This window comes from Triticum aestivum, chromosome 5A (assembly GCF_018294505.1).
Source record: "Triticum aestivum cultivar Chinese Spring chromosome 5A, IWGSC CS RefSeq v2.1, whole genome shotgun sequence".
In the NCBI taxonomy this organism is placed as follows: domain Eukaryota; kingdom Viridiplantae; phylum Streptophyta; class Magnoliopsida; order Poales; family Poaceae; genus Triticum; species Triticum aestivum.
In genome coordinates this window covers 627899698-627970901 of record NC_057806.1, presented here as the reverse complement: position 1 = coordinate 627970901, position 71204 = coordinate 627899698, and the positions used below count along the sequence as shown (strand labels likewise).

The window sequence follows — 71204 nt, the reverse complement described above, 5'->3', positions numbered from 1 at the left end:
TCCGTTGTCGATCTACAAGGGTACGTAGATTACACTCTCCCCTCTCGTTGCTATGCATCACCATGATCTTGCGTGTGCGTAGGAAATTTTTTGAAATTACTACGAAACCCAACAGTGGTATCAGAGCCTAGGTTTTATGTGTTGATGTTATATGCACGAGTAGAACACAAGTGAGTTGTGGGCGATATAAGTCATACTGCTTACCAGCATGTCATACTTTTGTTCGGCGGTATTGTTGGACGAAGCGGCCCGGACCAACATTACGCGTACGCTTACGCGAGACCGGTTCTCCCGGCATGCTTTGCACAAAGGTGGCTAGCGGGTGAGAGTTTCTCCAACTTTAGTTGAACCGAGTGTGGCTACGCCCGGTCCTTGCGAAGGTTAAAACAGCACCAACTTGACAAACTATCGTTGTGGTTTTGATGCGTAGGTAAGATTGGTTCTTGCTTAAGCCCGTAGCAGCCACGTAAAACTTGCAACAACAAAGTAGAGGACGTCTAACTTGTTTTTGCAGGGCATGTTGTGATGTGATATGGTCAAGACATGATGCTAAATTTTATTGTATGAGATGATCATGTTTTGTAACCGAGTTATCGGCAACTGGCAGGAGCCATATGGTTGTCGCTTTATTGTATGCAATGCAATCGCGCTATAATGCTTTACTTTATCACTAAGCGGTAGCAATAGTCGTGGAAGCATAAGATTGGCGAGACGACAACGATGCTATGATGGAGATCAAGGTGTCGCGCCGGTGACGATGGTGATCATGACGGTGCTTCGAAGATGGAGATCACAAGCACAAGATGATGGTGGCCATATCATATCACTTATATTGATTGCATGTGATGTTTATCTTTTATGCATCTTATCTTGCTTTGATTGACGGTAGCATTATAAGATGATCTCTCACTAATTATCAAGAAGTGTTCTCCCTGAGTATGCACCGTTGCGAAAGTTCTTCGTGCAGAGACACCACGTGATGATCGGGTGTGATAGGCTCTACGTTCAAATACAACGGGTGCAAAACAGTTGCACACGCAGAATAGTCAGGTTATACTTGACGAGCCAAGCATATACAGATATGGCCTCGGAACACGGAGACCGAAAGGTCGAGCGTGAATCATATAGCAGATATGATCAACATAGCGATGTTCACCAATGAAACTACTCCATCTCACATGATGATCGGACATGGTTTAGTTGATTTGGATCACGTAATCACTTAGAGGATTAGAGGGATGTCTATCTAAGTGGGAGTTCTTAAGTAATATGATTAATTGAACTTAAATTTATCATGAACTTAGTCCTGGTAGTATTTTGCAAATTATGTTGTAGATCAATAGCTCGCGTTGTTGCTTCCCTGTGTTTATTTTGGTATGTTCCTAGAGAAAATTGTGTTGAAAGATGTTAGTAGCAATGATGCGGATTGGATCCGTGATCTGAGGTTTATCCTCATTGCTGCATAGAAGAATTATGTCCTTGATGCACCGCTAGGTGACGGACCTATTGCAGGAGCAGATGCATACGTTATGAACGTTTGGCTAGCTCAATATGATGACTACTTGATAGTTTAGTGCACCATGCTTAATGGCTTAGAATCGGGACTTCAAAGACGTTTTGAACGTCATGGAGCATATGAGATGTTCCAGGAGTTGAAGTTAATATTTCAAGCAAATACCCGAGTTGAGAGATATGAAGTCTCCAACAAGTTCTATAGCTAAAAGATGGAGGAGAATCGCTCAACTAGTGAGCATGTGCTCAGATTGTCTGGGTACTACAATCGCTTGAATCAAGTGGGAGTTAATCTTCCAGATAAGATAGTGATTGACAGAATTCTTTAGTCACCATCACCAAGTTAGTAGAACTTCGTGATGAACTATAGTATGCAAGGGATGACGAAAACGACTCCCGAGCTTTTCATGATGATGAAATCGATGAAGGTAGAAATCAAGAAAGAGCATCAAGTGTTGATGGTAGACAACACCACTAGTTTCAATAAAAGGGCAAAGGGAAGAAGGGGAACTTCAAGAAGAACGGCAAGCAAGTTGCTGCTCAAGTGAAGAAGCCCAAGTCTGGTCCTAAGCCCGAGACTAAGTGCTTCTACTACAAAGGGACTGGTCACTGAAAGCGAAACTGCCCCAAGTATTTGGCGGATAAGAAGGATGACAAAGTGAACAAAGGTATATTTGATATACAGATTATTAATGGGTATTTTGCTAGTGTTCGTAGCAACCCCTCAGTATTTGATACTGGTTCAGTTTCTAAGAGTAGTAACTCGAAACAGGAGTTGCAGAATGAACAGAAACTAGTTAAGGATGAAGTGACGATGTGTATTGGAAGTAGTTCCAAGATTGATATGATCATCATCGAACACCCCCCCTATACTTTCGGGACCTAAATAAGTGTTATTTGGTTTTTGCGTTGAGCATGAATATGATTTGATCATGTTTATTGCAATACGGTTATTCATTGAAGTCAGAGAATAATTGTTGTTCTATTTACATGAATAAAACCTTCGATGGTCATACACCCAATGAAACAAGTTCATTGGATCTCGATCGTAGTGATACACATATTCATAATATTGAAACCAAAAGATGCAAAGTTAATAATGATAGCGCAACTTATTTGTGGCACTGTCGTTTAGGTCATATTGGTGTAAAGCGCATGAAGAAACTCCATGCTGATGGGCTTTTGGAATCACTTGATTATGAATCACTTGATGCTTGCGAACCATGCCTTATGGGCAAGATGACTAAAACGCCGTTCTCCGGAACAATGAAGCAAGCAACAGATTTGTTGGAAATCATACATACTAATGTATGTGGTCCGATGAATATTAAGGCTTGCAGCAGGTATCATTATTTTCTGACCTTCACAGATGATTTGAGCAGATATGGGGATATCTACTTAATGAAACACAAGTCTAAAATATTTGAAAAGTTCAAAGAATTTCAGAGTGAAGTGGAGAATCATCGTAACAAGAAAATAAAAGTTTATACGATATGATCGCAGAGGTAAAATATTTGAGTTACGAGTTTGGCCTTCAGTTAAAACAATGTGAAATAGTTTCACTACTAACGCCACCTGGAACACCACAGCATAATGGTGTGTCCGAACATCATAACCGTACTTTATTAGATATGGTGCGATCCATGATATCTCTTATCGATCTACCACTATCGTTTTGGGGTTATGCATTAAAGACAGCTGCATTCACGTTTAAAAAGGGCACCATCTAAGTCCGTTGAGACGACACAATCTGAACTGTGGTTTGGCAAGAAACCAAAGTTGTCGTTTCTTAAAGTTTTGGTTTGCGATGCTTATGTGAAAAAGTTTCATCCTAATAAGCTCAAACCCAAATCGGAGAAATATGTCTTCATAGGATACCCAAAGGAGACTCTTGGGTACACCTTCTATCACAGATCCGAAGGCAAGACATTCCTTGCTAAGAATGGATCCTTTCTAGAGAAGGAGTTTCTCTTGAAAGAAGTGAGTGGGAGGAAAGTAGAACTTGATAAGGTAATTGTACCTTCTCCCTTTTTGAAAAGTAGTTCATCACAAGAAATCTGTTCCTGTGACTACTAGACCAATTAGTAAGGAAGACTAATGATGATGATCATGTAACTTCAGATCAAGTTAATACCGAATCTCGTAGGTAAACCAGAGTGAGATCCGCACCAAAGTGGTACGGTAATCCTGTTCTGGAAGTCATGTTACTAGACCATGACGAACTTGCGAAATATAAGGAAGCGATGATGAGCCTAGATTCCGCGAAATGGCTTGAGGCCATGAAATCTGAGATATGATCCATGTATGAGAACAAAGTATGGACTTTGATGGATTTGCCCGATGATCGGCAAGCCATAGAAAATAAATGGATCTTCAAGAGGGAGACGGACGCTGATAGTAGTGTTACTATCTACAAAGCTAGACTTGTCGAAAAAGGTTTTTTTGACAAAGTTCAAGGTGTTGACTACGATGAAATTTTCTCACTCGTAACGATGCTTAAGTCTGTCCAAATCATGTTAGCAATTGCCGCATTTTTATGAAATCTGGCAAATGGATAAACAAAACTACATTCCTTAATGGATTTAAAGAAGAGTTGTATATGATGCAACCAGAAGGTTTTGTCAATCCTAAAGGTGCTAACAAAATATGCAAGCTCCAGCGATCCATCTATGGACTGGTGCAAGCATCTCGGAGTTGGAATATAAGCTTTGATAAGTTGATCAAAGCATATAGTTTTATACAAACTTGCGGTGAAGCCTGTATTTACAAGAAAGTGAGTGGGAGCACTACAACATTTCTGATAAGTATATGTGAGTGACATATTGTTGATCGAAAATAATGTAGAATTATTCTGTAAAGCATTAAGAAGTGTTTAAAGAAGTTTTTCAAAGAAAGACCTTGGTGAAGCTGCTTACATATTAAGCATCAAGATCTATAGAGATAGATCAAGATGCTTGATAAGTTTTTTTCAATGAGTACATACCTTGACAATATTTTGAAGTAGTTCAAAAATGGAACAGTCAACGAAAGAGTTCTTGGCTGTGTTACAAGGTATGAAATTGAGTAAGACTCAAAGCCCGACCACGGCAGAAGATAGAAAGAGAATGAAAATCATTCCCTATGCCTCAGCCATAGGTTCTATAAAGTATACCATGATGTGTACCAGATCTATTGTATACCCTACACTGTGTTAAGCAAGGGAGTACAATAGTGATCTAAGAGTAGATCACTGGACATTGGTCAAAATTATCCTTAGTGAAATAAGGAAATATTTCTCGATTATGGAAGTGACAAAAGGTTCGTCGTAAAAAGTTACGTCGATGCAAGTTTTGACACAGATCTGGATGACTCTAAGTCTCGATCTAGATACATATTGAAAGTGGGAGAAATTAGCTAGAGTAGCTCCGTGCAGAGCATTGGAGACATAGAATTTGCAAAATACTTACGGATATGTATGTGACAGACCCGTTGACTAAAATTATCTCACAAGCAAAACATGATCACACCTTAGTACTCTTTGGGTGTTAATCACATAAATGATGTGAACTAGATTATTGACTCTAGTAAACCCTTTGAGTGTTGATCACATATCGATGTGAACTATGGGTGTTAATCACATGGTGATGTGAACTATTGTTGTTAAATCACATGGCGATGTGAACTAGTTTATTGACTCTAGTGCAAGTGGTAGACTGAAGGAAATATGCCCTAGAGGCAATAATAAAGTTATTATTTATTTCCTTATATCATGATAAAAGTTTATTATTCATGCTAGAATTGTATTAACCGGAAACATAATACATGTGTGAATACATAAACAAACAGAGTGTCACTAGTATGCCTCTACTTGACTAGCTCGTTAATCAAAGATGGTTATGTTTCCTAACCATGGGCAAAGAGTTGTCATTTGATTAATGGGATCACATCATTAGTTGAATGATCTAATTGACATGACCCATTCCATTAGCTTAGCACCTGATCGTTTAGTATGTTGCTATTGCTGTCTTCATGACTTATACATGTTCCTACGACTATGAGATTATGCAACTCCCGTTTGCCGGAGGAACACTTTGTGTGCTACCAAACGTCACAACGTAACTGGGTGATTATAAAGGAGCTCTACAAGTGTCTCCAAAGGTACATGTTGGGTTGGCGTATTTCGAGATTAGGATTTGTCACTCCGATTGTCGGAGAGGTATCTCTGGGCCCTCTCGGTAATGCACATCACTGAAGCCTTGCAAGCATTGCAACTAATGGGTTAGTTGCAGGATGATGTATTACGGAACGAGTAAAGAGACTTGCCGGTAACAAGATTGAACTAGGTATGGAATACCGACGATCGAATCTCGGGCAAGTAACATACCGATGACAAAGGGAACAACGTATGTTGTTATGCGGTCTGACCGATAAAAGATCTTTGTAGAATATGTAGGAGCCAATATGAGCATCTAGGTTCCGCTATTGGTTATTGACCGGAGACGTGTCTCGGTCATGTCTACATTGTTCTCGAACCCGTAGGGTCCGCACGCTTAAGGTTACGATGACAGTTATATTATGAGTTTATGCATTTTGATGTACTGAAGTTTGTTCAGAGTCCCGGATGTGATCACGGACATGACGAGGAGTCTTGAAATGGTCGAGACATAAAGATTGATATATTGGAAGCCTATGTTTGGATATCGGAAGTGTTCCGGGTGAAATCGGGATTTTACCGGATTACCGGGAGGTTACCGGAACCCCCCGGGAGGTATATGGGCCTTAGTGGAAGAGAGGAGAGGTGGCCAGAGATGGGCCGCGCGCCCCTCCCCCCCTTTGGTCCGAATAGGACAAGGAGAGGGCCCCCCCCCCTTCCTCCTCTCTCTCCTCTTTTCCCCCCTCCGCGAATCCTATTCCAACTAGGAAAGGGGGGGAGTCCTACTCCCAGAGGGAGTAGGACTCCTCCTGGCGCGCCTTCTCTTGGCCGGCCGCCCCCCCCCCTTTGAGCCTTTATATACGGAGGCAAGGGGCACCCCTAGAGACACAAGTTGATCCACGTGATCATATTCTTAGCCGTGTGCGGTGCCCCCTTCCACCATAGTCCTCGATAATATTGTAGCGGTGCTTAGGCGAAGCCCTGCAACGGTAGTACATCAAGATCGTCACCACGCCATCGTGCTGACGGAACTCTTCCCCGACACTTTGCTGGATCGGAGTCCGGGGATCGTCATCGAGCTGAACGTGTGCTAGAACTCGGAGGTGCCGTAGTTTCGGTGCTTGATCGGTCGGGCCGTGGAGACGTACGACTACATCAACCAAGTTAACGCTTCCGTTGTCGATCTACAAGGGTACGTAGATCACACTCTCCCCTCTCGTTGCTATGCATCACCATGATCTTGCGTGTGCGTAGGAAATTTTTTGAAATTACTACGAAACCCAACACCGGTATCCAATACCCAGGTGCTACCAGGAGTACTAGTGAGGTACACATTAATAACACGTATATACTTTGTTGAAGTTGCCAGCCTTCTTATCTACCATGCATTTGGGGTAATTCCGCAGCCAGTGACCGTTCCCCTTACAATAGAAGCACTTAGTCTCGGGTTTAGGTTCAACCTTGGGTTCCTTCACTGGAGCGGCAACTGGTTTGCCATCCATAAAGTTTCCCTTGTAGCCCTTGCCCTTCTTGAAACCAGTGGTCTTGTTAAACCATCAACACTTGATGCTCCTGCTTGATTTCTACTTTTTGCGGTCTTAAGCACCGCAAACAGCTCATGGATCAACTCCATCCCTTGCATGTCATCGTTCATCACGAAGATCTAGTAGCTTAGTGATAGTGGCTAGAGAACTCTATCAATCACTATCTTATCTTGGAAGTTTAACTCCCACTTGATTTAAGTGATTGTAGCACCCAGACATTCTGAGCACATGCTCACTAGCTGAGCTATTCTCCTCCATCTTGTTGGCAAAAGAACTTGTCAGAAGTCTCATACCTCTCAACACGGGCATGAGACTGAAATCCCAATTTCAGCTCTTGGAACATCTCATATGTTCTATGGCGTTCAAAACGTCATTGGAATCCTGATTCTAAGCCGTAAAGTATGGTGCACTAAACTATCAAGTAGTCATCAGGATGTGTCTGTCAGGTGTTCACAACATCCACAGACGACGCTGTAGGGGTTTGCACATCGAGCGGTGCATCAAAGACGTAAGCCTTCTGTGTAGCAGTGAGGAAACTCCTCGGACCACGGACCTAGTCCGCATCATTGCTTACAATATCTTTCAACTTGGTCTTTCTCTAGGAACATATTGAAACACGGAGCTACAACGTGAGCTATTTATCTACAACATATTTGCAAAGACAATTTAGACTATGTTCATGATAATTGAGTTCATCTAATCAAATTATTTAATGAACTCCCACTCAGATAGACATCCCTCTAGTCATCTAAGTGAAACATGATCCGAATCGACTAGGCCGTGTCCGATCATCATGTGAGACGGACTAGTCATCAACGGTGACCATCTCATGTTGATCGTATCTTCTATACGACTCATGTTCGACCTTTCGGTCTTCCGTGTTCCGAGGCCATGTCTGTACATGCTAGGCTCGTCAAGTCAACCTAAGGCCCTGTTTGGTTCGGCTTTTATCGACGGATTCCGCTGCCGCGCAGCAGAATCTGAACCAAAGGGCGAACCCAGTAGAATCCGATTCCAGAAATCCGCTGCCAAAATCTGAACCAAAAGCGAAAGTAGCCCAGGACGTGCTTTCCAAAATCTGATTCCGCTGCGGGGCCAAATCTGAAAAAGCTGTATCAGCTGGTTTGTCAAATGACCTACATCTTTTTCACATCAGATTTTTCATAGCTGTTTTTCCACAACAGATTTTTCACAGCTGCTTTTAGAAATCCACAGCCGAACCAAACAGGGCCTAAGTGTATTGCGTGTGTAAATCTGGCTTACACCCGTTGTATTCGAACGTTAGAATCTATCACACCCGATCATCACGTGGTGCTTCGAAACAACGAACCTTTGCAACGGTGCATAGTTAGGGGGAACACTTTCTTAAAATTATTACGAGGGATCATCTTATTTAAGCTACCGTCGTTCTAAGCAAATAAGATGTAAAACATGATAAACATCACATGCAATCAAATAGTGACATGATATGGCCAATATCATTTTGCTCCTTTTGATCTCCATCTTCGGGGCTCCATGATCATCGTTGTCACCGGCATGACACCATGATCTCCATCATCATGATCTCCATCATCGTGTCTTCTTGAAGTTGTCTCGTCATCTATTACTTCTACTACTATGGCTAACGCTTTAGCAATAGAGTAAAGTAATTACATGACGTTTATGTTGACACGCGGGTCATAAATAAATAAAGACAACTCCTATGGCTCCTGCCGGTTGTCATACTCATCGACATGCAAGTCGTGATTCCTATTACAAGAACATGATCAATCTCATACATCACATATATCATTCATCACATCCTTTTGGCCATATCACATCACAAGGCATATGCTGCAAAAACAAGTTAGACGTCCTCTAATTGTTGTTGCAAGTTTTTACGTGGCTGCTATAGGTTTCTAGCAAGAACGTTTCTTACCTACGCCAAAACCACAACGTGATATGCCAATTTCTATTTACCCTTCATAAGGACCCTTTTCATCGAATCCGATCCGACTAAAGTGGGAGAGACAGACACCCGCTAGCCACCTTATGCAACTAGTGCATGTCAGTCGGTGGAACCAGTCTCACGTAAGAGTACGTGTAAGGTCGGTCCGGGCCGCTTCATCCCACGATGCCGCCGAATCAAGATAAGACTAGTAACGACAAGTAAATTGACAAAATCAACGCCCACAACTGCTTTGTGTTCTACTCGTGCATAGAAACTACGCATAGACCTAGCTCATGATGCCACTGTTGGGGAACGTAGCAGAAATTCAAAATTTTCTACGCATCACCAAGATCAATCTATGGAGTAATCTAGCAACGAGGGGAAGGAGAGTGCATCTACATACCCTTGTAGATCGCTAAGCGGAAGTGTTCATGTGAACGGGTTGATGGAGTCGTACTCGTCGTGATCCAAATCACCGATGATCCTAGTGCCGAACGGACGGCACCTCCGTGTTCAACACACGTACAGCCCGGTGACGTCTCCTACGCCTTGATCCAGCAAAGGGAGGAGAGGTTGGGGAAGACTCAATCCAGCAGCAGCACGACGGCGTGGTGGTGGTGGAGGAGCGCGGGATTCCAGCAGGGCTTCGCCAAGCACTACGAGAGACGAGGAGGGAGAGGGGTAGGGCTGCGCCAACAGGGGAGGAACTTCATGGGTTGGGCTGCCCCTTTGCCTCCACTATATATAGGGGGAGAGGGAGGGCTGCGCCCCCACCTAGGGTTTCCACCCTAGGGGTGGCGGCAGCCCCAATCCCCATCTGGGGTGGCGGCCAAGTGCAGGGGAGAGGGAGGCGCACCAGGCATGGGCCTTAGGGCCCATCTGCCCTTAGGGTTTGCCCCCTCTTCCCCTTAGGCGCATGGGCCTTGGTGGGGAGGCGCCCCAGCCCACCTAGGGGCTGGTCCCTTCTCACACTTGGCCCATGTATGCCTCCGGGGCCCGGGGCCCCTCCCGGTGGACCCCCGAACCCCTCCGGTGGTCCCGGTACACTACCGGTGATGCCCGGAACACTTCCGGTGGCCAAAACCATACTTCCTATATATTAATATTTACCTTCGGACCATTCCGGAACTCCTTGTGACGTCCGGGATCTCATCCGGGACTCCGAACAACATTCGGTAACCGCGTACATACTTTCCCTATAACCCTAGCGTCATCGAACCTTAAGTGTGTAGACCCTACGGGCTCGGGAGTCATGCAGACATGACCGAGACAACTCTCCGGTCAATAACCAACAGCGGGATCTGGATACCCATGTTGGCTCCCACATGCTCCATGATGATCTCATCGGATGAACCACGATGTCGAGGATTCAATCAATCCCCTATTCAATTCCCTTTGTCCAGCGGTATGATACTTGCCCGAGATTCGATCGTCGGTATCCCGATACCTTGTTCAACCTCGTTACCGGCAAGTCTCTTTACTCGTTCCGTAACACATCATCCCGTGATCAACTCCTTGGTCACATTGTGCACATTATGATGATGTCCTACCAAGTGGGCCCAGAGATACCTCTCCGTTTACACGGAGTGACAAATCCCAGTCTCGATTCATGCCAACCCAACAGACACTTTCGGAGATACCTGTAGTGTAGCTTTATAGCCACCCAGTTATGTTGTGACGTTTGGCACACCCAAAGCACTCCTACGGTATCCGGGAGTTGCACAATCTCATGGTCTAAGGAAATGATACTTGACATTAGAAAAGCTTTAGCATACGAAATACACGATCTTTGTGCTAGGCTTAGGATTGGGTCTTGTCCATCACATCATTCTCCTAATGATGTGATCCCGTTATCAACGACATCCAATGTCCATGGTCAGGAAACCGTAACTATCTATTGATCAACGAGCTAGTCAACTAGAGGCTTACTAGGGACATGGTGTTGTCTATGTATCCACACATGTATCTGAGTTTCCTATCAATACAATTCTAGCATGGATAATAAATGATTATCATGAACAATGAAATATATACAATAATAACTAATTTATTATTGCCTCTAGGACATATTTCCAACAGGCACACACAAAAGAACTCCACCATAGCCATCGAGAAAAGGAACACCATCGAGATCGCCCGCAAGCATCATCCGCATCATTCATCCATCCTCTGGGAGCAAATGACTCTAATTTAACCATGATTGACCATCGACGAAGCCCTCACCACAAAACCTGAATGAAGAGCACATCGACATGTGCCAAACAGTTGGATCTTCCATCGAAATTGATCACTTAAGTTCTATATTACACCAAACTTTTCCAGGTTTATAAGAAACAAAAAAATATTTTTTTGCCAATGCCGATACTTTATTTCTGGCAAGAAATACCATATTCTACAAAATTTAATCAAATTTGACTTAGGATAGAAATAGGGAAAAACTAACGTCCACACGTGTGACATCTTGCACATCGCCCACACGCCTTCTTTTCCACTCATTTTGCCACATGTGAACAGATGACATCAGCAAGAATCTTTTTGGTTTTCCGCTTTAAAATGTTTTATCTCCCAATTAAAAAGTTGAATTAAAAATCCGTTTTCATCATTAAATCCGTCTCAACGAGATCTTCAAAACTAGACCCCATGTTGATATCTTTCGACGAATTTTTTTTGCCAAGAAGTTGCCATGATGTTTAAATTGTAGTTGCCATATGCTTAGACTAAAGTTGCCATGTGGCAATTTCAGTTTGTAGAGCATGTCAATTTTAGTATTTTGATGATGGAAACTCCAATAATTTTACCATGAAAATTATTTTTTGTATGAACCATGGCAATTTTAAATGCATGTATCGTGGCAATTTTAATTTATGGTTCATGGAAAGTCTAGGTTCTTAATTTCTTATTTTATAAATGTCAAAATTTACTTTTAAATGTAGAAAAAAATAGCTGAAATATATCATGGCAACTTCAGTGTAAACACCATGGCAATTCATGTGCAATAGGCATGGCAATTTTTAACCTCAAAAAAATTCAAAAATTCGTCGAAATATATTGATATGAGATCTAGTTTCGAAGACCTCGTCGCGAGGGATTTAATGGTAAAAACGAATCTTCAACCGGATTTTTTATTTAAGAGATAAAACATTTTAAAAACTGGAAATCTAAAAAAATCTCACATGCATGCAGTCGGTGACACCACACATGTGGACGTTAGCGTTGTCCTAGAAATATGATGGAGATACAAGGCATCCCGAAATTTCTCAATAACCTTTACATCATAGAAAAAATTAAAAAAATGATATGAACATTTTTTTTTGTTGGCCCACTCTGACCCATTGGGCTAGATCCACCACTCAATGTAGTCAACTACTCCGTAGAAGAGAACCTCTGGTACTTACCCTCTCGTTTAGGGTTTACCTACTCCGACGGCAGCGACGCCGGCGTTGAGTCTTCGTCCCCTGCCTCCTTCGTGATAGCCGATGACGTCCGCACGGGCTCCCCGGCCTTGGCGTTATGTTTTCGATGGCTTTTTACGAGGGTGTCTAGGGTTTTATTCTCGGTCCAGATGGGATCGGCTGCTGCGGATCACCATGGCTGGAGGAGCGAGTTCAGCTTCTGGAGCAGGAAAGAGATACTTGGCAGCCACGACTCGTCGGCCGGACATGCAAAAAGAGGCACTGGATGGAGGTGAGGCTGCATGCAAGGTGGATCTGTTTTGGTACTTGCTGGAATTTTTGTATCCCGGAGATGGAGATCCTGGTGGAACAAGTGGTGTGGCCTCCCCCTCCAAATCAACCACCTCTGAAGCTACATCGGCGGCCTCCCTTGAGGAGGACCGCCGGGTCCAATGAGTATTATGAGCTGGAACTGTCGCGGGATTGGCAACGACGCGACAGTTCGAGAGCTACGCACGCTTGTGCAACGGTTTGCCCCCTCAGTGCTTTGCCTTCAAGAAACTCAAGTTGGAGGGTTGAGGGCTAGGAATCTAGCTCATTCTTTTGGTTTCAATAGAAGTTATACTGTAGGTAGTAGAGGAAGAAGTGGTGGTTTGGCAATGTACTGGAATGATAATTTAAATCTAGAGCTTATTCATTTTTCACAGTATCACATTGACATGATAGTTAAGAAAGATGAGGAACAACCATGGCGGATAACCTGCATTTATGGTGAAGCAAATGTCAATGAACGACAGAAGACTTGGGACCTGCTGAGGTTCCTCCGAAGTGAATCCAACCTGCCCTGGGTATGCATTGGCGACTTCAACGAAGTACTATCGGCAGACGAACATTTTGGAGTTGGCGAAAGAAATCCGAGGCAGATGACGGGATTCAGGGAAGCTGTTGATGTCGCTGGTCTATGCGACTTGGGTTTTATTGGTCCTTCATGGACTTTTGAAAAGAAAGTGAGGGGCGGGTCCTATACACGGGTACGCCTTGACCGTGCCCTTGCAACGACCGACTGGTGGCTGCGTTTCAATTCAGCAAGTGTCCGGCATCTCACGACTGCCCGGTCAGACCATAGCCCAATTCTCTTGCAGCTAACTGAACCTACCCAGCAGAGAAGAGCACAAGAGAAGCACTTCAGATATGAACTGATGTGGGAGACGCATGAAGCTTTTACCCCTTTTATTACAGAGGCGTGGTGCTCAGGTCAACCATCCAGTTCTATGCTTGCGTTGGGTAATAAATTAAACAGGATCTCGGGGGAGTTATTGGGCTGGAACAGCAGCGTGTTCGGTCAGGTAAAAAAGGAGATAAATAGACTACAAACTGAACTGGAAAGGCTTCGTTCGATACCAGATCGAGTGGGACCTTCAGAGGCAGAAGTCAATATTACTCAGAAGCTCACAGAATGGTACCATCGTGAGGAGATCATGCAAAAACAGCGTTCACGCATCCAGTGGCTTTCGGCGGGAGATAGTAATACCCGATTTTTTCAGCAGAAAGCGAGCAAAAGGAGAAAAAAGAACCGGATAGAACGGCTCCAGTTGCCTGATGGGTCTCTTTGTGAGGATGTCGAACAGTTAAAGGTCCACTCTGTGAATTTCTATAAGGCATTGTATACTTCTGAACGTACAATGGGTATGGAGAGAGTGCTTTCATGTGTCCCAAGGAAAGTGACACCAGAGATGAACCTATCACTAAACGCACCATATAAAGCGGAGGAAGTCAAGTTGGCATTGTTCCAAATGTTTCCGACCAAGGCGCCAGGACCTGACGGCTTTCCAGCACATTTTTTTCAGCGTCATTGGGACATATGTGGGGAAGAAGTGACTAAGGCAGTATTGAATATTTTAAACGGAGTTGAAGAAATTGGTGAGGCTAACCAAACTTTACTTGTTCTCATTCCCAAAGTTTCAGATGCATCATCTCTCACCCAATTTAGGCCAATTAGTTTGTGCAATGTTATTCTCAAAATTGTTTCTAAAGTGCAAGCAAATAGGCTAAAGCGGATACTCCCAGAGATAATCTCTGAAGAGCAGTCTGCGTTCGTGCCAGGGAGGCTCATCACAGACAATATTATAACTGCGTATGAGTGTTTGCATTTTATGAAGAAGAAGCGAGGCAGGAGCTCGCAATTTTGCGCCTTGAAACTAGACATGATGAAAGCTTAAGATAGGGTGAAATGGGACTATCTCAAGGCCATAATGTTGAAGTTGGGTTTTAGCGACAGGTGGGTCGCTTCCATAATGAAAGTGGTGACATCAGTAACTTTTTCGGTGTTGTTCAATGGGGAGAGGACGGAGGTCTTTAAACCGTCTAGGGGGATTCGTCAAGGAGACCCCATCTCCCCATATTTGTTTTTGCTAGCAGCTGAAGGTCTCTCTTGCCTTCTAAGGAGCAGGGGGAACTCGGAAAACCTATCGGGCATCCTTGTGGTGCCCACAGCACCCCCGGTCAATCATCTTTTATTTGCAGACGACAGCCTGTTATTCGCAAAAGCAAGCACCGAAGGAGCAACGTCAATTAAAGAAGTGGTAGAGATCTATTGTCAGGCCTCGGGACAACGAATTAACTTTGCAAAAAGTTCTATTCACTTCAGCAAGGGATGTCCAAACACTATCAGAGAAAGTATCAAGGTAATCTTGGATGTTCCTAATGAAAGTTTGAATGAGCGATATTTGGGTATGCCCTCGGATGTTGGAAGAAGCAAGAATGGTACGTTTAAATATCTAAAGGACAGGGTGTGGAACAGGATCCAAGGATGGATGGAGCAAATCCTCTCGGCAGGGGGCAAAGAGGTGCTTATAAAGTCAGTTGCACAGGCAGTTCCAACTTTTTCGATGGCTTGCTTTAAACTGCCTAGAGGTCTATGTGAGAAGTTAAATTCGATGATAAGAAGCTTCTGGTGGGGAAGCAAGAATGGCAAGCGGAAACCACACTGGGTCTCATGGGACACTATGACGATGCCAAAATATATGGGCGGACTGGGATTCAAGGATTTTGAATTATTCAACTTGGCCCTCCTAGCGCGCCAAGCATGGCGCATTCTCCAGTTTCCGGAGACCCTGAGTGCGCGTATAATTAAAGCAGTATATTTCCCTTTGTCAGATATCATGGAAGCATCGTTAGGCTCTTCTCCATCTCAAGTGTGGAGAGCCATAGTTGAAGGACGAGACATGCTAAAGCTTGGTTTGATCAGGAGAATAGGCAATGGTGCAGCAACGAAAATATGGGGAGATAATTGGATACCGAGGACCGAAAGGCTCAGACCAGTGGCAGCCCTAGTATCAGACACACCAGAACTTGTGGCCGAACTAATTGACCCGACTTCTTGCCAGTGGAATATGGCAGAGTTAGAGAGAGTTTTCTTGCCCATGGACGTACAAGCTATTCGCGCCATTCCGATCAGCACGTCATCGCAGACTGATTTCTGGGCATGGCATCACGAAAAGTCTGGTAACTTCACTGTCCGTTCAGCGTACAGAATGATGGTAACAACGAGAAAAGTTAGGGAAGATTGGCTTGAAGGCAGACCAAGCACTAGTTCGAACAGGGCGGAAAAGGCATGGTCACAACTATGGAAGATCAAGGTACCATCTAAAGTGCGAGTCTTTGTTTGGCGGCTCGCACAACACTCTTTCCCTTCGGGCTCAGAGATGCATCATCGGAAAATGACCACTAGCCCTCGATGTGTTATTTGTCAAGCAGAGAATGACTCTTGGAGACATTCGTTAATAGATTGTACCATGTCACGTTGTGTTTGGGCATTACTTGATGAATCCCTCATAGAGCACATGTGCATGAATTCTTGCTCGGATGCGAAGGAGTGGCTGTTCCACATGATGGAGACTACAACACATGAAGAATTCATCAAAATTTTATTGACACTTTGGGCGATCTGGGGTGCGCGCGGAAAGGCAATTCATGAATCTATCTACCAAAGCCCGGTGATTATTCATGGTTTTGTTACCAGTCTCATTGCCGACCTTCAAATGGTGAACACAAAACTGGATAAAGCTGCTCCAAATCTACAAGCAGCAGCGCCGAGATGGAGGCCACCGCCGGAGGGCTGGGCCAAAATTTATGTTGATGGTGGTACAAACAAGATAGGATCAAAGGGAGCAGCTGCCGTCATATGCAGGAATGATACAGGGAAGTACCTGGGGTCTTCAGCGAGGGTATTGAACAATTGCACCGACCCAGCAACTCTTGAAGCAATAGCATGCTGTGAAGCGCTGACTTTGGCGGAGGATTTAAACATTCAGAAAGTTATTATCGCATGTGATGCTTCCACAGTTATCAAGAACATCAATGAAGGTAGTAGATGCGAGTATAGCTCGGTTCTTACGGAGATTAAGGTGCGATCGAGACATTTTCTTAATGTTAATTTTGTGCACGAGGGTAGAGCAACAAACATAGAAGCTTACAATCTTGTGAAAAGTGTTTTATCACTCGAACATGGTCGATTCCTATGGCTACTCCAGCCATGGGATCCCTCTATTGTACTTCCTGTTATAGAGCAATAAAATGACCGTGTGATCCTCAAAAAAAAAAAAGAACCTCTGGTCGCCGGCCGCCGGACGATCAGCTGGTCCGGCGGGCCCGGCTGTCCTGATCAGCATCAGTCAGCGGGCACGTCACTTGCCCGCACGCCATGGCCGGCAAGGAAGCTCACCCTGCATCGCGTGCTCCTCCACTATCCTCGGCGGCACAGTCAGGAGACCTGCAAGTCAACGTCGTCACACAAACACAGAGTACACTGTCACACTCTCCCAATCAATCCACGATTAACCTAACCAGCCACATTAATCAAGACGATTAGCTATCGATCGGATCGCCGTCCACCCGTTGCTCACCAAGCCACCACTCCGTTCCGCTCCGTTATATACATACGCGCGCGCCCGAAGCCAGACAAGCAGCGCGTGCCCACACTGCCACACACACACGAAGAGCGTGCGAGAGGAGAGCGTGGCGTTCACGCTGCTAGCTAGCTAGCCAGCCATGGTGTCCTCCTCCTCGGCGTCCGGCGGCGACGGGTGCACGGCGGCGGCGGTGCGGGAGGTGGCGACGGCGCGGTTCGCGCGGCAGGTGGTGCTGGGGCGCTGGTTCATGGTCTTCGCCTGCCTGCTCATCCTCTCCGCCTCCGGGGCCACCTACATCTTCGGGCTCTACTCCAAGGTGCTCAAGTCGGCGCTGGGCTACGACCAGCAGACCCTCAACACCTTCGCCTTCTTCAAGGACCTCGGCGCCAACGTCGGCGTCCTCTCCGGCCTCATCAACGAGGTCACGCCGCCCTGGGTCGTGCTCGCCATCGGCGCCGCCATGAACCTCGTCGGCTACCTCATGATCTACCTCGCCATCGACGGCCGCACGGCGCGCCCGCCCGTGTGGCTCATGTGCGTCTACATCTGCGTCGGCGCCAACTCCCAGTCCTTCACCAACACCGGCGCTCTCGTCACCTGCGTCAAGAACTTCCCGGGGAGCCGCGGCGCCGTGCTGGGCCTGCTCAAGGGCTTCGTGGGGCTCAGCGGCGCCATCTTCACCCAGCTCTACATCGCCATCTACGGCGACGACGCCAAGTCGCTCGTGCTGCTGGTGGCGTGGCTCCCCGCCGCCGTCTGCATCGTCTTCGTCCACACGGTCCGCATCATGCCGCACCGCCCCGTCCGGCGCGGCGGCGAGGAGGAGACGGCCGCCACCACCAGCGACCCCTTCTACTGCTTCCTCTACATCTCCATGGCGCTCGCCACCTACCTGCTCGTCATGATCGTGGTGCAGAACCAGCTGGACCTCTCGCACCCGGCCCTCGTCGTCTCCGCCACCGCGCTCATGCTCATCCTCCTCCTCCCCCTCGCCGTCGTCGTCAAGCAGGAGTACAGGATCAAGAGGGAGCTCGAGGAGTCCCTCCTCCTCGTGCCTCCGACCGTGACCGTCGACAAGCCAGCCGCCCTGCAACTGCAAATGGCCACCACAAAAACAGAGACAGAAACAGAGGACGCCGCAACGTCGGCTGCAACGTTGGCTTCGCCGGCACGGCCGTCGCCTTCCCGCAGCTGCTTCGGGTCGTCGTGCCTAAAGGAGATGTTCAGCCCGCCGGCGCAGGGGGAGGACTACACGATCCTGCAGGCGCTGGTGAGCGTGGACATGCTGGTGCTGTTCCTGGCCACCATCTGCGGCGTGGGGGGCACGCTGACGGCCATCGACAACATGGGCCAGATCGGGCAGTCCCTGGGCTACCCGCCCAAGAGCATCAAGACCTTCATCTCCCTCATCAGCATCTGGAACTACGCCGGCCGGGTCACCGCCGGGTTCGCGTCGGAGGCGGTGCTGGCGCGCTACAAGTTCCCGCGCCCGCTCATGCTGACGCTGGTGCTGCTGCTGGCGTGCGTCGGGCACCTCCTCATCGCCTTCGGCGTGCCGCAGTCGCTCTACGCGGCGTCGGTGGTCATCGGGTTCTGCTTCGGGGCGCAGTGGCCGCTGCTGTTCGCCATCATCTCGGAGCTCTTCGGCCTCAAGTACTACTCCACGCTCTACAACTTCGGGTCCGTGGCCAGCCCCATTGGCGCCTACGCGCTCAACGTGCGCGTGGCGGGGTACCTCTACGACGTGGAGGCCGCCAGGCAGCACGGCGGCACGCTGGACGGCGCCGGCGACAAGACCTGCATCGGCGTGCAGTGCTTCAAGCTCGCCTTCCTCATCATCACCGCCGCCACCGTCGCCGGCGCGCTCGTCTCGCTCCTGCTCGTCTGGCGCACCCGCAAGTTCTACCGCAGCGACATCTACGCAAAGTTCAGGGACGCCGACAACGCCGACGGCGAGCCGGAGCACCGGCCCGCCGAGTCAAGCGCGGTCAACGGGAGCAAGCAGTAGTAGTTTGTCAGGTGCGCTCGGTGCCATGTGGGGCTCTTGGCTGACTCGGCCAAGTGCAGTCAACGGGAGGAAGCAGCTGCAGCCTGCAGGAGCTTGACTTACTACCTAGACTCTGTAACTTTCGGTACTCGTAGCCGTCTGTTTTTACTTTTTTTTTTACACGGAGAGGTGCTCATCTTTTTTCGCTGCTGTATGCATGGGTAGCTGTCAGTGGCATGTTGCAGAAAAGGAAGGCGACTGAATTACATACTGTAAGTAGAAGTAGCAGTGGATGGGAGGTCCCGTTGGGAGTAGGGAGCACAGCCAAGTTGACAGTGTTGTTGATTTCGACGTGTAAACTTGCTAGTACTAAGCTGCTTAATTACAGTAGCTCATTATGAAGAGGAATTGAGCGGAAACTCCCTCTCAACTCAACTCATGGGTGCCGACTGTCATCAAGACAAACAGCAATAGCAAGATGAGTTTGTTTGGTCGAACCAACGTTGCTGATCTTGATGAAATTATCCAACAAGAAATTGGTTTCCAAAGTCCAATAATTTGTTCTTGTTGTTCTTTCGTGGAAGTTACACGACCAGCTTGTCAGCAACTCTGTCCCTTATATTATGGGACGGAGGGAGCAGTACCCTACAACCCAATCAAGTGGCCCAAAATTTCAAAATCAAATTGTTTTTGAAAGGCTAGTTCATTTGTTTGAACTAAAGAGGACCGGAGAGTTTTCTTAGGATCACCAGTTTGCACCTCTATCAAAGATGCTCCGGTAGTTAAAACTTGCAACCTGATGCCGGCCGAATGCTCGTGCTCCATCTGTTGTTTTCGCCACATCTTCTCATGTCCCTCATTAATGGCAGCAATGTCCTTGGCTGTTACCATGTTTAGGATCATCCCCATCTTCATCTCTGTTATCCCCTGCCTGCGTGTGTCTCATCAACTTGAGGAGAGGAGGTGTATGAGCTTTGGCTCTGTCACTAGTAACGTTCTTCTGTGGCACACTCTCTCCCAAGGTTAGGCAACTACCTACGCCGGCCACAAGCACAAAAAGGGCAGTTGCTACATTCTGAAAGAATACCAGTAGGTTTCTACTAGACAAACCAAAATTCCGTACGTTCTCCATCGCAGGCTCCTCCTCGTCACTAGATTCAGCACAAACAAACTTTACCACACACATTAATGTTTCACCCTGCTGCTGCTGCTAGTAGATCGGGAAACGATACTGCGACAAATACAAGATCATGAACATGCCACCAGAGCAGCTGCGGCGGCATACGCGCCGGAACATTCAGCCTTTCCTTCCATCATGTCGTGCGCGCGCAGCTTGATTCTGTTGCCCAGTTCTAGTATCTCACTGTCAGACAAGTGCTGATTGTGCCTCTCGCACTCCGCCATGAGCTTGGTCTCCATCTAAAGACACATGAAATGAACATAGTAAATTATTATTCACCAAATAACATAGGCAAGAACCAAGAATGAACTACTGTCTGTCTGTCAACTTCCAACTAAATTACCGGGTGGGCAAGAGGAGTGAGGCGGCCTTTCTCATTCGTCCACGCGGATCACGTCACTTGGTCGCCGCATGGATCTGATGATCTGCTCCCTGTTCTAGGGTTCTAGGTTTTTTCATTTCTAGACTATAGGGAGGGGGGGGGGGGGGATTTATATATAGGAATTCCATCTCTGTTTTGAATTATGGTTTTAGTGCGGGAACCCAAAATTTCTGGCCTGCCTGCAACATACCCCAGCTCATGAACGATCCACGAGTTCGTGATTCAGCCAGCCAGACGCCACGGGAGGTCACAAGAGAGCTCGCTGGGTGCGGGTCTATATGATGGAGGGTGATTTGAACAACTAAATGTAAGATGTGGTTTCATTTTAACTGCAATGGAACAGGGGAGAGAACCTCGTTCTTCAAAAAAGAATAGAATATCAACTGAACAGTGTATGAATTGTGCTAAATAATTAACACGGAGCACAATGATAAAAATATATATGAAGATTTAACACCAGCATCGAAGTTTTATTATTTAATCAAGAACAAAGAGTAAGGCAGGATATTTTACTAAGTGAAATAAATAAATGACGCAACGACGCACCAGGATATCAAAAGAACAGTGTGAAGGTTCCTAGAATATTACCACGTAACACGCAGGTAAAACATTTACAAGATTCAACACCGTCACCAAAGTTTCTCTGTTTTTCTCTATGGAGCAGTGCCACGACTAAACGAAAGGCGAGTAGATAATGATGCTCACAAAAAAAGGTTCGCAATTCATGAAGCTTTTGGAGCTACAGCCCATTTATATTCATTTAGTAGAAGCACGTTTCACCCACCCCGATCATCAAACATGCGCCATTCACTTTGCCTTGGCGCTCTCCTTGGTAGCTTGCTGGTCCTTCGCATTCTCCTGTGCAGCCTGCTGGGGGACGGGCTGGATACGTTCATAGCGCTTCCTTGTCAGCGTCTCGCCTTTAAGAGCAGCAACGTATCTGTCATTTGTGTTCTCCTTCCTTTGTATCTCTCCGAGAAACTCTGCCAGTCTCTCCCTGTTGACTTGCCCCATCATCTGTTTCATTGAGTGTTCAAAGTTAGTGGAAACGAAATCATAAATGCAATAGCTGTAAGGCTCTATAAAATGTTTAGGAGAAACACCAGCAAACCACAACAAATGTGCATAATAAGTCTGCTAGGAAGTAAGCATAAATTTAAAACATCTCCCGGGCAAATAGATGTTCTAAATTCTCCTTGGTATGCTGGCAAAGAGAGTTACTATATGCTGAGCTGCTAACCAGAAAATGTTTGGCAACATACAGTAAAATGCTTGGCACAATGCAGCAAATATTCAACCATGGTATAACCATGGAGTAGACAAAGAAAATATTAACCTAGGGTGTTTAACTTCCTCAGAATTTATCAACCTAGATATTAGATATTCTAGCAAAATATTTACTTATTTAAGCTACACAACTTTTTCCCACGAAGATTCTGCTAGAAGCATATTTTCGCAGTGTCTTCATGCACAACCATCCCTTCCGGATAGTTTGCCACAGCAGAATAAACAGTGCGGACAGAGTAGACCAAGAAGTTATCTTATCATAATAAAACTGGACAGATGAGATATACAAACAAGAGGCACTTATATGATATCTCCCAGCACAAACGAAGTGTCAAAATGACAGTTGCATATTTTAGTACACACAGCAAACAATAATCTACTGATGTGATTCAGGAGCGATTATGGTACATGTCTACATACTTAATGTAACTAGCATACCTTTTTTTGTAAATGTTGTGATTAAATTATTATTTTTGTAAATGTTGTGATTAAAAAGGGCTAAGGGCTGTTTGGTTGGTGCCCAAATTAGGCATGCTAAAAAATTGGCAGCCAATGATATTTTGGTTCTTGCTTGGTTTGTTGTCAAAATTTTGGCTGCCTATGCCATGAGAACTCACCCATGGGCCAACAATCCGTGGTCAAATGCTGGCAAGTCAATTCTTGGTCTGGCTATTATGATTTTGAGATGAACTTTTAAAGGTTTGTTGCTCAAGCATGGCCATTGCCCTTCTGTATTTCTAAAATAGTCTTCTCGTTTTCCCTCTTCAATATTAGACAGTGTATCTCCGTTTCAAATGGGATGACCCTGTCCGAATAGCCATTACCATATTTTTCAATAATAAAGATGCCCCCATCCAAATAGTCATCACCATGTTAGCCATCACCAGATAAGCACATATAATGTAAATTGCGAAGAGTAATGAAGGAGAAAATAACAATCACATATGTGCATTTCAACTAATAAAAGCGAAGACATATTAGGAACCAGCATTGGCCTATACACTGTCGCACGTTCACATGGCAAGGCAGCACATAAGAAAAGCAACTCACTGTGCTCCAGCATTGACACTGGCAACCACTAAATGGGCAAGAGGTGTAGGCACGCGACCCAGGATGAAGAGGAGGAAAGGGGGTGAAGGGGCACACAAATAGAGAGAAAGAGGAAAAAACCATCATGTGTTCAGTTCCCTATTAGACAGCCCAAAATGAACAGATGAGATCGCAAGTCTCCTGGATCAAAGGCATCAACTGCATGAGAATCCAGCTGTATGTCCGCTAATCAACAAATTATTTGACCAATTTGAATGAATCAATGTGTATATGCATGTAACTCTCTTCATAAACACACTGTTTTACCATTTAGCTCAATATGCAAGTGCTGTGGAGATGTATTGGTTGGCAATATCAGAGAAGGCAGCTGCAACATTCTGTTGGCAGAAATGGCGCGTGAGTCCAGGCAGAGGATGACCGGGACGACAAAGACAAAGAGGGTTAGGAATCGGGTTGAGCCTGTTGGTTAGAGTCAGATAATTATAGGAGGTTCAGTCAACCACACATTGTATTTGGCTATGAGTGATAGGTCGTTTCATTCCTAATAAGAGTATTAAATGAAGCTGTACAATCCTTGTATTTTAATTTATTTAGGAAAGCAATAACAATTAGGCATTCCCCCATTCTTCACCTATTCTTCTGTATTTCTGAAATGGTCTTCTAGTTTTCCCTCTTCAATATAAGAAAGTGTATCTCTGTTTCAAGTAGGATTACCCGGTGCGGATAACCATATTTTTCAATAAATGGGAAATAAGATTGTAGCTAAGCAATCGGAATGAGGATGCCCCTGTCTGAATATTTATCACCATGTTTTCAATAATTGGGGCATACAGTCATTGCTATCACCAGATTAGCATACATAATGCAAATTGTAAAGAGTAATGAAGGCAATTTTTTCAATCACATTCAGCATTCTATCGGTCTGTAGTGTTCAAGGAAACATTCATGAGTAATGTATTTCCATAAACCAACAGCACACAAAGGTGACATGACGTATATTATGCATGGCATTATGCTCATTTTTCAATTAATAAAAAGCGAAGACATATTAGGAACCATCGTTGGCCTATACAAGATTTACCGTGTGATGATCCAGTTAGCTACAGTTAGACTGCAAGATTATGCTGCTACTTTGCAACAACAAACAACAACAAAGCCTTTAGTCCCAAACAAGTTGGGGTAGGCTAGAGGTGAAACCCATAAGATCTCGCAACCAACTCATGGCTCTGGCACATGGATAGCAAGCTTCCACGCACCCCTGTCCATAGCTAGCTCTTTGTCGATACTCCAATCCTTCAGGTCTCTCTTAACGGACTCCTCCCATGTCAAAATCGGTCGACCCCGCCCTCTCTTGACATTCTCCGCACGCTTTAGCCGTCCGCTATGCACTGGAGCTTCTGGAGGCCTGCGCTGAATATGCCCAAACCATCTCAAACGATGTTGGACAAGCTTCTCCTCAATTGGTGCTACCCCAACTCTATCTCGTATATCATCATTCCGGACTCGATCCTTCCTCGTGTGGCCACACATCCATCTCAACATACGATGCTGCTACTTTGCAAGACATACAAATAATTTCTTAAGGGAATCTTGCCACTGTTAATAAGTTGAACTAGGGAACTGCTATTGCGCGGCTAACCAGTTGGATGAAGGCTCCCTTCTTGGGAAACTTTCACATCAAATCTAAACTTTCAACTCAACATCAGAGCACATTCAACTTGAATCCCCTACTTCAAACATAATTTTAAGTCTCCCAAGTCATGTTATTCAAATAGCAAAGTAACAAACAAAAACTTAAACTCACCCTAACACATGCACCCACTATAACTTGATTTATGGGCGTTCACTTGTGGCAGCATAGTGCGCACAGGTATATCTCCCAAACGCACAGCAAGGCAGTATATAAGAAAAGCAACTCACTGTGCTCCAGTATTGACACTGGCAGCCACTACATGGGTGGAAGGTGTAAGCAAGCAACCTAGGATGAAGAGGAGGACATGGGGTGGAGGGGCACACAAATAGATAGAAAGAGGAAAAAGAATCATGTGTTCAGTTCGCTGTTAGAAAGCCCAAAACGAGCAGATGAGATCACAAGGCTCCAGAGACCAAAGGCATCAACTGCACACAGCACATTCGGCATTCTCTGTCTGTAGTGTCCAAGATAACATTCGTGAGTGATACATTTCTATAAGACAACAGCACACAAAGGTGAAATGATGCATACTATGATGACATTATGCACATTTCAACTGATAAAAAGCAAAGATATATTAGGAACCATCATTGGCCTATCCAAGATTGATCGTGTAATGGCTCATAGGTGGAAGACATCAGGAAGTCTTAGCTGCAGTTTCACTACAAGATTATGCTGCTACTTGCACAAGAGACAGATAATTTCTCAAGGGAAATCTTTTCACTCTTAATAAGTTGAACTAGGGAACTCCTATTGCACGGCTAACCAGTTGGATTTAAAGGGCCCCTTCCCTTTCTTCAGATCATCAACTTGGGAAACGTTCACATCGAATCTAAACTCTCAACTCATCAACATCAGAAAACACTTTCAACTTGTATTCCCTACTTCAAACTTAATTTTTAAGTCATCCAAGTCATGTTATTCAAATAGCAAATTAACCAAAAAAGAAACTTTAACTCAGCCTAACGCATGGACACCCACTATAACTTGATCTATGGACGTTCACTTGTGACAGCATAGTGCACACAGGTATATCCCACGAACACAGGGCAAGGCAGCAGCAGCAGCAGCACATAAGAAAAGGCAACTCATTGTGCTCCAGCATTGACAATCGCAACCACTAAATGGGCGGATGGTGTAAGCACGCAACCTAGGATGAAAGAGGAGGAAAGGGGGCGGGGGCACACAAATAGAGAGAAAGGGCGAAAAAGAACCATGTGTTCAGCCCAAAACGAGCAGATGAGATCGGAAGGCTCCTGAATCAAAGGCATCAACTGCATGAGAATCCAGCTGGATATCCGCTAATCAGCAAATTATTTAACCAAAATCTGAATGGATCAACACGAATACGCATGGAATTATCTTCACACACAGAGTTTTACCATTTAGCTCAATACGCAGGTGCTACGGACATGTATTGGCTGGCAATATCAGAGAAGGCAGCTGCAATGTTCTGCTGGCAGAAATGGCGCATGAGTGCAGGCAGAAGAGGACTGGGATGACAGAGAGGGTTAGGAATCGGGTTGAGCCTGTTGGTTAGAGTCAGATAACTATAGAAAGTTCAGTCAAGCCCACATAGTTTTAGGCTAGGAGTGATAGGTTGATTTCCTATCTAAGAATATTAAATGGAGCTGTACAATCCTTGCAATTGTAGTTTATTTAGAAAAGCAACAACAATTACATCTTCCCCCATTCTTCCTATGTATATTTTTCTCCTCGCTGCACATGTCGTGCCCACTATAGCACGGTTCAACGATTGACGCAGAAGGCAAGACACTAAAAGTAACTGATTCATGCTGCAAATGACAAGCCACTGTGACGACAGGTTACTGCAATCCATAGCAAGGACTATCAGATTATGGTATTGTCATCACTAAAGAAAAATCTGCAAGGCAATTGGTACCTACACTACACATGGCCCAGAGTCTCTTCTTGTTCACGCCTCAAGTTCCCAAACGAAAAGTGAAGGAAACCTTCAGGAATCCAACACAAAACTATATCCCCTTTCTAGTCCCATTCTGCTCGTCAAGAAAAATCAAGCACGGCACAAAATCATATTTATCCCCTTTCTGGTCACACTCTTCTACTCGTCTGGACAAATCAGGCACGGCGCACGATCTGCTAAACGATTGAGAGGGGGAGGGGGGACGCACCGTGGTCTCCGGTCGGGCGTTGGAGCGGAGGTGGGCCTCGAGTTTGTCGTTGCGGGAGCTGGTGAGCTGCATGACGCCGTAGCCGACGACGCCGGGGACGACGCCGCAGAGCGCCGCGAAGGTGAAGAAGAAGGGCTTGGAGTCCCGCGTCCGCCCCACCAGCCACCGCCACGCCCGGCTCTTCTCCCACAGGATCGACATCGAACCCCGCCGCCTCTCGCCGCCTTCTCCTGCCCCTCTTCTTTCAGAGTTCTAGGTTTTCCTCTCTCTCTCTCTCTCTCTCTCTCTCTCTCGGGAACAGTCTTCTTTTTTTCTGAAGAAGACGACCTTGCAATTGGGTTGGTAAGCCGATAGAGGCCTTTCCGAAGCCTGAAAATGGGAATGGGCCGACAGTATCCATTGGACGTCCAGCCCAAATTATGTACAAGTTGAAACGGAGTTGCACATGTTAAATAAACTCATATAAACCCTGAAAAAAACTCATATCAAAATTTAGCTAAAATTTCATAAATAATGGCCTTAAATTTAGTTAATAAATAATGCCATTTCAAATGATGTTATTGTGTACTAATTCTTGTTCTAGTACATATCTGGAATTTCATTTGTTTATTTCGAGGCAAATCTCGTATTTAAATGGCGTGGGCTATCTTGCTCAATGGAACAAGGTCAGTCGTTGACTCGTTGCTAAACCATTGCGCAAAGGCTATATCTCACTTGTAGCACGTATCCTGCGCTGACCAGGCACAATAGCAATGCTTGAAAGATTTTCTCAGTTTACACGTAGATTTTTTTTCCGGCTAATCTCTTGTTAGTTTTTTTTTGCATGGGTTATTTGGAAGTTGGTTTTCATCACTTTTTTCGGTTTTGTTTCTTTATTTGTCTTTGTCCTTTTTACTATTTTTTATAATTTTCGTACATTTTCTTAATTACTATTTTTATTCTTTTATTTTTAAATTAGTTCGATTTTCTTCATTCTTCATGGTAAAATACAAGTAGTCTTAAGAGCTATATGAAAATATTTTAAAATGTACATAATATTATATGAACACATTTTAAAATGTACATAATATTATTTTCAACTAAATGTTTTTTTGAATTATTTGGATTACTTACCACATGTGTCACGCGGTCAAGTACATTTTTTTGGAAGTGAACATTTCTTTAAAAAAATTGAACAGCAGAAACATTTTCATTAAAAGTATGTGACCAATTTTTGTACTATATTGACATATTTATTAAGAGTACACGAGTTTTTCTTTTTTATACTTTTCAGTTTTATTGACTTTTCTTATTAAATTATTAAAAAATAGATGAACTTTGTGAAATACACCATGAGTATTTTTAAATACATATGAATAATTTTAAATATGCCATGAATATTTCTTAATATAGGTTGAAAATTTTAAGTACACGACAAATACTTTACTCTTTACCCTATGAACTTTTTAAATACACGCTAATTTTAAAAAATACACAATAATAAAATTAATACACAGTGAACATTTTTAATACACTATGAACAGTTTTGGTAGAACCTGGTGAACTTTTTATTAATACACAATGAAATTTTTTTGAAATTATTAAAATAAAAGTATTTTCTAAATGTATAATTGGTGGAATATTTTGAAATATATATAAAAGGGGGAAACGAAAAAAACAAAAAAGGTAAAAAGTTTTTTTTTGGGGGGGGGGGAGGGGGGGTCGAAGGTAAAAAGGTAAAAAGATAAATCCTACCCACTAACGCTAACGTGGATGAGCACCTTGCCTCACTTGCAGGAGGCAAGGTATATACATGCTCGGACCATTGGATTAGCTCCATGTCCGAGTAGATGGGCCAATGGGATCGGATCTAGGCCAGAATGGGCTGGCACATTCGTATACTTACGCCCAATCTTGTCCACTACCATTAACTACTACTTTGCTATTGGAGGACTGTTTGCTAGTATCACTGAATAACGATCTCAAAATATTGTGGTGCCCACGAACAGTAATAGAACAAACACATGCCAAGGTAACAGTAACTAGACCTACTTTTCCAAACTAACGACTTAGATCTATCAAAGGTGGAATCAAACGCCTAACATTCACCAAGTGGGAAGGGCCTGAGGATGTGCCGTATCCATTCGGTTTAAAGGCTTTAGAGGAAATATAAGATGTTAAATTACGAGACTATATAATGGTATATAGTGCCTTTTATAAATTAAAGGCTTTAGACTTTAGAGCCATCATGCAATTTCAGGTTTAGAATAAAATTTGTAATATTTTCCTTGCACGTGGGACCACTTGCCAATGGTTTATCCCACTTTTTATCTTCTCAAAAACCCTAGCGAAAGCCGGCCGCTCACGTCCTGCGGATACCTCATATTTGAAACCTTAAATTCATACAAAAGCATGCAAATGAGGAAATCGTACGTAGATCAACCTATACTACCCTAATCCTTGTCGGAGATGTCCACTATCTCCGTGCCCGGCTCCGGATACATGGACGACAGCTACAACTACGGCTCCTTCGCCTCAAATTCGGCGAAAAGAGTGTAAGTGGCCGCCCGTTCCTGCCAGATGAACTGGCGGTTGGCCTCAACATAGGCCTCATTCTCGATATGGACTTTAGGATGGCCTACTGCTTCGCCATATCCGCCGCTTGGGTGACCACGAACTCTGCCATGGTGTCCTTCATGCCAAAGCCCGCAGTCGGCACCAGATCATCCTCCGGCTGCTCCACCTCGTTCTCCTTCGGATCCGCCACCTCCATTGGAACCGGCTCCTCCTCCTTCTCCTCCAACTCCGGCGAGTTTGGAGGCAAGCTGACTGCGATGCGGGTGGCACGCCTCACCCGAATCTCCTCCTCGGTCTAGAACCGGCTCTCCGACATGAGCTAGCATACGACGTCTTCTTTTGCCGGGCCATGGCGTAGCCGGACGGCATGGGAAGAGTGGTGGAGCAGGAGAGAAGTGGATGGGCTCGGGCTAGCGGCACAGAGAGGGAGGTGGTGGATGTAGCTAGGGTTAGGGGACGTCGTCGGGCTTAAATAGTTGGATTTGGCCTTGGGTGGCGAGCTAGAGCTATGCCACATGGTGTTCATACACCAACTGGAGGAGACGCCAGTCGAATTGTTGGGTCTCTAGGCTATTTCATATGGGACCCCATTATCAATCTGACATGGCAGACGCGTCCGGGCTTCCCCATATCTGTCACATATTTGGGTTGGATATGAGGGGTGCCGGTCAAGCCGGATGTTTGAGACGTCTGTTTGGATCTTTTTTTACTGGTCACGGACCGGGCCGTCTGTCCAGGCATTTGAGAGGGGGGGGGGGGGGGTCCGGCGGTAGATGCTCTAAGCACTGTTTTGTTTTCTAAGGCTTGAACGACTTTAATATATGGCCTTGACTTTGTGAAAAAAGAAGAGTAGGTAGCCGCAGCAATCTGAATTAATTTGGTGCAGATTTGGGTACACGACGACATGGACGGGCTTTAATTCCAAGAACCGAAGAAGAGAACCGTACGGTTGTGCGTCCGTGTCACTTTCCGCCCTACGCGCCGGCGCCGCGCTCCATGAATAGTCGGCGAGCGGTGAGCAGAGTAGGTGACGCGGCAGGTTGGCGTCAATTTCAGTTGGACTCCACCCGGCCGACCCCATCCATGGAGACGAAACAGCACCGCACGGGCATACAGCTAGCAGCGCATGCACCCACGCCCCCATATATCTCTCACTCCTCCCTGCCGGAGCTCCCACCCGATCTCGGTCTGGGCCCGGCCTTCTCTTTTCTCCGGCTGTTCGATTGAGGAGGCCGGCCGGCGGCGCATATGGATCGCGGTGCTGATGAGCAGAAGGGCGGCGACGCGGCGGAGTGGAAGAAGGTGGCCGAGGCGCCGAGCTGAGGGCCGTGGCGGAGGCCCAGGACGCCGCTGCCAAGGTACGTACCATCTCCTTCCTCCTCCTCAACTTCTCTCGTCCACCAAGCATGTTCCCGTACGTGACTGCTTCATCACACCCAGCTAGCTTCTTGGTTCAGTTGGGTAGTCTCCTCCCACCTCTCCCATAGACGATATATAGCAGCTCATCGTTTCCTCTCGAGTCCATCAGCCCATTCGCCCTCACGCACGGACTGACGAGATCACAGCTCGGCTTGTGTTGCAACTTCGAGTAGTACTCTATATGGCTAGCAGCAATGCTACACGGACGACAATTTAGGACGATTTGCAGACGACGATCAAATCCAGCGGTGGGAATCTGGTCCACAGATTTGCAGACGGCCGCTTGATTGTTTTGTCGTGCACAGATCGGCCAGGACACATCGTGTGTATAGCAATTTCGTATGGCTAACCAGCGCACACCAAGCTATACTAGAGAGTACGTATTCAGGTCAGGAGACACGTAGTCGTAGGCGTGGACACCAGGTAATGAATCAAACGACTTTGCTCTGCGGAGGTTCCTACGGGCCCGTGACCACAACATCGACAAGGCGTCAGCGATGTTGCTCAAGTACTTGAACTGGAAACACACCGCCAAGCCACGCGGCTCCATCACCGATGATGAGGTGCACGGTGAGCTCGTACAGGAAAAGCTCTAGAGATAAATACACTAGTGGTCACTGAAGTTGAGGTTAAAGCACGATACGGTCACTGAACTTCATAATACGCTCAATACGGTCATAAAATATGAGTTGTGATGATTATACGGTCACTGTTCATCGTAAAGCTCTGTATTCTATCTGCATGGACCTGGTTGACTAGTCAAATAGCATTTTTTTTGGGCATCCAGTGAAGGTCCCATCTGTCAGGTGTCGAAATAAACAAATAAAAAGCAAAACCTAATCGCGCGGGTGATGAGGTGCACGGTGAGCTCGTACAGGAAAAGCTCTAGAGATAAATACACTAGTGGTCACTGAAGTTGAGGTTAAAGCACGATACGGTCACTGAACTTCATAATACGCTCAATACGGTCATAAAATATGAGTTGTGATGATTATACGGTCACTGTTCATCGTAAAGCTCTGTATTCTATCTGCATGGACCTGGTTGACTAGTCAAATAGCATTTTTTTTGGGCATCCAGTGAAGGTCCCATCTGTCAGGTGTCGAAATAAACAAATAAAAAGCAAAACCTAATCGCGCGGGTGATGAGGTGCACGGTGAGCTCGTACAGGAAAAGCTCTAGAGATAAATACACTAGTGGTCACTGAAGTTGAGGTTAAAGCACGATACGGTCACTGAACTTCATAATACGCTCAATACGGTCATAAAATATGAGTTGTGATGATTATACGGTCACTGTTCATCGTAAAGCTCTGTATTCTATCTGCATGGACCTGGTTGACTAGTCAAATAGCATTTTTTTTGGCATCCAGTGAAGGTCCTACAGGAAAAGCTCTAGAGATAAATACACTAGTGGTCACTGAAGTTGAGGTTAAAGCACGATACGGTCACTGAACTTCATAATACGCTCAATACGGTCATAAAATATGAGTTGTGATGATTATACGGTCACTGTTCATCGTAAAGCTCTGTATTCTATCTGCATGGACCTGGTTGACTAGTCAAATAGCATTTTTTTGGCATCCAGTGAAGGTCCTACAGGAAAAGCTCTAGAGATAAATACACTAGTGGTCACTGAAGTTGAGGTTAAAGCACGATACGGTCACTGAACTTCATAATACGCTCAATACGGTCATAAAATATGAGTTGTGATGATTATACGGTCACTGTTCATCGTAAAGCTCTGTATTCTATCTGCATGGACCTGGTTGACTAGTCAAATAGCATTTTTTTTGGGCATCCAGTGAAGGTCCCATCTGTCAGGTGTCGAAATAAACAAATAAAAAGCAAAACCTAATCGCGCGGGTGATGATTCGAACCAAAGACCTGCCGGTTGCAGACCGCATGGGCTAACCACTTGAGCCAATACGTTTTGCTGTTACTCCTACAACTTATATTAGTTTTCATATAAATACCCCTGCATGCGATATGAAGGGAGGCTTCATTTCTGCCTAGCAGAGTTCGATGGCGGGCGAGAGCGAGAAAGGCGATTCCCCACCTACCAGCAGTAATGGCGCCGCGGCCGCCATTACTGCCACCACATCCTTATCTCCCCCCGTCCCCCAATCCCCACCCTCACACCCCCATCTCCGAGAGAAAATCCACATCCCTCACCCCACGGCCAGACTCCGCGAGCTTGATGGTCGGTGGAGCACGACGCGAGGCGCGGGCGTGGCATCTGCGACCCGCGCAGGTGGCAACACCGCCCCAACCCCCACCACCGGTGGCGACGCTCCCGAAGATCGATGCGTCGGCGCCGGAGGCGATTGCGGAGATGCGGCGGGTGGTGGAAGCGAGATTCCCAATCCGTTCCAAGTGACCCGAGATCTTCATGGAGATCCTGCGCCGTGCGACGTTCGAAGAGCGAGCTCGCTTTGCGGGCGACGACGGCGGGATGGATTACGAGTTCATATTCTGGGCGATTCAGGAGGCGGAATCGGAGGATCCGCGACAGGCGGTGATGTGGGCGCGCTTCAAATCAAGCTCCCCTTCCAGACTCAACATCCGCCCCCCTCCGGTGCTGCAGCTGTCGCGCTTGCCGCCGGAGGCACTGCCGACGGGGGCTGTGCTCCCCAGGGCTCCCTGAAGCATCATCATCAACCCGGCGCGTGGGCTCTGCAGGGTGCCCCCTCCCTGCATGGGCACAGGAGGATCAGGGGTTCGTCCATTGAACCTCCGCCATGGCCGGGTGATCGCGGGGGAGAAAATTCAGTTTAAGGTACATCAAAAACGACCCTGTTCCTATCCTGATACCCTTAAGTCTCGATCTACCTGTCAATATATTGAGAGTTCCCAGATTTTTCTGGAAAAAGGGATTCATAGCAATCGTGTTTTCGATGCAATTAGAGGGGTTACCCCGTTGATTACTAGTTGTGAAGCTTCATCTTCGATGAGTTCATCGTGTTCGGTAGAGGAGACACCGTTTCCGGTGGTTAGATCTGTCTCTGACGAACTCGCTTGTACGAGGAAAGCGGGACTAAATTCAAAACAGTTGGCTGCTGCGACCGAACCGAAGCCCACCCCATCGCCGTTGATCACGGGATGTGTGGTTAAGAGGAAGGCGGGTTCTCATGAGACGCTTTTGGGTCCGAGAGACGGCTCTGGAGAGGAGGTAGCGGATTTTTTTGGCCAACTCTGGGTTATTCCCTCCCCGACCCACAGCCGCCGCCTACATAAACCTAGGCCTCCCCCTCCAAACCCTAGTTATGCTATCCCCAAATTATTTTGGGTGAGGAAGGACCTTTTCCAATCTAGAAACTTCTCGGTCCAGGATTGCTTCCCGATCTCGTCTGTTGGTCCTTTTGATCCTACCCCTACAATCTTCAAGATCTCCACTGTAAACCTCAGGTTCCCTAGATCGTTTGCTGAAATTGTCAAGGAAGGGATGGAGAACCGTGGTCAGATGCCACAGAGGAATCGCCGGCCGCCTCCGGGGAAGAAACCCAATCCCCAGGAGGGGAAATCTGCTCCGGCGACTTCAAGTGCTGCCGGAAAACTGGATCAACAGGGGGCGACCAAATCCAACCCGGTGTCCCAAGCTCAGGTCACTCCTCCGGTTACCCACGCCCTACCCCCTGCTCCCCCCCCACCTGTGATTCAACATCTTGATGCTAGATACAAGGACATGATCTGCTTCAATTGTAGTTGGCCTGGCCATTATGTGGGGAATTGTGTGGAGTCAAAGAAGTGCTTTATTTGTGCTGGGAGTCACAATGTGAACAATTGTGCTGCTTGGGCAAAACCTCAACCTGCGGCTACTTATTTTGGTAGTGCTGCTTCTGAATTAGGGTTTTATCACATTGAGGTGCCTGTTGCTGCTGAGTCTAGTTGGCTTAATTACAAGAATTGTGTTGTTCTTAAGGTGGTTAAAGGAGAGGTTTCTGCCTCTGAACTCCTGACCCAGTTAAATGGAATTTTCTGCAAAAATAAAGAATGGCCATGGCAAATCAAAGAACTAGAGAGTAAGAAATTTTTACTGAGGTTTCCTCCGTGGAAAAATGTGGATGACCTAATTGAATTTCCCCCTTTTGAATTACCTGTTGCTGGAGTGTCAGTTAAAATTTGTGAATGGGAAGGGATGTTGGATGAATTTGGAGCACTGACTGAAGCTTGGGTTCAGATTGAAGGCATTCCCCCCAAAATGGTGTTCATGGAAGGTGTTTGCCCAGATTGCTGCCTGCTTTGGCATCCTTGTGGATGTGGACTGGAATGGGATTTTGAAAAGTTTCTATGAAAAAATTCGAGTCAAAATTGCCTGTAGAGATCCCAGGAAAATTCCTTTTGAGAGATCAGTGGAGATGAAAAAGAAACTTTACCTACTATTCTTCACAGTAGAAGGTTTTGAACAGGTTGATGAGAATGATGATGGAGATGATGATGATCCAGATCTGGACAACTCTGACGGAAATGAGGAAAATAACAGTAAAAACCCCGAAGGGAAAGAGGGTATGGAAGAAGATGAGGAGGAGGCAATTGATGAGTTGGATTTAGCAAATTTCCCTTCCAAAACCAACAACCAAAACAGTCTGAACAAAAAAGTAACTCAGGAAGCTGCTTCTGCAGTGGAAAAACATCCAGTTGATGCAGTTATTGACATACAAAATCTGTTGTCAAAGGACTATGGAAACCTAACACCAGTAAAAGGATGTGAAGAGGAGAGTGATCCAAGGTTGGGATCTGGGAAAACTGATGTGCTGTCAGTCCATCTGGACTATTGTTCTGAACAACTTAGTAAATTTGAGATGGTAGAATCTGATGGAGATGATGATAATGTCGACATGGATATGGAATGTTTACCAGAAGATCTAACGATGGCAATGAACTCTGTTAAGAGATCTTTACTTGATTCCCTGGAAAAAGCTGATACTGTGGTCAAGAAAAAAATCAACAACAAGAACTCGCCTACGTGGGGACCAGTGCTTGCTGACAAACCAAAAACCAGAACTCATGGGGATGTTAAAATCATGGATAAAGCATCTGCTTATATGAAGAAGAAGAACTTGGAGATCCCAGCCACCTTTAAAGGTAAATCTTTTTCTAACATTGATCCTAATGAACTTGCTTCTTATTCGTCTAAAGTGGATTTATGCATTGGTAATAGTGAAGAGGAAAGGAAAGAAATCATTCTTGACATTATTAACAGTGAGAAACTTAGATGTCTGCAATTTGCTGATGATAACCCGGAGATTGTTCTCCCTGATAACTTAGATCTGGTAGATATGAATGATCATAACCCGGAATTTGGACAAAAGGACTCACCAAATGCTGATTCAGTTAGCACTGATGATTCAGCTGTGGTTTGCCCTGTTTTGAACACCAAGAAAAAGCCATGTGGCTTGTTCCACCCATTTAAAGTTAAATGATAGGAGCCTTTTGGAATATTCGGGGTCTTGGACAACCTGGTAAAACCCAGTGCCTAGCAGATTTTATCTGCAACAACCAAGTAGATTTCCTCTGTTTTTCAGAGACTAAAAGAGAGGTCATTGAGGATTATATCCTCAACAGAATTTCTGGTAGGAATGCATTTGAATGGCATTATTTACCTGCTATCAACACAGCTGGTGGGGTCCTAGTGGGCCTCAAAAGTGACCTTTTCGAAGTTATTGGTTTTATTAATAAAAAGTTTTGCATAGTTACCACTCTGAAAAATAAATCAGACGGATTTATTTGGCATCTTGTTGTTGTTTACGGTACAGCTTACAATGAGCTTAAGCTGGAATTTTTTGCTGAGTTACATCATGTCACGGATGGCCTCGAATACCCAGTCTTGCTGGGAGGGGACTTTAATCTTGTCAGATCAACTGCTGACAAGAACAATGGTATCGTTAACAACCAGTTTATGTATCTCTTTAATGACTGGATTAACAAATGGGGTCTTTTGGAATTAAATGTAGCCAATAGGAAATTTACCTGGAGTAACAATCAAGATAATCCCATCTTTGCTACAATTGATAGAGTTTTTGTTTCTTTGAACTGGGATGCTCATTTCCCCTTGTCAGTAGTTACTTCTCTTCCCCGTGTGGGTAGTGACCACACCCCATTGATCCTGGACACTGGGGCTCGGAGGGCTACCTCCCCGAAGATTTTCAGATTTGAAAAATGGTGGCTTGACCACCCTGATTTTAAGAAAATGGTGATTGATACATGGAATACTTCTGTCCCTGGTAAAACAGCCATAGATATTTGGATGAATAAAAGTAAACTTTTTAGGAAGAAAGCCAAGGGGTGGAGTATTAATATTGAGGCTGATATTAAGAAGAGGAAAAGAGAGCTTTTGCTCGAATTCGACATCTTAGACGTTTTTGCCGAGAGGAACCAAATTGATGATGGAGATAAATCTAGAATGGAAGAAATTAAGAAGGAACTTGCCCTGATATGGGACAAGGAGGAAACTGCCTTGTGGCAACGGTCCAGAGATCGTAGGATCATGGATGGGGACAAGAATAATGCATACTTCCATGCTATGGCTAACCATAGACACAGGAAAAACCATTTGTCTGAGTTGATTGGCGAGAATGGCCCTGTGTATACCACCCAGGAAATGTTAGAGGTTGCTACTTCCTATTATAAAAACCTGTTCTATTATGAGAACAAACATAATATCTGTCTTGGTCCTTCCTTTTGGGAGGAGGATGAATTAGTAACACAAGAAGAAAATGATCACTTGCAAAAAAACTTTTCTGAAGAAGAAATTAAAGAGGCAATTTTTAGCTCCTATGCCCATGGGGCTCCTGGCCCTGATGGGTTATCTTTCTTGTTTTACTAGACTTTCTGGGATGTTATCAAAAAAGATTTTATGGCCCTGGTCAGGGATTTTGAGGGAGGAAAATTAGATTTACAACGTCTAAACTTTGCTTTGATTGTTCTAATTCCTAAAGAATCATATGCCAGGGAGATGAAGAAATTTCGTCCTATTAGTCTGAGTAATTGTGGTATAAAAATTTTCTCTAAAGCTATGACGAATCGGGTTTCCCCTGTGGGACGTAGGTTGATCTCCTCTAACCAAACTGCCTTTATTAAAGGGAGGTATATTTTAGAAAGTGTGGTTATGGCCCACGAAGTAATCCATGAAATTAAAAAATCAGGCTCACAGGGGCTGGTTCTTAAATTGGATTATGAGAAGGCGTATGATAGGGTTAGCTGGGAATTCCTGTTCGATATGCTTCATTCGAGAGGGTTCGGACCAAAATGGATTGCTTGGATTAAGAGCACACTTGTCAATAGCACATTCAGTGTGCGGATTAATGATACTACTGGCCCATACTTTGTAGGTGGGAAAGGTCTCAAACAGGGGGACCCACACTCCCCTCTGTTATTCAATCTTGTTGCTGATGTTTTTACAAAAATGCTCAAGAAAGCTGCGTCTCAAGATTTGATTCCTGGGCTTTTGCCCCATGTAATCCCAGGAGGTGTGGTTAGCTTACAATATGCAGACGACACCATACTCTTCCTAGAAAAATCCACCTCGAAAGCTAGGAATTTTAAATGGCTTTTGTCATGCTTTGAAAACTTATCTGGTATGAAAATTAACTTCCACAAAAGTGATCTTATGACTATAAATATAGAAGACACAGTTGCTAGTGAATTTGCTCAAATTTTCTGTTGTAAAAAAGGCTCTTTTCCTATTAAGTATTTGGGAGTGCCTCTGCACTATGACAAGTTGAAAAAAGAAGATCTCCAACCTGTCATTGACAGGATTATTAAAGGGATCTCAGGTTGGCTAGGGAGATATCTTACTTACAAGGGGAAGATCATTTTGCTTTGTGCGTGCATTATTAGTATTCCTGCTTATCTAATGTCTGTGATCAAATTCCCCAAATGGGCTATTAATGCCATTAACTCACAAATGGCTAATTTCTTTTGGGGGGATGTGGGTGATCAACATAAGTACCATTTGGCTAACTGGGGGCTTATTACCAGGAGGAAGGAATTTGGAGGGCTGGGGGTTCCCAATATCAAAGAGTATAATATGGCTTTATTAGCTTCTTGGGGTAAAAGATTTTTCACTAATCCTGACTCTGATTGGGCTAAACTTCTTCTCCACAAATATAGAGTTAATTCTCCGAATATCCTCTGGGCTAAAGGTGATGGGGGCTCTACATTTTGGAAGAGCATTACTTGGGCTCTGACTGCTGCAAAGACCTTCTATAGATGGAAACTAGGTGATGGTAAAATCATTAGTTTTTGGCATGATGTGTGGGTGGGGGATTGTTCCCTCAAAGTGCAATTTTGGGATTTGTTCAAAATCTGCAATCAAACAGATTGTACTGTAGCTCAAGTTTGGGATGGTAATGAATTGAAATTGACATTTAGGAGATGTGTTGACAAATCTGGGATGACCTTGTGGGCCCAGTTGGTCTGTTTGATTAAACAATATCCTATTCTAGAGACTCTGGACACACCCATTTGGGGATTGGAACCTAATGGGGCCTTTTCAGTTAAATCTTTTTACAAACAGATTAACTTTGGAGGTGTGACTCCTAAAGTTAGTACTAAAATGTGGAAAATTCTTTGTCCACAGAATATTCATGTCTTTTTATGGCTTTGCATTCACAACAAAATACTGACTAGAGATAATCTTGCAAAAAGAAGGGAAGTAGAGGATCCTTCCTGCCTGTTCTATTCTGAACCTGAAAACGTTCAGCACCTGATGTTTGATTGTGTGGTGGCCCAACATGTTTGGGGCTTTATTGCTGAAACTTTCAAAATTGATGCTATATCTTGTTTTGATAAAGTTGTGGCCTTCTGGCATATACATAAAGATAAAGTTGTGTTGAATATGGTAACCTCTGCTACCTTGTGGAGCATTTGGAGATTAAGAAATGAATTTTGTTTTCAGGGTCGCAAGTGGAAGAGTGTGAATTGCATTCTTGCAAAACTAAGCTGCTTTTTACAGCAATGGAAGGTTCTGTGCGACGATGGACAAGCAAATCTCCTACAATGATGCATCTTACTGCTGGACAAGCGGCGTGGGAAACTCCTCCGGATCGCTTGGAGATGAGACTTGGGGTGACCAACTGAAGGATCAAGGCGCATTCGGAGGGATATGATTCCTCTGATATCCCTGTTTTTGTGTTGGTTCCCTTCTGAACATCTCAAGCCCAGGGAAACTCCGTTGGTTATGTCATGGTCTTGGTTACTTTATCTTTCCTAGTTGTAGACTCTTTATTTGAGCTTGATGCTCTGGATGATTGCCTTTCCCGATCGTGTAATATGTGAACTGGTTTCGTGCTCTGCTTCAATAAAATGGGGCAGGGGGGGGGGGGGGGGGGGGGGGGGGTGCGTCCCCCTTTCGTTCAAAAAAAAAAATACCCATGCAATCGCCCACGGATCCACATACACAACGCATGCATGCACACACATACTCGGATGCAGTGTTGCAACGCACCTACACGTCCATCGGGTGGCTAACCAAGTCACCCTAGTCTTCAGGAGCTGCCGCCCACTTGTGCACTTTGTGAGTACGTCCCAGCCGCATGCAGCGCTGGGCCTGGCTACGTGGGGTCGGGCTCTCCAGTGCTGGGTTCCCAGCACGCACTATCGTGCAGGGCGAACCAGAGGCCAGCACGTGTTTTGGTAGACCCCACCACTCAATAATACGTTTTTATTTTTTTAATTTATTGAAGCCTTATCCCAGCACACTACTGCTGTCGCTCCCTCTATTCCACAGCCACTGATTCCACTGCAAGAGAGGATTATAGCGTGGTGAAATCCGGCGTCCGGGCTGCTAGCCCCGCCCGTCTCCGACGCGCTTAGTGAACTGGAGCTGTCGCGGGTAGCGCCATCAGTCTCCGGCGCGCTTCGCCGCCGGGAGCCGTGGGGTGGGTTTGGAAGGCGGTGAGACGGGAGTCGTCGCCACTAGCTAGCGCCGCGCGCCTTCGGCACGCTGAGCTGCTGGGGCCGTGGTCTTAGCTGGAGGAAAGATGGAATCCATCGTGGCTAGCTCTGCTCGCCTCAGGGGCGCTGCGGCACGCCCGACCGTGTCCTTGGCCGGCGGCAAGATGGGAGCCATCACGGCTAGTGGTGCCCGTCTCCGGCGCACCCAAGGCCATGCCAAGGTTCTGTCCAGCCCGCTCCGTGGGAGATGGTGCCATGGTGGAACTGCTGCACCGTCAGCCGGTGGCCGAGATGTCGCGCAGTCGCACTAGAAGGTGCGAGCTTGATGCAGACTCAACAGGAAAAGGTGCGTGAAGATTCATTAGTTCATCTACCTCTGTACTAGTATCTACCTCTGTACTAGTAGCTAACTAGCTCTGGTACTAAACTTTGAAGTATGAGAGCTATCCATTTTTCTCTGCTTCTCTGCTTTTCAATAGCATTGTACTGGGGGGAAATCACAAATTGATGAAAACGCTTTTAAGTAAACTTTGAAGTATGAGAGCTATCCATTTTTCTCTGCTTCTCTGCTTTTCAATAGCATTGTACTGGGGGAAATCACAAATTGATGAAAACGCTTTTAAGTAAATGTAGTGCCGAAGATCACATTTAATTGGAAAACTAAACCACAGTTACACATCTAACATATCAAAAGGAATAACCAACAACTAATTCATATTCATGTATATATCTTTATTGAGCATAAACCATTGTGCATCTAACATCAGAAGGAATGGCAAGATAAATTATTACATCGCAAGGTAACTGTTTTGTAGAGCAATCCTGAGATACAAAGTTTATATAGAGCTATTTAAAAGGGTTTATCTTGTATGCGACTTGATTGGCTACCCAAGACCTGGAAGAACAAAGAAATAATTTCTTGTGAGATATAAACTTGAATTAGGAATATGACATGTAAGTGATCAATACCTCAATTGGCAGCTGGTCATTTTTTAGATGTTGGCCATCCCGAGTCCGATAACATTTGGGAACTCTAGATACAATGTTGATCCAAAAGTCAATACAAGTGAATGACATGTGCATGTTCATTTTAATTTCTAGCGACTAACTAATAAAATTATACCTGGCTTGGTTGAGTGCTAGTTGGTGGCTGGTCATTTTGAGATGTTGGCCATCTCAGAGTATGGTGACACCATAGAAGTCTACATAGTGTTAACCAAAAAGTAAATGACACGTGCATGCTTGTATTAATTTTAACGATTAACTAAAAATATATACCTGGCTTGGTTGAGTGCTATGATAGAAATATGGTTGTTGTTGCCGCAAGCCAAGTAACTGTTGAAAACTAGCAGTGTCTGCCTGCGATAGCGAAGGCAAGCCATGCTGTAATACTTGTAAATTGTAGTTCTCAGGTTGTGGTACCGATGTCATAGTACCCGGCGGCAGTACATGCAAATTGTAATTATGTGCATGTGGCAATGGGGAAACAACTTGTGGTAGCGGAGGTATAGCGTGTGGCAATCCTTGCATATTGTAATTAGCAACATTTGGTAGTGGAGGCATAACATGCTGCAATACTTGCTGATTGTAATTCGCAACATTTGATAGTGGAGGCATAGCATGCTGCGATACTTGTTGATTGTAATTAGCAGCATTTGGTACTGGAGGCATAACATGCTGCAATACTTGCTGATTATAATTAGCAGCATCTGGTACTGGAGGCATAGCATGCTCCAATACTGGATTTGCTCGAGATGATGCAGAAGCACAATCACCACTCTTATTCTTGCATGCTGCTCCTTGACCTATTTGCAAAAGAATTTGTTAGATCTATTTGAATAACATGACCAGATATTTATGTAGCTATTTCTTGTGCAATACCATACCTTTCGTATTACGTTTATTCTTATTTGATATGTTCAAGCTAGGATTTGCTCCAGATGATGCAGAAGCACATTCACCACTCTTATTCTTGCATGTTGCTCCTTGACCTATTTGCAAAAGAATTTGTTAGATCTATTTGAATAACATGACCAGATATTTATGTAGTTATTTCTTGTGCAATACCATACCTTTCGAATTACGTTTATTCTTACTGTTCAGTTCTAGTCCAGATTTAATCCTCTTGTTGCTACTTCCTTGTTCTTTTCTCTTTATTCCCTGTGCTTGGACTACATTCTCAATGTTGCATTCAACTGGTTGCTTCTCTGCTTGTTCATGCTCTGGTGATATATCTTCTGATTGATTTCCATGTAAAATTTGGTCCACCTTTTCCATTAGTTCAATTGACATACTTTGCAGTAGTGCATATGCCTCTTTGCTTGCTGCTGCTTTGCTCAAAATGTTATTATAAGTGCGGCATAGTGATCCATATTGTCTAGCTAGCACAACTCTTGTATCTTCATCATCAGAGCACTTTTGAATTGCCTGTGATGGACCTGATTTTGCTCGCCTTGTCCATCTTTTCAAGATATATTCCGGTGCCAACTCCTTGATATTATTGTGGTCCAACACCTTCAATGCATGACGACACAATACCCCAACAAATTCAAACTTTTTGCATGAGCATGACACTTTTGATCCATCGGGATCAAATTTCACAGTATGACTATTTTGGCTAGTTGAATGGGTAACCTTGAATTCAGGAATAGAGCCCGTACGACCACTCTCGTACACACAATATCCCATTACCATGTCAAATTCTCCTTTAAATATCTCAAACATAGCGGGCGTATATGCTTTCGAAGTTTGTATCAACATCTGCACATATGGCACCTTTGGTGATGTTTGACTCACATAGAAATCACTTTCCACTTCAGCATATCTTCTATCATCCACAGCCCTCTCATAATGCTTGAAGAAATCTAACAAATCAAGGCGAACATGCAGGTATCGTTTCAATAGTGCATTCAGACTCTCGCTTCTTTGTATAGATTTCATGTCTGCACAAAAAGGTTTGTCGACCATAAACCAAAGCCCACTTCTCCTTGTTCTGGAATAATCTATGTAGCCATTCATTATCTTCCAAATTATATTTCACTAGCATATCATTCCAACCTGCTAAGAATTCGTCAACTTCTTCAAAATCATAAACACACTTGCCAAAATCTTTCTTAAATGTCTTGGAACCTTGGAAAACATGACTCAAATGTTTTGCGGCGTTCTGATACATGTGCCACACACATAGATGATGTATTGACTCAGTAAAAACCTTGCCAATGGCACTAATAATGGCAGCACATTGATCGGTCAATATTGTCTTTGGTTCTTTTCCTGACATGGCCCTTTTGAATGTTTCAAACAACCATTCAAACGTCTCAGATGTTTTATCATACAATAATGCAGCTCCAAAAACCACTGTTTGTTTATGATGGTTGACACCAACAAAAGGGGCAAATGGTCTGCCATAACTATTTGTCTTAAAGGTTGTGTCAAAGCATACCACATCACCAAAGTAGTGATAATCTAATATTGATCTTGCATCTGCCCAAAATATATTGGTTATCATCTCATCTTCATCTACTTGTATAGCATAAAAAAGGAAGGATTTTCCATCTGCTTGTTCTGTAGATATTGAAGAATGGCACCTGTATCTCCTTCTTGGATTGATTGCATACGCTTTGATCGGAGATAATTTTTATAATCTTTTTGACCGAAGCTAAGACACTGCCGACCCCCTGCTTGTCTACTCATCACTTCATGGCCAGATTTTGGTCTGATACCTGAATCATTCAGTATGTCAATTTGGGCCTTCTGACCTTCTGTAATTCTTCTTTGGGAACGCAGTAGATGGGCTTTGCTTGGAGTTACGAGTTCATGATTATGAGCATCCTCAAAGCTGCTTATAACATATTTACCATAGTACTTATTTTGATGGTCAACTCTGCCAGACAACCAACTCTTGTATCTGCTCGCTTCCTCTGACATTCTTCCTTGCTCTTGTCCTTGTAACCTGCCTTTGAGCATACAAATTTCTTTGTTCGAATAACATTAGTAGTCGAGGATTTATCATGCCAAGATTTCCTGACACTGAAACCTACATGTCCTGCATATGCATTGTAAAACTCATATGCTATATCGTCATTTTCAAATTCCATTCCTATCTCTGGTTTTAACCTTTTGATGTAATAATCATTTGTATTTCCACCTGTCTCTCCCACATTTGTGGTGCCATGATCTACACAACATAAAATTCATCATATACTAATTAGTTGATGGACAACACACAGAGTAAAAAGTCACACGATATTCAGTCCTGGTTTTAGCGTAACATGAAAAGCTCTTAAAGATGGTACAAAATGTGTTGCAAAACAACACATGGTAGTCACAATAGCATTAGCAAAATATTGATTTTTTCTTTGATACAGTAATCTCTATTATTAGAGTTATCAAAAAAGAGAATAAGTCAAAGGAGAAATCTCATGCAAGAAAATTTAGCACAAACTTAGGTGGTACTCTGATGCATAATGTGCACACCATCATAGGAGTGATCATCAGTAACAGAATTATAATGCAATTCCGAAGGGCTAAGTAAGATGAAGTATGGGGAGCTATTTCTGAAGGACTAATTTACATGTCATACATTCAACTCTTTATTTGTTTGTTTCTTTTAATCTTATCACCTTCGTATGATCAAGAGTGTTAATAATCTGTACATTGCATTGCAGGAGCAAGAACATACCTACAGACGACGAAGTGCCAGGAGCTCCGTCCATGCTGAAGAACACCGTAGATGTTGATCCACGGAGAGGACAATTTTCTGTCAATCTTGATCTATTCTCCTCCCATCCGGGGTGGGTAACAATGGAAATAGATTGGTAGGACAAAGGATGAAGCCACGAAAGAGATTTTGGTGGCAATCTGTTGTTACGCGGGAGAGAAAGATGTGGTTTCGCTGATTTTCTAGAACCTAACTGCAATCAGAGAGATATGCTGGGTTGTTTAAGTGGTGGGGTCCACCAGGACACGTGCTGGCCTCTGATTCGCCCTGCATGATAGTGCGTGCTGGGGTGCGTGCTGGGAACCCAGCACGAGAGCCCGACCCGGCTACGTGCCGTATATAACGCGACGTAGCTGCATGGAGGCGTGCAACTACATTACTTAGCTGCGTAATCTCCTGCATGGAGGCGTGCATCACCCTAGTCTTCAAAACTGTATATGAGCATATTGTGATAATGAATACAATCAGGGTCAGACTTACATTACTTAGCTGGCGTGCGCCATCTAAGGCGACGCCCGGTTCATCGTGCTGCGGCCAAGCTTGCCCATGATCGACGCCGTCCTGCGACATCTCCTGCAGCATGTCTTTGTCGTTGTTGCTTGACGACCGGCCGGAGACGAAGGCAACCGTGCGGTGGCGCGGTCCCAGACTTAGAGCACTGGACGAGACGGGAGCTAGGGCCATCGATCGTGACAAGGTGATGAGGTTCTTGAAGGGGCTGATCCGGCAAGTGATCAAGAGCGACTCGAGCAAGACTCCATACATGAGCGCGTCAACATCAAACTTGTCAAGCCGAAGCGCGTTGGCCGTAGCAGGCAGTGAGCAGGCCATGCTCGTCCCGCCTCCACGCAGCATCATGTTGAGGCCGCACACACGCAGGAACACACACCAACACGCACACACGATACACACACAACATAAGAAAAAAAAATCACACACAACACAAATGCAACACACACACACACACACACACACACACACACACACACACACACACACACACACACACACACACACACACACACACACACACACACACACACACACACACACACACACACACACACACACACACACACCATGCAGGCACTAGCAGTCAACATACTAGCTTATGGCGCCGTGGCAAGCGGGATAAAAGAAACCTTTACACAGACGGATTATGTCAAAACGTAGCATAGCAGCTCTTTTTTTTTAGGTAATAGTACAGTAGTTTATATGGAACCCTCGGTAAGCTGACTATTTTGACCGGTCAACTAGACAAAATACGGAGCTCTACGGCGAGTCAGTGACCGTATAATTACCACAACTCGTATTTAATGACCGTATTGAGCGTATTCTAAAGTTCAGGGACCGTATCATGCTTTGGTCTCAACTTCAGTGACCACGGGTGTATTTATCTCAAAGCTCTATATGCAGGGCTTCGACAAGAAGGGACGCCCGCTGGTGTACCTCTGCATCTAGCTATGCAGAGGCCGGGTGATCTTTGATGCGGTTGTATCAACTCGATATTTCAATTCAATGAAAAGCCCTTTATCGAAAAAAAAAACTTCCCTGCCAAGCGCAACCTCGAAGAGTTCAAGCGCTATGTCATCTACATCCTCGATAACACCTGCACTAGGTATATAGGTTCAATTAGTTGAATGCATGAGTAATCTCGCTAGAATATACTAATAGGCATGTGTGTTGATATGCTGACATAGGTTGCAGGCAGGACAAGAAAAGTTTGCAGTGGTGGTGGACCTTTGGGGTTGGGGGTACGCGAACTGCGACATCCGAGCATACGTGGCGGCGCTGGATATCATGCAGAGCTACTACCCGGAGCGGCTGGGGAGGGTGCTCCTGATCCACGTGCCCTACGTGTTCATGGCGGCATGGAAGATGTTGTACCCCTTCATCGATGATAAGACCAAAGAGAAGTTTGTGTTCATCGCCGACAAGGACCTCGACGCCACGCTCCGTGACTCCATCGACGAGTCCCAGCTAGCCGAGGAGTACGGGGGCAGGCTTGAGCTTCATGGCTATAACGATTCGTTACCACTGTCATCGTGCAATTAACTAAGATTGAATATATGTGTATGGGCGAGCGTAACTCATATATGGTTAGGCGCCTTGTGGTGAAACCAATTTTGTGTCGTGTTTCATAAAAATATGTTTGTGTACGGCGGCTAGTGATTTGTGAGCGTGCAATGCAATGCATGTTGATTGTACAAAGATCAGGCCAGTGTGTGTACATTGATAAAGGACAGGTGGTCAGGTGCTCTTTTTTCTTTTTGGTGGGGATTCGAACTCTACGCCTATGCATTACTGCTGGAGATAGTGCTACCGCAGTAACCAACGGTGCATCATTTCGTTTGTGCTAGTTACATTCATTTATACTTTTTCGAATAACCTGTTTGTTTATTTTTTATTTTTTTTGGCCTCGTTACTTTTTTCCGTTTCCTTTTACTTTTTTTAAGATTCTCGAACTTTTTTCATCAACGAACTTGTTCAAAATTGATGAACCCCTTTTCAATTTTATGAAACTTTTTTCAAATTTGATGAACATTCCTTTAAAATTGATTTTCCAAAATCGATGGACCTTTCTTTTAAATTGACGAACTTTTTCCATATTTGATGAAAAAATTCAATTATTTGTAAACTTTTTAAAAATAGATGATTTTTGAAAAAACTTGTGATCTTTTTTCAATGCTGAGGATCACTTTAAAAATTCATGAATTTTTTTTGAAAATGGACGAACTTTTTCTGAAATCGCCATATTGTTTTCAAAATCAATAAACTTTTTCCAAATTCTTGATTTTTTTCAAACTAATGAACTTTTTATTAGAATGTTTTTAAATAATTCAAAAACCAAAGCACTACAGTAAACAGCACATGTGTAATAAATTACGCGACTACAAATGTTCTTAAATAATTTGCCCTGGAATAGGTCACTAGCACGTAGTAGGTTAGGTGGTTAGCCATACTCGTACCTGGTTGTCATGGCCGAGTTCGGTCCTGGGGGAGAACCGCTCATGCGCACGCGCTATGGGCTAGCCTAGCTAACATCGGCTCACTAAAAAAGCTTGTTGGCTCGCTAAAAAGAAAAGCTCACTCGCTCGTGCTCGGTCGCCTGGTTCAATCGGTTGACCAGTCAAACAGACTGTTGACTCTTCGTGAAAATAGAAAAACAAAAAAAAAATCACAAATCTGAGAAAAAGGTCATCAATTTTGAAAAAAAATCACACAACTGAAAAGGTTCATACGATTTTGAAAAAAGTTCATAAAATTGGAAAATATTTCATCAATTTTTAAAAAAATCATGAATTTTAAAAACGTTTCAATTTTTTTTAAAATCACGAATTCGGAAAAGTTCATCAATTTGTTTTGGGCAAGCATTCTAAGCATGAATGTATGGCCCACTCCAGCTCAACAGATGAAGCCCATCCATGCCTTACTTCTTCCTCTTCCTGGTTGGTTCTGGAATATTTCTCAAAAAAAAATGGTGGTTCTGGAATCCTCTGGAGCCTGGGAAACCCGAGCTCGCCGCTTGCTCTCCCGTCCTCTTCCTCCCACCGCCGCCATTGTTCCGGCCCCAAGCAAGCTCCCGCAGCCCGCTCGCTTGGTTATCCTTTCGCCCCTCGCTCACTTCTCCCCACCGCCCAAGGAAGAGGAAGCCAACTCTCATCTCATAGACCTGACCTGAACCCCGCCCGCCCGTCCGTCCCCGTTCGCCTGCGTCATTGGGAATTCTCTCTCCCTCGAACTACGCCGGTAATGCCCGCTTCTGTCTCGTATACCCGTCGTTGCCGATCTGTGTTTTTCACGCGAATTCCGATTTGGTTCATGGCGACGTTATTCACAAGAGATTTCACCTGCATTTTGCTGCAATTTTTTAGTAGAACGGCGGGGCGGGGCATTCTTCCTCCCCCTGGCATGACTGGCATCGTGCCGGCCTCTGCCGTTTTGGGCGCGGTTCCTGTTGCCGAGGATAATCAGATAGCTTCTGAATGTTGGGCGACACTCTTGCAGATAAATCATTTGCTTCCCCTGCTTGGGAGTTTTTTTTTTCGAGAGTACGCCTAGGCGTACCATAGCTTTATAGAAGGCAGAATTTAGTTACAAGAAAGCTACCGCTCGATGCGAACAACGAGTGTAGCACGAACACCACACCGACAAGACCACAAACAAACACCACCGCTAGGCAAGCTACTATGCAAAAAGCCTATCCTAAACTGATACACAGCACCGCGTCTCGATCGACGCCAGACACCTCCGAAGACCACACTTCCACAGAACTTCTCTTGTCGACGCACCATCCACCCTGAGCGCCTAAGAGAAAGTGGCAGATGAATGGCAGGACTCGATCCAATCCGGGAAGACGCCGCCTTGGATTCACCAACGACCAACGTACATAGCGCCACTGAAGATCAGAAAAGGATAGTGGCGAACACCGGAGGAGAGCAACGAGGAACCAGTCGTGTCTCCAAACACAATGCTCCCAACAGAGGAGCGGCGTCGAGGACACCGCCATCGTGCCGATCAGAACATCGAATCTAGGCTTTCACCCGGAGACATCCACCAACACCGAGAGCGCGAGGGATGAGGCGAACACGCTCGACAATGCCTCCAAGGAGGGGAATGACATCCACAGATGCCATCACCGTCGGCCCGGCAGAAGCCGTGCAAAATTTTCATCCGCGCTTCGCCCATCACCACGCCTCCATGGGATTGGTAGCACTGCCAAGAAGCCTCACACCGCCGCCACCGCAGCACTTGCCGAAGTAGCTGCATAGCCGAGGACCAACGACCGACCACCCGGCAGGGAAACCGCGGCCACACATCCACTCCCAGCCTGCACGAGGGTCCGCAGCCAACCAGCACCTCCGGCCAGGTCCAGGACTGCCCGCAACGGCCGTCGCCCACTCCAAGGAACGACCTTGCGACAATCAGACCCGCCTCTCCACGGAGAAATCCCAGGCCGGCATCACCAGGAAAGCACCGCCGCTCTCCACGCCGCACAGGGATGACCGAAAGCTCGCTGCTCGCAAGACTCCATCTTGACCGAGCCATCGCAGCGCCGCCACCAACCTGCCCGTGAGAACCCAGCACTGCCTCCCGCTGGCGCCACCCCCACCAGATCGAGCCACATCTCCTCTGCCACACCCCGTCAGGCCCTCCGCATCACCACCTCACCTGCCGTGCGCCGGCCATGAGCCCTCACCTCCAGGCAACGCAGATCTGGCCTGGCACGAGCGCCTCCGCGGTGAGGAGCACCAAGCCGCCACCGGCCTGCGCGCTTCGCAGCGACACGCCATCACCAGCCAGCTGCGCCGGGCCTCTCCTCCTCCAGCCAGCGCCCACCACAGAGTCATGACGAGCCGCCCCGAGACACCGGACCAGCAGGACCTCGCGCGCTCAACCCCGCCGCCATCAGCCCCGCACCACCACGCGGCGGATCCGGCCTGAGCAGCCCCGGATCCACCCCCCGACGCCGGCGAAGAGGGCCACCACACCGGATCTTGCAGCGCCGTCGGATGGATCCCCGCTAGCTGGCGAGCGCCGACACAAAGGAGCCCCGCCGCCACCATCCCTGGGGCACGCGCGGCTTCGCCGGCGTCCTCTCCGGCGGCGGCGAAGCGGATGGGGGTGAGAGGGAGTGGGCCGGCGGCGGCGCGATGGGGCTGCCCCCGAGCCGCCAGAGGAGGCGACGCGGGGGGAGGGAGCGTTTTTTTTCGCGGAGAGGGGCCTCCTGAAAATTTCTAGGCACACTTATCCCTTGCTTGGGAGTTCATAATTTAGTTTCCCGTGTTTCTTCAGGATGACATCAGATTTGGGCTATGTAGAGCAAGCAGAGTATACCACGCGTTGCGTTGTTTGCTATAGGCAATCGAGTCTGTCAGTCCACAACTTTACTGAGAGAATGCTTGGGAGTGCAGATGTGCAGTTATCTTAATACTTGTTGTGGACTGTGTTTCGGCTGAAATACGTTGTTAGTTCCCGGTGTGCACCGTTGCGTATTACTAGATGTCAATTGGACTAGGATTGACCTACTCATTAGTCTGTGTCATGGTATTATCCCTATTTTTTATGTTCCACTAGTTCTTACTGTCATTTCTCTGCACATGTGCAGCTGATACTATTCGAGCTGGATGCGGCTCTATTCACCTGCAATCTGTTTGCGGCGAGCTGCCTCAACTAGTATGTATGCTCATTCCAATCAGTTCCAAGGAGGAGCCACACAGAGTATGGTCTTATGGAACTGCTCCCGACCGCAGTCAAGCCGTTCTCATATGACATTGGGCGTAACCGATTCTTCTCATAATAAGAACATAAGATCTTCTGAAGCGCAGAGTCTCAAGTACTTTGTCAGCTTAGTGGGCCGTCGATTGCATCGCGGATTGTCAACCAGAGAGGGCAGTCTTAATGTAAAGCTCGACATGCTTTCACGTGACAGAATGTCGGGTACTAATTGGAAATGGAGAGGCGTCCATCAGAAGATAGGAGCTACGGCTGGTGGGCTCTGCTTTGGTTTTTCAGTTTCAGGGATCGCAAGAGCCGAGATGCCTGTGGACAGAAAGATCAATTGTGCAGAAACTTCAGCGTCATCTTCTCATGGGAAGAAAGTCTACACGGATTATTCTGTCACCGGTGAGAAATGCATTTGTGTTTGGCTTAATAATTGCTTCTGTTACAAAAATAGAGTGCCTTTATGAAATTTATATTTTGTGGATACGTCAGCATGCCATTAAGCTACTGCTTGTGACTGTTTTATCTGGATTTGGCAGGGATTCCAGGAGATGGGAGATGCTTATTCCGCTCCGTGGTTCATGGGGCATGCATCCGCTCGGGGAAACCTATCCCTAATGAAGATCTTCAGAGAAAGCTAGCTGATGAATTGAGGTCAATGGTATGTCTGGAGTGTTTCTAGGTATTTTGTTCCTGGTGCGATTGCCTTTCATTCTCTAAAGCTTCTATACAAATCCTTCTTTGTACAGGTTGCCGATGAATTTGTCACTAGACGAGAAGAGACTGAATGGTTAGTCGATGCACACTCTTACTGTTATGTTTGCTCTTCTTCATTTTAAAATGTAAATGCGGTATAGATAATTATTATTGGTACGTTTTCAACTGCTGCATTTCCTTGCATCAATGACGGACAGGTTTGTTGAGGGCGATTTCGATACATATGTTTCCCAGATTAGGCAGCCACATGTGTGGGGTGGTGAGCCAGAACTGTTCATGGCTTCACATGTTCTCCAGTAAGTAATTGGGCCTGTTATGCATTCTTCTTCGTGGATACCAAGGGTGGCTACCAGCAATGAAATATGCAGGCTTATATTTTATTAGCTAATACTCCCTCTGTCTCAAAATATAAGATGTTTTTTGACGTTCTATTTTGTCTTCGGCCTTTTCCTACTATGCTTATGTGCAATCGTTTACGAAGGACAGATATCAGTAGGGATAATGTTTGAAATATTTGCTTCCTAAGACAGATTCAGTGAAGTTGGCTAAATTCCAGTGACAGTTAAAAGTAGATAGCTAAGAAGTTCTCATGTTAATGCAAAGAGAAGGTTCCTTCTTGATTTGATGTATGCTCAGTACTCGGTTAACATGCATTTAAGCAGTACAGTCCATGAAGCAAGAAGAGCATTTAATTACTTTGTTTACACAGGATGCCAATAACTGTGTATATGCATGATGAAGATGTGGGTGGCTTAATAACTATTGCTGAATATGGCCAAGAGTACGGTAAAGAAGATCCAATACAAGTTCTGTATCACGGTTTTGGCCATTATGATTCCCTACAGATTCAGAAGACATAGGGGTCCGAAGACTATAATTTAGAATTTGGGGCTTCGAGATTCAGAAGGTAAGGCCAAAGTATTCTGGTTTCCAGGTTTCCCATGTCTATATAGTAGTTGAGATACTGATGAGTGAGACGGCGAGAGTGATTGTTATATAGCTTCAGTGATGAGTATTATTAAGCTTTGCTGCATTATTAACTACGTATGTTTTTTTTTGCGATGGTATTAACTACGTATGTTGCAAAGAAAAAACTTCACATTAGTTTTTTCGTAATAATAATGTAGTGATAAAAGAAATCACGAATCAGGATTACTGTAGTTATTCATCCCTCACAACATCGTTAACTATTATCATTCGTGAACCTGGAAAATTGACCACATGACTGTGTACCTATGACACATTTATCCCTTCTTTCAGACAATCTAGTCTAATGCACCTATAACAAATCTATAACAAGTTGTTATGAATCCTGAACCTCTTATGTAGATACCAATTCCCTAAAAAGCATGCATCTTTGAGGCTGAACTTTGTTGGCAGGCACCGTTTCAAAAGCATTTGATCGTGTGTAAGTGTAATAGCCTGGAGCCTGGATGACTTTGTGTGCAAGCACATGCTCGTAGAAGATGACAAGAGATACAAGGCATTCCGTTATCTGTATGAAGGCGCCGAAGGAGCAAAATTTGGATGGGAGAGGACTGAATCCTGTTGTTGTTGTTGTGTTGTTCATGTACTCACCTCACCGTAGGGTGTAGGGTGTCGATATGCGATGTCATCTATCTTGCTGTGGACGAATAACAAAGACTACGGATTATCTAGCTAGCTAGGCGCAAGTTCTGCACGTACGTCAATGTAAATCATGAGTTATGTACAGTATGATCCACTGCTGCCGGCCATCAAGATTGTTATGAAGCACCGCATGGTCGCTGTTTTTAATCGTAACATGGGGTTCGATCATCTAGAATCTATCTTCATGTGTATAAGACGATCTTTGATGAGAAGAAACAAAATGCTTGTAATAATTAATTAAAAAGTAGTAATGCACTTTGGCTTTGTTCCACAAGAATTTCCTCTCCCCTCTAATCTCTCTCTTATACAGCAGCAGCATTTTACCGAGCACCTTGCGTGCATTCGCCCTGCACACCGACGGCGACGCTGCCGAGCTGGAAGCATCGCGTGCATCATGTGCTGCTGCTAGCTGCAGCTGCACCGCGGCCACCACAGCCATGCGTCGCCGTCGTCCCTCGCCACGTCCATGTCCACCCCCTTCTTTGCCAGGGCGCGCGTGACGAGAGGCTGGTTCAGCGGAACGGCTGCACGGGCCGGCGGCGCGGTACAAGATGGACGGGGACGGGAGGGAGAAGGCGATGGCGCTGCTGGACGTACGGGGCGGCGGCACGGGAGGAGGAGGAGGCGGTGCAGGTGCTGCGGGTCGCCATTCTGTGCACGAGCTGCACGCCGGCCGTGCCGCCATTGATACGGTTACGGCCCATGGTGCAGATGCTGCGAGGAACGCAGTGAGCACGGCGGTGTGCCGGTGCCCGTCCATGGCCTCCGTCAACTCCATCTTCTAGGGCGGCCCCTGCTTCGAAGTTCGAACGTCCGACATCCCATGCATCCATGCGCGGCAGCGGCACAGAAGCAGAGCGAGCAACAGGTGCAGCAGCAGGGGCGGGACTCGGGAGGGAGCCCGGCCAAGTCCTCTGTGGCCGTGGCCGTTGGTGTGCTGCACCAACACGGCCGCTGCTTACTTGTACACCGGGATCAGCAGTGCATCAAGCAGTGGTGTTTCGGCGTCCCGGCCTCCGCGCTCTCAATGCAGGTGGACTGGCATCCTCAGGAGAAAACGCACAGACGGCAGGACCAGAAGGAGGTGCGCCCGCGGGAGGAGGCGTCGTTGCCACAGACGAGTCGGTGGTGCGCCGCCGCACACCTTTCTACACGCTGGATTGGAGGGGAGGTCATGCCTTGGAGGATCTCCAGTGCGGGGCACGGTCGCCGGCCTTTGGGATGACGGCCGTCGGGGGTGGCGTTGCGCGGCCCAGGAGGACGCTGGTGTGCGGGGCTCACGCTAAGGCATCGTGGCCACGCGGATCGACGCGGGGCAGAGCTCGATGGTGGCTGGGGGCGGCGGTGTCGCGGCGACCACATGAACTTGAACTCCGTCCCGGACGGTGTTGTCCATCGTCTGTCTAAAGTGCGTCTGGCAGATTGGGAGGCGGTCCGGCTGGACTAAGACGGGTCGATTCCATGTCAAAAAAAAAAAAGACGGGTCGATTCCGTGGGACCCACTAACAAGTTGGACGTTAAAGACGGATTACAAAGGAGAGGGTACGGACTTTGGGGATTTGGAGGTGAGGATTCATTTTCAGCGAGCTCTACAACCTCAAAGTTTAAATCAGATTTCACTCGATCCTAGCTACCTAGAGCTTGGACATGGAGATGCAGCTGGTGTAGCCGTCGTGCCCGCCATACCAGTAGAAGGTCATGCCACAAGCGAGGTGCTCCCAGTTCTTGAAGGCCACCACCATGCCCACCTTCGAATGCGCCCTCGTCTGCCCGAGCCTCTGCTCAGTGCGTCCTTCATGGCTCCATCGAGCGGCACAATGTTGCTGGAGCGTGCGGTGTAGTTTCGCAGCTAGGCGGTCTTCCTCGGCATGTCAAACGGATCAGCGGCGAGGCTTACGATCATTAAAATTATTTACACCATGAATACCTACATAGTAGCACAGACCGAGACATTAAGCTGAGGGGGCCAATGCCCCCCTCCCAGTAGAAGGTCATGCCACAAGGGAGGTGCTCCCAGTTCTTGAAAACCACCACCATGCCCACCTTCGAGTGCGCCCTCATCTGTCCGAGCCTCTACTCAGCGCGTCCTCCATGGCTCCATCGAGCGGCACGATGTTGCTGGAGCGTGCGGTGTAGTTTCGCAGCTAGGCGGTCTTCCTCGGCACGTCAAACGGATCAGCGACGAGGCTTACGATCATTGTGTCTCTATGTCCATGAGGAGGAATATATTGCTGCAACGTACTATTGTCCCATCCAGCACTGAGATCAAGGAACTCGGCGATGTGGGCGGCACGGGATGCACCCTAAAATGTGTCACCAACACGGCGGCGGCTGCGAGCATAACCAGCACCGTGATTGTGATGTAGATGATGGTGTAGCACCATCAGAAGGGGCCGGATCACTCGCCCGTCCTGCGCCAAGGCCAATACCGTAGACGGCGGTCACCGATGGAGATGATGGTGTTTGGTGTTGTGTTGAGCGTGTGGAGTATGAACAGTAAATCTTGAAGTAGGAGTTGATGTAAAGGATAGGGGACTTGTACACATTGAATTATACTGCCCGGCAAATCTGTTAATCGGAGTTTGTCCAGGAGTATGTCCGATTAATATAAAATTATTTACACCATGAATACCTACATATTAGCACAGACCGAGACATTAAGCTGAGGGGGCCAATGCCCCCCCCCCTCCCTAATGAACTAGTAAGTTTGCACGTGCAATGCACGTGTAACATTAGGAAGAATTTTGAGCTGCATGTCTTACATCCAAACGTCTGCTGCACTTGTGAAGAACAAAACTTTAATAGTTTACCCATGTCGTTCTCCACTTCATTTGCATCCAAGTTTTATTTCCTCCATTTAATGATTAATAAAACATTTCATGAAAAAAGCTTTCTTTTTCCATGAAATTTTGTTGAAAAAAATGTATCAGAGTTGTTCACCTTCAATCATCCTGTAATTTTTCAAATTGGAATAGTATTAAGTTGTGAATTAATGTCACTGTATTTGATCCATGAATGCTTATTTAATAGCAAGTGATACATATACCTTATTTTTACACGTAATTCCAACCTCGACAGACTGATTGTATGATACCACAAAAGAAAATCCATTTCATCTGTTACACGCAAGACAGGCCTCTCAAGTATTTAATATTAGCAAAGCAAGCTGCTAGATTAAGTTCACATGAACCATAACTTAAGGTTCTTCTGAAGAATCGAAATCTGTGAGTCGTAAAAAATCAACATGGCTTCGTCGGAGATAAAGCTCCACATTGTCCATGTAGTTAAAAACAATGGCCTAAAGGGATTGTACCTGAACACATTTCAACCAAGCAGTAAAATCAATCATTCATTCAATTTAGAGGTGTTTGCAGGATGGGATTAACACAAGTCAACAAAGCAAAAAACGTATCTCATATTGCATTGTGAAAACAAATATAATGTGCTAACTTCAACTTGTATAGAAGTTAATGTAAGTATGTGAGAGAGGTGACAGGACACACCATGAACTCATTCCTTTTACCAAGCAGTGCATACTTTTCGTAAATGAAAAATGCCGGAGATTAAAATGAACATAGCTAAGCTCGTAACCAGGTGGTTGTACATTGTTCCTCAATAGTTCGAGCTATACTTTCAATGATTGACGACGCAACACACGTGAAGATCAGACAAAAAAATCTGCAAGAGTTCTTCTAGAGTTACAACACGTGGCAGATCTGAATAAATACAAATATATATCAAACATACAGCCATGTACGGTAATATGCATAAAAACAGTAAAAATGAATTTGTAGAAGCTAGCCTTCACCATGCCCGTGCCAGGCTGCGTATCTGCTTCATATATTTATTTATTTTTAAAAAGGAAGAAAGAACCCTGACCTCTGCATCAAAACGATGCATGCGGACATTTATTAAAAGTATAGCAAATCAAGGTTCATCGTATCTGGTTCACGCATAAATCCCTTTTTTGTTATGTTATCATAACAAACTTGCTTCCTCGGTTTGCAATCTATAGAGATATTAAGCTCCCATGATTTGAAGCGCTCTAGTGCATCGGGGTTTGTGGGGTCGTTGTGGGACCCGCATGTAAGGTTGTCTGTTGCTTAATTTTATTTCCCCTCCTCTCTTTATTTTCTTACATGTTTTAATTATGACCGCTTAATAAAATTTGCAAACATTAAAAATAAAATAATATTTTATTTTTTTAGCTTCATTAATATTTATTACATTCATGAGAATTTGAAGTTCACGGGTATTTTTAAAGTTTGCGAACATTTTTAAAATCTGAAACTTGTTTAATTTGCAAATGTTTTTCAATACATGTATATATTTTAAACTCATAAATTTTTTCTATAATTCATGATTTTGTGAATTCACATATTTTTAAAAAATCCTTGAACATATTTTAACTAAACTAACATATTTATTTTTTAAAAAAATAGTCTATTTTTCTGAGCGAGCAGTGGAGCAAGTGGAACATCTTGTGTTGATCTGTCCGCCAACAACCCCAGCCATTGGTTCCGCGACTCTGCCGCTGCCACCCGCCGCCCGATTCGCTACCGTGAAGCTCCCGCCCCGAGCCCCCACCCCACCGCCGCCCGCCACCAAGCCCCCACCCCACCACCGCCCGCCACCAAGCCCCCCGCCCCGATCCCCCACCCCATTGCTGCTCGCTACCACGCCCCCGGCCGAGCCCACACCCCACCTCCACCCGACCAGATTTGACCGTCGCGCAGCCCCCCCCCCCCTCCCCAAGTTATGCCGTCGAAGAAGATCTTGAAGGCAAGACGGGGTCTTCGGCGTGGGGCGAAGCCGTCCGGCAACTTCGGCATGGAGTTCTACAACGAGAGACACGACTTCTGGCTTGGCACGTACTCCACCGCTGATGAGGTCGAGCTTGCTTACATTGGAAGCAAGCAGTAGATGGGAAACATGCAAAGCTAGCAATTTACTCTCTTGCATCCAACCAGAGTGTAGCTATGATTAGAATTACCATTCTGTTCTTTCATTTTTCTAATATTCCGCGTTTAATAAACATTGAGCAAGAAATTAAACTCGGGGATATTGAACGAAGCTCACACAACAATTGTTCATTAGTTTAGTTAGATGGATACTTCTATAAAAATATTTAAACATGATTGTCACTGATATATAGCACAAATAAATGACAATTACACACAACAAGCCAACCAATTGAAATAGACCGCATACAAAATAAACATAGGGGACTTAACCCACGACCAAAGAATAGGCGCGGCAAAGCGCGCGTCATGCTCTAGTACATAACCATATGGGCAAGTATAAAACAAAGAGAGAAACAATATGGTGGATCAATAAAAAATGTGAACTGTTTACTTGCATCAACAACACGAAGACTAAAGTGTGTACATCAGGAAGAAAACAACATTTTATGTACAAAATACCAAAAACTTATACTACCTTGAAAATCCCAGCAGATGAAACTACAAAAAAAATGTGAAATTTAGCGTACACTCATTTAGCTAGGCCAATTGTACAATGTTGCATAAGGGAACATGTAGGACAGTACCCCTGCAGTCAACCATTCAAAAACCCTGCATGTTAGTATTTCAACACTAAAAAATACATCAAAGTTGAGTGGATATAGAGCTAGACAAAAGAACCAGGTGCCCTGAGAACTAGTAAAGGATAAAAGAAGAGAAACAATCTCAACAAAATTGCCTAAGCTTTGGCTAATAGCAAATAACATACAATCCACTGTGGATTCCAACAAACAACTCCTCCTTACCTCCATACTGTTACTATTACGTGAAAGCACTTTTTTGAACGACCTCGTCTTGTATCTCATATTATACCGAACTATAAGTAAGACCACTTGATAAATGTGCTATTCAAATCTATGAGCAAAGAAAGAAGATAAAAAATCATTCCTATATAGTCGTACATAGTGCCTGATTACAGTAATAACATCCTTAACAACAAAGACTATGGGTGTCCAGGAAGCTATCTGTTGAGTTGCATTGCATTATAGTTGGACCAGCCAGCGAGTCTTGAACTGCACAAGATAAATTGTGGTTCCTTCCCGAAGGCTTAATGCACAAGAAAACAAAGGAATGCTTGATCCCCTCCATGCGAGCTGCAAAAAAAATGCAAACATAGTGGTTGGAGAATCTCTCGTCACAATGATCCCTTTCCAACCGCCATCACACCGTCGTGCTTCCGGAGGACTCGAGCTACAACTTCACCATCGCTTGCTGGATCGAGAAGGTGAAGGCGTCATCAAGCCGTACGTGTGTTGAAAGCGGAGGTGCCGTCTGTTCGACACTAGATCGAGAGTTCGCGAGACGAATCATGATTGGATCGCGAAGATGTTCGACTACATCAACCGTGTTTCTTAACGCTTCCGCTTAGCGATCTACATGGGTATGTAGATCCAATCTCTCCTCTTGTAGATGGTCATCCGCTAGATTGGATCTCGGTGAGTGTAGAATTTTTTTTGTTTCCCATGCAACATTCCCCAACAATCTCCACAAACCTTCACACTACCCAATGCCGCCACATCCTCCTTTGCCCCCATTTGCCTCGTCGTCCTCCTTGATCTCGTTGAGGAGCTCCAACATGGTGCACGACTAGAATCCCTTGGCATCACCTTCGCCTTCTCCTTCGTAGCGACTCCTCCTCTTCCTCTCCCCTGTGGCATACCTTGAACCCTGACATCATACTGTGGAGGCGACTTGGGAGGCAGATAGATTATAAGGTGGCGGAGGTTGAAGTTGAGGCATAGGGTGCATGTAGAGGGCTTTGGAGACGAGGTGCGTGAGAAATAGGCCCATGCCAACAATAACGCTAACTAGAGTAGGACACGCAGGGATGACAACCACCCCATCGCTTCCTCCCGACCAGCGGGTCCACTGCTAGACCAAGGTTTCTGTTTCTATAAAAACCTAGATGACACGGGAATGAATTACCACATATTTCAATGTGCTTTGATTGTATGTAGGTTATCTTTTTTACTTACACCGGTCAAGAGGGTGAAAAAAGACACACGAGCACATGAAAGCCCTATACATTCAACATTTTAATTTTCGACGTTACTATATTGGAGGAACTCTCACAAAATCACAATGATGTCAAACGAAAAAAAAACTCGCAAAGTCGGCATGTTTTTTTTTACATTAACGCAAAGTCGGCATGTTTTTTTGTACTGACTTGCTAATTTTCTTCTCCGTTTCAGAGTATTGTTTGTCGTCGATGATGTGTATCACGATGCGCGCCACCGTATGATGTGCGGCCTAGATACCGCCAGCCCTAACTTGTTCAGTTAATCGGCTCGGCTCCATCGGCACGCCAAAATCTCCACGACCAGCCGCCTTTCCCCCCCGTAGCCGACATGCCTAGGAAGGAGCGCGACGCCGAGGGCAGCCGGAGCTCGTCGCGGCGGCGGCGGCGGCGGTCGCCGTCCGACTCGGACTCGGACTCCGACTCCGGCGGCTCGCCCCGCCGGGGCCGGAGCCGCCACCGCCGCAGGAGCCGCCGCAAGGCTGCCCCGTCCTCCTCCTCCTCCAGCGGCGCGAGCGATTCGCAGGCGTCCGGCTCCGGCTCCGACTCCGGGGACCGCCGGAGGAGGCGGAGCGGGAGCGCCAAGCGCGGGGGCGTCACCGAGGAGCAGATCCTGGAGTACATGTCCAAGAAGGCGCAGAAGAAGGTGGGGGTTTCCGCCCGGCTGGCCTCCTGCCCCGCCCCTAGGGTTTCCGTTGCTGACTTGTTTGTTGATGGTGCTGGTTCTGCAGGCCGAGAAGGTGGCCAAGAAGATGAAGGCCAACGCGGTGTCGGGCTACTCCAACGATTCCAACCCTTTTGGCGATCCCAACCTCACAGAGAAGTATGCGCATTCGCCCCCTTCTTTCGATAACATCACACATTGCATTGGTGATGCTTGCTTTACCAGTAGAAACTTGGGTTGGCACCTGTTTGCTGCTGCTAGGATACTATTCCTTTGATGCCCTAGAACCGAGATACCTCTACTGGATCGGTGTGCCTATTGCTCTGAATCTGTTATAACCGTTTAAAGTTTGGGCTTCTGGCTTCTGCGCATTGACAGTGTGAAATTTTTGATGGCTTGTTCTTGATAAGTAAACAAGTAGTAATAAACAAGCTCGATTAACACATATGACCTCAAGACATGCATATGCTGTAGGAAATAACAAAATGTTCTTGGCTAGTGCACTCCAATCAGGTTTTCCAAATTCGAGTAGCATCTACCTAAGCTGGATTAATTGTATTTATGGAAGGTGCCAAGGTGGTTTATCTTTTTAATGCTTCTGCAGAATCACTTGTACTTGGCATATGTGTTATTTGTCAGTTGTGAAATTCATAAGTTTGCTGGATGCAGCTCATAGCTCAGGGTTAGAATAGATGCCGTGATTAATTAGGTTTCATATTCTACAAATTCATGACGAATTGGCTACTTAGTTTAGTGATGCATCAACTTGTGTGTATTATCAGCGATGCTGCCATGAACAATTCTCTTGAAGTACTAACTAAGTAGATCAAGTTTATTTCCTCAGTTTGCGATATGCATCTTCTGATGGGGTTGTGACTGTATATTGATTCAATAGGGTCCACTCTTTAAGATTGTCTATGATTGCAATTACAGCAATGTGAACTTCATTAGAACTGTATTTTATACATTTGTGTCCTCAGAAGACCCGTTTCGGAATTTACCATACAAATTGACAATTCACATGGTTAATGTTATTTGTCCAAACTTACTCATACAATTTAGGATGCACCCTGTGATTAATTTTGTTCATGTTAATTTGCCAGTAAATTTGGTTGCAGGTTATAGTCTAACTGCTGTATAAGATTTTTTGGTTTTCAGCTATTATTATGCCCGGTGTTATGTTCTGGTGTAGTTTTTTTGCACACAGTTTTTAGACCACTGAAAACATAATTTGAGTGATATTTTTATTTTTTATGTTCAGTTCTATTGGTGAGTACAACAAAATATTGACTGCATTGCAGATCATAGATTGTTCGATATCCCAAACTGTTACATGCTACTCTTAAGGTTTCTCTGGATAGTTGTTTTAGTATGACATACCTAAAGAAGGACTCTCAAAACTGAACCTTATATCGTTGCAGCTTTGTTTGGCGAAAGAAGATTGATCGCGCTGTAACTGAAGGGCAGAAGGTGGACATCTCTGTCAAAGCTGAAAAGAAAAGGCAGAGGGAAAGAATGGTACTCTTATAAACTGTAAATTTGACTAGCACTATTTCTTATAGTACGAATTTGAACTTTGAAGCCTATATAAGTATCACTGCTATATTTCCTGAACATGAGAATGAATCTTCATGCAATTAACAAAGTCTAGATTTTAGATTTGTGATTATTTTATTTCCAGATGAACAACCTTTGCCTTGTGATTGCTCACCAGATTAGCATTATGTTCTTATCATCTTCTGAAGAAATAGGAATACCCACTGTTCATTCTGACTTGGTGGTGGTGGAAGTGCCTGTTATTATATTAAACTAGATGATACCCCGCACGTTGTTGCGGGAATATTTTGCAACATATTTCAATGTGACTCGTTGTATGAAACATGAATATTTGAAGTAATAATATAAAAAGCTAACAATAAAAATACATAGTATAATTTATTGTGCTTGATTACTATATAGTTGTAAAATGTTTATTAAATGTATATAGCATAATAGAATGAAAACCCTCATGTATGTTACATGTTGAGATAAGTCTTTTTTTCATGCATGTCATGATGAAGTGGCATGCTTGCATGTTGAGAGACATATGATAGTGGGGGTGGGCCTTTTCTCATGCATGTTGTGCAATGATGTGGCATGCTTGCATGTTGAGAGAAATAGTTAGTGGGGGCTAGCTATTTAGATATAGAAGATAAAGCATTACCTGCTGAAGTATTCACCAGATCATGTTCTAAACATGAGTATAACTGCAAACACCCTCTCAAAAAAATAAAGCATATTAATTGTAAACATGTGCCTCCACACATTCGTGAACATCATATGTGTTGATCTGTTCCCTGCAAAAAGGGGCCATTGGTCTTATGCATTGTACAAGTTTTTTTGTTTGATGGCTACCACAAATATATATCCTCCCGTCTGTTTTTTTTAAGAAAGGTTAAAGTCTATGACTCTCTGTTTTTGTTCTGGTGCCTAATACCTTTTCTTGCACTTTAAATTTAGGCTGAAATAGAGAAGGTTAAGAAAAGAAGGGAGGAAAGAGCAATTGAAAAAGCACAGCATGAGGAGGAAATGGTCAGTATACATCCCTGATTTTCATAAGTCATATCTGGTTTCAAGTAATATTGCTTGTGCAACTAAATACCTACTTTGTATTTTGTAGGCATTGTTAGCCAGAGAAAGAGCACGTGCTGAGTTTCAAGATTGGGAGAAGAAAGAGGAAGAGGTTCGTACTTCACATCCCGAAAATAGGATATAACTTTTGTTGAACTAACATGTGTCCATTATTAAACAGTTTTGTATGTTGGAATGCAGTTTCATTTTGATCAAAGCAAATTTAGGTCTGAGATCAGGTTACGGGAGGGACGTACAAAGCCTATTGATGTTCTCCTGAAGAATCTTAACTTTGCGGACGAATTTGATGTTGAGTTAAATGAGCCCTACTTGGTGTTCAAGGTATATACCTATTCTTCATCCTTGTTTGATACCATTCACCAAAGGGTTGCTGTATGCTTGCACTTAAAAGAAACCTCAAAATAAGTTTCATTATTCGTTCTACATTTTAAGTGCTGCACTCAAGCACATCATTTTTTCAGACCTATTCAGCCTTGACAATAGAATAATGTATACTTACAGTGATGGTTCAGTCCTCTGGGCTGCCAAATTCTCACTACTCCGTGTATTTACCAGTGAATTGATTTTCTTATAATGATTAACATTTAAGTTATATCACTCCATCCATTCTGTGTGCCGTTAGTTTGCAGTATGTTTTTTTTTTCTGAAATTTATTCGGCAACGGGGGAGTAAGTCCTTGTTCCACTGAAACTACACCAACACTTTTTGTTGTTTTTCTGCTCATTAGGGCTTAGGCTTTTGTAAGTTTTTGTTATGTTTTGGACAAATGAGATTGTTATTTTTTCTTTATGAGCGTTCATGTTTCCACGTTGTATGCTCCCTAGGAGAATATGCAGTACTAAACTTAATTAAGTAATCTTCTTCTCTTGAATTTCTCCATCATAGAAGTATTGGTTTATTCCCATCTATGGGATTCATAGGTATCTTATCAAGCTCTAAAACTAAAATCCATTCATACATATCTTGTTTCTCTTTATTTTCACTCACAAAATTGTCTGCCAGCCATGAGTATTATATTAAATTGAAGGCCAGACATGTTGGCATGCAAGTGCAGTACAATCAATTCCAAACTTGACAGATTTGAGATCTCATTGGTCACCAAGTATTGAACAAATTGTTGCACAAGTTCAAGCTTGCGTCTGCATTAAGCCATTGCACTGGCAAGTAACAATCCATCAGCAATTAGTGTGCAAAACGAGAGAAAATGGATCTCCCTGTTTATAGTTCTTTCAATGTATTAAAACATAGCTGTGCCATGTGGCCCCACTACCTTCATAGAACAAGCCCACATTTTAAGGGGATCCATCTTTCTTCGACAATTACTGAAGCATATGTAATTTGCTAAATTGCAGGGATTAACAGTGAAGGAGATGGAAGAGTTACATGATGACATTAAGATGCATCTCGATCTGGACAGGGAAAGCCAAGTAAATGTCAAGTACTGGGAGGTACATGTCTAATGTCTTTGCACACCTTCCTGAATATTGTTCGTCCCATAGCAATCCTGAGTCATCTATTCCAATGATACACACCGTATTACTGCTGAATGAGCTAAATAGTAGTTGGCAGCCTCAGCTGACGGTATTTGGTATTTTGTTCTGTCATTTTCTATTTTCGTATGGTATGTCAGGACATGTTCTTTAGCTTTGGTATATACAATCTAACCCTTAATTTCTCACTGAAACGAAACCAAACTTGAGAGTGAGTTTGTAATATGGCAAGAAATCTCGCTAATATTAAGTTTATTTCGTTTCATGGCTGTATGTTTATCGATAATGTTTATATGTGTTGACACAATTTAATTTGGAACTCATCAGGCACTCATGGTAGTGTGTGATTGGGAGCTAGGCGAGGCTCGGAAAAGAGATGCCGTGGACCGGGCTAGGGTCCGTGGTGAGGAACCACCCCGTGAGGTTGAAGAGAGAGGCTTGCATGCAAGTATTGAGGGTGATGTAAAAAATCTCTTGGAGGGTAAGACTTCCACAGAGCTAGAAGAGATGCAAAATCAAATTGAGTCCCAGATGCGCTCTGGAACTGCAAAAGTTGTTGAATACTGGGAGGCCATTTTGAAACGCCTTCATATATACAAAGCAAAGGTATGTCATGTTTGTAGTTCGCAGTTTTTGTGATAATAGCTCTTAATTTGACCAAAGCAAATGTGGTTTCTGGTTATACCATTATAGATTCTTTGTTTTATTTGTACAACACAAGCATAATGGTGCACAACTACCTTAATCTGACCTTGTTTCTGTAACATTATCTTCGAAGCCACATGATTTGCAGTCTGGTTCGTCATGTGGAGCTGCGTTCTCTAACTATCTGAACATACAGTTGATCAACGTTACCTCTCATATAAAAGAGTGGCTTATTTCTTATTTGTATCACAGGCTTGCCTGAGGGAAATCCATGCTTCTCTCTTACGTAAGCATCTGCATCGTCTAGAGAATGCTGGCGCTCCTGAACAGGCTGTAGAAGCTGATGAAGAATTAGACACTAAAGAGGAGGATGTGATGCACGACGAGGAAGAAGGTTTAAATTTACTTATGATCAGTTAACACCCCCTTTCTTTTAGATAACTATGGTTGTCTGTCTTTCTGATACCTTCTCCATGTGCAGATGATAAACGATATTCACCAGAACCTATAGAACATATAGCTGAAGCAACAGAGAGCCATTTGGATGAGGAAGATGGCTCCTTCTCGCCTGAGCTAATGCATGGCAATGAAGATGAAGATGCAATTGATCCTGATGAGGACAAGGCAGAACTGGTACAGAGTCACTCTCAGTAACATTGTGCTTTTTACAGTAATAGAATGCTGGCCCGTATAGTAATGGTTATGTATGCAGTCAAAACTATCTTGTTATTAATTAGATTATTATATACTACTCGATAGCAATTGAGTACACCTTGTTGTGCCACTAGCAAGTTAGATCAACAGCCTATGATAGAAATAATTGTAAAGTTGTGATAGGGCAACATTCCACCAAGATCTTAGGATAATCTTTCGAGCAGTTCTAGGCCTTCATGCATGTTTACCCTGAAAAAAGCTTAGTTTCATTTATGGGTAACTTCTGATGGTAATGCTAATGCATCCTAGGACCACAGACTTCTTTTAGCAACCAGCTGGAGCTCTGCCTCTTCATTAAGTAGAATATTTTTGAGCGGTTAATAAGAGAAACCAGCTAAAACCTAGTTCTAAGGTTATTTTGGAACACTTAAAACGATTTTCTTTCCCTGGGGAGGGGGGCTTTTTTCTCTCTCAATTTGTTGCATGAGTAGGTACATTTCATGTGTTCATTACAAATTTGAAATGAGGTTGGCTGGCCAGTCTCACACATGTGCTCTGTCCTTTGAAATATTCTCCAGGATCGGCAACGTGAAGCTGTAGTTACCGAGCATCAAAGGAAAGTTAAGGAGGTCATGACAGCTAAGGCAAAAAAACCAGATGAGTTGGAGCTGAAGGCAATGAAAGCGATGGGAGCAATGGAGGAAGGGGACGCTGTGTTTGGTTCAGGTGCTGAAGTGAACCTGGATTCACAGGTTAGACTCATTTACCTTCTGGACACAAAGAATACTACAGTCTTCTTTATTATCTGAGGAATGTAGGAGTGCTACCATATCATTATTCTTCCTAAACATATATCACTATATGCATACCCGTAATTTCCAGCATTATGCTGATATGCTGGATTCACTTGTAGTCAGGAACCAAGGATTGCAAATTTCATTGAATTTGAAGTTGTGTATATATTAATATTACTTTTTTGAGTTGGATATTTATATTATTCTGAAGCTATATTTGATATCATCTACTTAGCAATTTGGATGATAATATGCTTTTACATGCTAGAAAATTCTAGCAAGTTTGACGCATCAAGCTATTGCTAGTGAACCTCCATTCTCTCAAGCTCTCAGCTGGATTCTCACATACTTGCTTAATGTGCTCACAGGTTTACTGGTGGCATGACAAGTACCGACCAAGGAAACCAAAGTACTTCAATCGTGTGCATACTGGATATGAGTGGAACAAATACAATCAAACTCATTATGATCACGACAACCCGCCTCCTAAAATCGTCCAGGGCTACAAGTTCAACATATTTTACCCTGATCTTGTGGATAAATCAAAAGCACCAATATATACTATAGAGAAAGATGGAAGCGCTGGGGAGACATGCCATATAAGGTTTCATGCTGGCCCTCCATACGAGGATATTGTAAGCCTTTTGCCTCACCTTTTCAGTTTTGCTGTCGCAGTTTCCATGGAAGATCCACTTACCTACTCTGGTTTTCCTTGGCAGTCTTTCCGCATCGTGAACAAGGAGTGGGAGTACTCACACAAGAAGGGCTTCAAGTGCACATTTGAGCGTGGGATTCTTCATCTGTATTTCAACTTCAAGCGATACCGCTACAGGCGATAGATACCCACACAGCAGAAAGAACTGAACCATTGATTGGGCTATTAGAAGTTGGTTCTCTGTTTCTCGCTTATAGTGTGTTCTTACAGGCTAGCTCCCGCATCACAGAAGTCATCCGAGTCAGCATGCTCGAATTAGTTCCTGTACCAAAATATGAACATACCAAACAATTGGATAGTTTGTATCAAGTTTTTGTGGCACTTGCTACCTTGATTTCAATGGAGATAACGGTGTAGCACAAATTCAAAGCATCTGTATATGTATGCTATGCATTCTTATGCCCTTCATGCGGGATGGATATTTTTGAAATCAACAAAAGAGACAGATATATTATGTGTAGTTTGAGCTAATTATTGTTAGAAGAAACATAGGCTCGCACAAATTTCAGGCTGTTAGCCAGGTATACATCTTCAAAGTGGATGAGAAAAATAAAGTGGTAAACCACTTCATTTTTGTAGCTTATATCTGTGTTGTGAAGCTTGTCATCTTTGTATCTTATCTGTGTTGTGAACCTTTTTGCTTTTTGACAGAGATTTCATTCACCCTTGATGCAAAAGTAGAGCCTGAAGCTTCCAGAAAGGAACAAGTTTAGAACGGCACACAGTAAAGTGTGCTGTGAATCTTGTGACACAGCGGTTAGGCTTTTGCGATCGGTTGTATGCCTACTAACTACTCCCTCCGTTCAAAAAGTATAAGATTTTCTAACTATTTTCAGTATCGGATGTATATAAAAAGATGCAGTCTGATGCCTTTGATAAGTTTTACTCCTTTGAAGCAACAACACTATTGGAACTTGTTGTCCATGACATGGAATTCTGTCTACAAGGACTGAAGAACTCTGAAAACTCTTCTGATCAAAAAGAACAAAGATGTATTGGGCAAACGCCAATTCGCGGCTTACCAATTTGGATCTGAAGCCTAAGTCCAAGCCAAGCAACTCAAACAGCCTAAAGCTTACCAAAAGGAACAAATTTACAAGGACACACTTGTGAAGCTTGTGACCACATTATGGGTACAAACATGTTTACCACAAACTCCACGAAATTCATAGTACTTACTTGAAACTAAAAATCCTGCATTCTTTCATTGGGAAAAAGAAAGATGCAGACTGGTGCTTGTGAAAACTTATCCTTGGAAGCAAACTCTCTTTGAAAACTCTTGCGGTCTCTGTTGTGTTAAAAAAACCTCCACATGGATCTCTATCTACAAGACTATGGAGAAGACTCTGAAAACTCTTGTGCAAAGAACCAGACTAGTGAAATCAAAGATAAAGTACAAAGGCCAGTTCGGCTGTGGAATCTAAAATTGGCTAACCAACTTGGTTTTGGATTCTGGACAAGCCCAAGTGCAAGCCAAGAGCAGCTGAAACAAGTTGCTCCTCTGGCTTGGACCTGTTATAAACCCAAAATCCAGAACCAAAATAGTTCACCAGAACCCAGCCACAAAGCCAAAGAAGAATCAAACTTAAAGAACCCAAAGATCAGAATAGCACAGAACAATATGGCAACTAGCAAAACCACTTGTTAACTTAAACCACTTGCATAGGATAGGTCTCAAGTAGAGTTGAAGGTAACAAGTACAGTCATAGATATCCTCCTGGCTACTACGAACTGAACAAGATAACTACGAGCAACAGGCTCCACGGCAAAACAGGGTCATCGCCATCTCAGGCTTCTCTCACACACAACTCAGGGTAGGGTAGGGTAGGGCAGGGCGCACAAGGAACAGCTCCACAGGAGCTCAGCAGTAGAACATGACGTCCTTGACGTTGTCCTTGATCTTTGGGAGCTGGCACACCTCCACAGGGCCCTCACGCGCAATCGCCGCCTGACCGCTGCTTCCGGGGGTCGATCCGCCGTCCGAGCTGTCCCCTTCCACGTAGTAGCGCGCACGGAATGCGGCAAGATGGGCGTAGTACGCCGGTGGGACTGCATAGCAAGTTCAGCCAAGTTAGCTTCTTCTGGAAGTAGATGCCACAGGTTGTATAAATAGAACAACAGCTAGGTTACCAAGTCTTAAAACAGCAAGGGGGAAAGATGCTGTGTAAACATAGATGACACAGAACAAAGGAATGGAAACTACTCAGTGTGTTCATCAATAAACTAGCAGAGGGTTCATTTCAATGTAAACATATATAG

General features: G+C 44.7%; 5 protein-coding genes, 1 long non-coding RNA gene and 1 pseudogene across 7 annotated transcripts in view; 5 read left to right on the top strand and 2 right to left on the bottom strand.

The window, feature by feature from the left end:
- Positions 1–17469: 17469 nt before the first annotated feature.
- On the top strand, positions 17470–19789 carry LOC123105460 (uncharacterized). The gene has a single exon (XM_044527536.1). It carries the CDS (start codon positions 17560–17562, stop codon positions 19426–19428), a length of 1869 nt encoding a protein of 622 aa, XP_044383471.1. The 5' UTR covers positions 17470–17559; the 3' UTR covers positions 19429–19789.
- A 1687-nt stretch (positions 19790–21476) lies between these two features.
- Positions 21477–27457, bottom strand: LOC123105459 (uncharacterized). The gene is made up of 2 exons (XM_044527534.1): positions 27153–27457; positions 21477–21986 (listed from the first exon to the last, which is right to left on the bottom strand). The coding sequence occupies exons 1-2, from the start codon at positions 27351–27353 to the stop codon at positions 21777–21779; spliced, it is 411 nt and encodes a 136-aa protein (XP_044383469.1). The 5' UTR covers positions 27354–27457; the 3' UTR covers positions 21477–21776.
- A 3291-nt stretch (positions 27458–30748) lies between these two features.
- Positions 30749–47798, top strand: LOC123101668 (phosphatidylinositol transfer protein 3-like; annotated as a pseudogene).
- Positions 40866–45968, top strand: LOC123105458 (uncharacterized). Its single transcript, XR_006450845.1, has 2 exons — positions 40866–41369; positions 45691–45968. It is a non-coding gene; the product is annotated as an uncharacterized lncRNA (long non-coding RNA).
- A 1431-nt stretch (positions 47799–49229) lies between the features above and the next one.
- Positions 49230–54435, top strand: LOC123105457 (OVARIAN TUMOR DOMAIN-containing deubiquitinating enzyme 4). Of its 2 annotated transcripts, XM_044527533.1 has the most exons (7): positions 49230–49493; positions 51853–52370; positions 52508–52629; positions 52718–52758; positions 52883–52981; positions 53395–53592; positions 54066–54435. In XM_044527533.1, exons 2-6 carry the CDS (start codon positions 51872–51874, stop codon positions 53543–53545), a joined length of 912 nt encoding a protein of 303 aa, XP_044383468.1. In that variant the 5' UTR covers positions 49230–49493; positions 51853–51871; the 3' UTR covers positions 53546–53592; positions 54066–54435. The 2 variants fall into 2 exon arrangements, with proteins under 2 accessions (XP_044383468.1, XP_044383467.1); XM_044527532.1 differs by lacking the exon at positions 49230–49493 and having other exon boundaries at positions 51097–52370.
- Positions 54436–61636: 7201 nt separating this feature from the next.
- LOC123105455 (cactin) lies at positions 61637–69405 on the top strand. Its single transcript, XM_044527531.1, has 13 exons — positions 61637–61998; positions 62084–62175; positions 63438–63534; positions 64516–64587; positions 64676–64738; positions 64828–64968; positions 66000–66095; positions 66465–66743; positions 67035–67176; positions 67264–67415; positions 68015–68188; positions 68599–68865; positions 68950–69405. The coding sequence occupies exons 1-13, from the start codon at positions 61684–61686 to the stop codon at positions 69067–69069; spliced, it is 2010 nt and encodes a 669-aa protein (XP_044383466.1). The 5' UTR covers positions 61637–61683; the 3' UTR covers positions 69070–69405.
- A 1162-nt stretch (positions 69406–70567) lies between these two features.
- LOC123105454 (protein argonaute MEL1) overlaps positions 70568–71204 on the bottom strand; it is an 8933-nt gene continuing 8296 nt past the window's right edge. Inside the window, exon 22 of the mRNA XM_044527530.1 lies at positions 70568–70994. Within this exon, the coding sequence (XP_044383465.1) occupies positions 70807–70994 (188 nt within the window). The 3' untranslated portion in view covers positions 70568–70806. The remainder of the gene's footprint in view (positions 70995–71204) is intronic.

Coding starts and splice junctions, on each gene's coding strand:
- LOC123105460 (XM_044527536.1), top strand. CDS start 17,560: ATGGTGTCCTCCTCCTCGGCGTCCGGCGGCGACGGGTGCACGGCGGCG.
- LOC123105459 (XM_044527534.1), bottom strand. CDS start 27,353: ATGTCGATCCTGTGGGAGAAGAGCCGGGCGTGGCGGTGGCTGGTGGGG. Junction 21,987..27,152: donor ACGCCCGACCGGAGACCACG/GTGCGTCCCCCC, acceptor TCAATGAAACAG/ATGATGGGGCAAGTCAACAG.
- LOC123105457 (XM_044527533.1), top strand. CDS start 51,872: ATGCGGCTCTATTCACCTGCAATCTGTTTGCGGCGAGCTGCCTCAACT. Junction 52,371..52,507: donor CACGGATTATTCTGTCACCG/GTGAGAAATGCA, acceptor TGGATTTGGCAG/GGATTCCAGGAGATGGGAGA. Junction 52,630..52,717: donor CTGATGAATTGAGGTCAATG/GTATGTCTGGAG, acceptor TTCTTTGTACAG/GTTGCCGATGAATTTGTCAC.
- LOC123105455 (XM_044527531.1), top strand. CDS start 61,684: ATGCCTAGGAAGGAGCGCGACGCCGAGGGCAGCCGGAGCTCGTCGCGG. Junction 66,096..66,464: donor TAAATGTCAAGTACTGGGAG/GTACATGTCTAA, acceptor GGAACTCATCAG/GCACTCATGGTAGTGTGTGA. Junction 68,866..68,949: donor GCCCTCCATACGAGGATATT/GTAAGCCTTTTG, acceptor TTTCCTTGGCAG/TCTTTCCGCATCGTGAACAA.